Here is a 72,089-nt window from a genome sequence, read left to right as displayed (position 1 = left end):
AACCCGGAGCGAGGATCGGGGATCGACGGGAGGGCGAGCGGTCGGTCGGCTGAGCCAGACAGCCGGTGAGATTCTCTTTATTTCTTTGTAAATTAATTAGAATAAAGGGGATTTATTTGAAAAGAAGCAATACCGTGTTATTTCTGGGCTCGGGCAATCACGTCGAATCTATAAATTCGGTGGAACGTACCCTCAACCTCTGTGAGCTAGCCGCGGCGTTTGTTGCGAGCAAAATATAGCAAAACAGTTCGTTACACTGTGTAATTTACGTGATGACATATAAATCCGATGTATTTCACTTCTTCAAAGATCACAAAGAGGGAAGCTCATTTCAACTTAAAGGTTGCGAATCTTTACATCGATAATGGCAGACAAAATTTGTCAAATGAGATGAAAGATTATTGTAGCGAAAAAGGCATAAGTTACCATTTGACGGTTCCACATACACCACAATTAAATGGAGTATCTGAACGCATGATCAGATCCATAACTGAAAAGGCTAGAGCAATGATTAATGGATCTAAATTAAAAAAAAATGTTTGGAGTGAAGCTGTTTTAACTGCAACATATTTAATTAATAGAACTCAAACTAGAGCATTTCAGGAGAAGAAAACTCCATTTGAAATGTGGCATAACAGAAAGCCAAGTTAAAAATATTTAAAGATATTCGATTCAACAGTATATGTGCATAATGTAACGAACTGTTTTAGCTTTTGTTTGTTCTCAAAAAACGCCGCGACTAGCTCACAGAGTTTGGGGGTACCTTCCACCAATTTATAGATTCGACGTGATTGCCTGAGCCCAGAAATAACACACAAATCCCCTTTATTATGCTAAATTTACAAAACGGGTGAATCTCACCGGCTGCTTGGCTCAGCCGACCGATCGCTCGTCCTCCCGTCGATTCCCGATCCCCGCTCCGGGTTGGTGCCAATACACACGCCCTCCCAAAGCTTGCGCCCAGCAGACTCACGGACTCTGGTTGCGGGGCCTGTGTTGTTGCTGTTGTCTTCTTCGCTGCTCTTCTGCTGCCGCTGCTCCCTCGTAGTCGCTGCTCTTCTGACGTCACTGCTCCCTGGCAGTCGCTGCTCCTCTGACTTCGCTGCTCCCTCGTCGATCTTGTCGCTGCTTCTTCCTTGCGGGTGCCGTGGACCTTCGGTATCTTTGGCTCACTGGGAATGCCCTTTCGCCGTGGCCGGGACCTAATCCGTGTTAACAGACCGATTGGCTCACCTCCCAGGCATACGCCGGGCAGGATATGCTTCTCGCTGCTTAGCGGCCGGATCAGGGCACGAAGGGCCTACCTACCCCGCAGGACACACCCCCGGTTGCGCCCGGAACAGGATTCTAATGACTTTCCCGGGGTGTCCCTGCTTGGTTTCACTGTTGGGCTTGAGCTTCCGAGCTGGCTATCCCTTGCTTCACAGCATCACACCTGGTCTTACTGGTCAGGAACCGACATGGCGTACGCCAGGCCGATCCGTCGCTATCGCCAGGATACCTGTCGTGTTCGGGAATAACCTAACTCGACTCGTTTTACCCTTGGGCTTCAGTTCCGCCGCGGATCCTGGATCCTTTTCCCTCTTGCTCCTGACTTCTACTACTTAGCTGATTCGCGTACCGCCGCCGGACTTACCCACTGCGGGTCCTTAAGCTACTGATCGCAGATCCTTCGCACCCGCCCGGGACCGTTACGTTCCACGGTGATTCCTCCTCCTCCTTCTTTCGTGCGCGGCGCCGTGCTGGTTCCTCTTGCCCCCGCATGCCGTCCGTGCTCGATGCATTTCTCCTTTTGCGTTCTTTCTAAACACAGCAGCGCTAGCCCATCCGACGCAGCCGTGCTAGCTTGCCTGTTCCCCCTCGCTGCTGCCCCTCTTGCCACCTGTCTTGGCGTGTGGGAGATCTGATCTCCTTACAATGATAAAATGCGAAAAAGAAAATTTGGTGGCAATCATTCAAATGCATACTGGTTGGTTTTGAACAGAATGGCTACAAGTTGTGGGACATAAATTCAAAGAAGTTTTTTCGCGCGGTTCCCACTGCATACGTACAGCCCACCTCCCGTCCAACCGACCGAGGGGCGCTGCCGCGTAACGTACGGCTCGAATCGCGCGAATAGATCCGAGATAGATAGGCGAGGATTAGGGGAAAGATATCACGAGGAAGAATGTTGCACAGATAAGGCGGTTAATATAAGCGATTTAAGATTGTTAGTAAGCAAAGTGACAAGATGTGGTAGAGACCATTGTAGTCCAAACATAATACCCTGAACGGATCGTGTTGGGCACATGTCGAACTACAATTGCTGAGGAGTAGAGGACGAAAGTTTCTAGTCCTTCTACTAGGAACATTAAAATTTAAGCGTGTTAGTAAATGCTGGCTGTCTATATTTCCATAAAGAAGATTATATAGAAACATGACACCCAGCATCGTTCTACGGTTTGTTGTGATGTATATAACTTTTTTCTTATGTATGGGTCATTAAATTCTTTTGACCATCTTTTAATAAAACCAAGCACACCCATAGCTTTATTAACCATGGTAGATATATGGTCGGTAAATTTAAGTCTCAAATCTAATAGGACACCTAGATCGTTAACCTAGATCGTTCTAAGGCGTTCCCATAGAGAAAGTACATAGCCTGGTGAAGACTAGATCGGTAAAAAGACATGAGTTTACATTTCGATCCATTAAGCTTTAGATTATTTGCTAAACACCAATTTTAAAGATTATCCAGATTGGATTGAAGTCTAGATAGGACAGCCTAGTGAGGCAACAACTTGCAATAATGCCGATCCAATTATTATCATTGGTGGAGAATTGCCTAGTATGCAATTAAAAGTAGATAAAAATAAAGTCAGAAGAAGTGAAAGATTAAAAGACAAGCAAAAAACGTCTTATCGGCCTTTAAACAGGTGCTTAATGAATGCTTACACTTTCTGTAATGACCTCCCAATTAACTACAATGATATTAAACATCGAACTGACAGAACTAAGTGGGAAGAAGCTATAAAAGAAGAATTAGATTCGCAATCCTATAATGAAACTTGGACTTTAGTTTATCAGCCTTTAGCCTAGATAAGAATATTGTTCATTGCAAGTGGGTGTTTACAATAAAAACTAACGAGCATGGCGAGCAAATCAAATATAAGGCCAGATTGGTAGCTCGGGGTTTTACTCAAGAATATTTGTTAGGTTATGATGAGACATTTGCACCAGTTGCAAGAATATCTAGCTTTCCATTCAATCTATCCATAGCAAACCAATTCAATTTAAAAGTTCACCATATACAAGCATATCGTTAAGACGGCATTCCTAAATGGTATTTTGAAAGAGGAAATCTTTATGAAGATTCCGAAGGGATTGCCATATAAAAATGGTAAAGTATGAATGAATAAGTCAATTTAGGGTTTAAATATTTATATATTTATATCTTAGTCAATCATTATACATTAATAATATTTTAAAGAAGTTCAATATGGAAGAATGTCATGCAGTCGGTACACCACTTCCAACTAAGTTGAATTTCGGCGCCGTGCCGAAATCTGATTGGTTGTTTAATGTATCTTATGTTATGTACCCGTTCTGATCTAATTACAGCAATAAGTATTTTTAGTAGATATACAAACAAAAATAATTTAGAACTATGGCAAAATCTGAAAAGAGTTTAAAGATATTTAAAGGGTACTGTTGATCTAAAATTAACTTTTATCAAAAACGAAAATTTTAACTACACAATTATTGGCTATGTTGATTCTGATTGGGAAGGAAATTGTCCGATAGAAAAAGTACAACTGGATTTATATTTAAAATGTTTGGCTCTAATGTGATTTGCTGGAATACGAAGAAACAAAGTTCAGTAGCTGCTTCTTCGACAGAAGCGGAATATATGGCTTTATTTGAAGCAGTAAAAGAGGCTTTATGGTTAAAATCGTTAGTCTCCAGTATAAAATTTGAATTAAATAAACCAATCAAAATTCTAGAAGATAATCAAGGATGAATTACTATAGCTAATAAACCTGCATGCCAAAACACATTGATATAAAGTACCATTTTTCAAGAAAACAAATTGAAAAGAAACTAATTATTTTAGAACATATTTCCACAGAACACCAGTTAGCTGATGTCCTCACGAAGCCGTTGCCTGCTGCAAGATTCTTGAACCTAAGACATGAGATGGGTCGCAGAAATTAAAATTATAAAAAAAAAATTCAAGTTGGGAGAAACTGATAATTTAATTTAAAAAAATTATGAGTTTTTTGATTTGTTTGAAGTTTTATTTAACTAATGATTTGATTAAGTTTTTTCTGTGTTTTTCCTTAATCCTAAAACTTTGATTCTACAACTATTTCTGGACGAATGTGGATCATTATTGTTGTTCCCAGAATACGCAAATGTCCGAATAAAAGAATTATTGAAACACTAACTTAATTTCTAAATTGTTCAATGTATTTTTTGAGGAGGTGTATTGAAAAACACTAACTTTATATAAGCAAAAGCTTCTTGACCAAGCTGGTAACACAAAAGGTGTACTAATTTCTATTGCTTGACTTTTACTTCACTTTAGTCTCATACTTGGAACGGACCAGTTGTGTGAAAAAGTGAAAAAAAGAAAAGTATTAAAAAGTCTTTTTAAACCAATAAACCAAGAAAACTATTATTATTATTTAATTGTGGAATACCTGGGAGGCCTTCATAACAACATACATAAACACAATTTATTTTTCTAACATGATTTTGATGAAATATGGGATCTGTGGATAAAGTTTAAGACTGATCTAATAAGTGATTGGCGCGGGAGCGCGGCTCATCATTTGATGCAAATAGAGACATAAAGAAAAAAAAAAGGGACGTCATGAATTCAATAAATTATTGCCGGCCAGACTTACAGGCGGCTGCTTGACCCGACATACGCCCCCGTTGGAAGATGCTTTTAACAGAATAATGAAGGGGCACAATTCGAACGTATGTTTTAGCAGCACCACCCGACACACTCCGTACCAACCGGCGATACCAGTTGATAGCGTGGAGAACACACCCATCTGAGTCCTTCAAATTGTGGAACTCAACACCGTTACATATGGCACTGCATCAGCCCCATTCCTGGCCATAAGGTGTTTGAAGAGGTTGAGTGAATCCGCAAAAAATACATTCCCTCGAGCTGCTGAAGTTTTTGGGTCTGACTTTTACGTCGACGGAGCTAAATGCACTTAAGTCTGAAGTAACTTAGGTTCTTCAAATCGCTGGGTTTGAATTGAGTAAGTGGTTTTCAAACTCGCCTGAAGTTACTGCATCCAAAAGCACGGTTAAGCCAAGAACACTTTCGGACTCAGAGCTGACTAAAGCATTTGGCATTTGGGAATCATTTGGGTTCCCAAAGATGACGTGTTGAAATTTAAAATTGATACTTCAGTCATGGGTCAAAGGGGGACTAAGCGTAACATTCTTTCTAAAGCTATTCGACCCCCTTGGTTTATTGAGCCCAATCCTTATTAAAGGAAAGATCCTATTGCAGGAGCTTTGGCTTAATAAGTTAGATTGGGATGAGTCGATTCCATTGCATTTGGAATCAGCGTGGAACAAAATTAAAGTTGCCTTGTCACAGGTAGAAGATATCTCAATACAGAGATTTGTGATGAGTGAGCCGATATCACCAATTCAAATTCATGCCTTTTCTGACGCATCTATGAGAGCTTATGGAGCCCGCGTCTATATTCGTTGCGAATTTGCAGTAGGTATTAAAGTCTCATTGTTGACTGAAAAGTCCAAAGTAGAGCCGCGAGAAGTAGTTGAGACAAAGTAGAGATAAAGACGCTCACCCTTCTTCTCGCAGACCTCTGCCGCAAAATCAAGCCTCTTATAAAAGTACCGATCGAACGCGGTATATATTGGTCAGATTCAGAAGTTTGTCTTCATTGGATACGCTGAGATTCAAGAGAGATCAGAGGATAGCACGTGGCGGCATGTACCAACTAAACAGAAACTGGCAGATATCGTGTCAAGAGGTGTAGAAGTAAAGGAAACGGAGGAATCTACAGTCTACAGAAGTCTACAGAAGCTAAATCCATTTGTCCGTGAAGCTTCTCAGGCTGAGCTGGCCTTTTCGTTGTTGCGGGTCGGGGAGCGACTAGCTAATGCTCCTATATCGTACGATGCCTTTTTATAGGCATTTCAAAGGTTCGTTGGGTGCCGAGGATGTCCGCAGATTGTGCACTGCAACAACCCGACGAACTTCGCGGCACTGCGGCAGCAAATCGAGACAAAAAAAAAATCATAAAAAGGCCTATTTTGGAGTACGTCTTGGGCCTACAGGTGCGCAGGTCGAAGTTACATCTGGAGCAGGAGGACATCGGGTAGGGCGATCTGTTCCTGGTCGCAGAAGATCGCGGTCGCCGCGCGGACGGAAGGATCGGCTCTGGGGCGATATTTAAGAGGGCAAATAACAAGCTGGAGATGCTGCCAGTCGGTTGAAGCCGGATGGAGGGCTTTAACGGGGTCGGTTAAATAAAATAAATTAGCATAGGGTGGAGCGAAATAAAAGCTCAGACAGCGCGTCTTGCAAATTCGCCCCGCTTCGCCGCAATAGATAAGCTAGACTTATGTTTCATTATTGAATACATAACGAATTATAACGTATAGCCGAGTGCATGCATTTCATTTTCCGTCGTTTTCGAAAGTTTTTAATATGCAAACCCTTTCTTTTAATTATTTCTTTGAGACTTTATAGGATGGGGTGATGGGCATAAGTTTGGTAGATGGGATATGGTGGAGGGCTACAGTTTTGGTCAAAAGTAGGGATGTCGAAAATTTAAAAAATATCGTATCGATGATATTTAAAAATATCACTTCAAAATATCGATACATTTGATATTTTTGATATTTTTTTTTTATAAAATTTTTCTCTCTACAATAAAAGACAAGTTTTATGATATGTTTTATTTTATTATTTAAATTATTATTCAACTATTATTATAATGTATGCTTAATACTGTATACTATTAATTCTTAATAATTTATACTGCTTAAAACTATTATTAATATTAAGTAAAAACTAAGCCCAATATTGGGAATCAACCAAAAAATCAAATACAAAAAATTATATTTCAATATACCTGATCCATTCTTGACGCTGCAAGGCAGATTGAATTTACTGAGTATTTTTTTTAATGAAATGCGCCGTGATGGTGAGGAACGAGCGACTCGAGTTTGGTATGGTCACGGCGCTGCAGGAAAACGCAATGTCATTTATCATGCTTTGCATTTTTAACACAGCTCAAACAATCATTGTTGTAATCTAAAAAAGAATATATACTTATGAAGGTCTACCAAAATACATTAAATTTGTTTAAGACTTGCCGTGGATCTGCAAGGCATCCATTTTCTAAAAGAAAATTAAAGTAAGTTAAAGTAAATCTTAAAAACAAGCGGTTTTAAAGACACTTACCTTTGAAAGCAGCAGCAGTCTTGAAAGATTCAGTTATTGTAAGTACTTTTTCAATATTCACTGATAGCTCAAAATTAAAACGAGTGAAAATACATATATTGTAAACCACGTGTTAAACTCCGATTTTCATTGGGATGTGCATACATACCTTCTTTTGGGCGCATTTCGCAAAAATGTCGGCATGCTTATTGCGCAAGTGCGACGCCAAATTCGAAGCGTTTCGCTCGTCTTTACTCTGGCAGTGCCGCCAGTTAATTTGGTATATTTATTTTTACAAAAACGGCGATGAGAAAATGATTATATGCTAAACTATAATTATTACATTTATATATCAAAATATCTATTTTTTTTTTAAATGATATATTTATATCGTGATGTTTTTTTGCCCAAATATCGGAATCGCGATATTTTTTTTGATACTTTTTCTTTGGTTACTCTGATTTCAATCTTAAAAGGATTAGTTTGAGTGTTGAACTTAATTTTTAATAACTGTCGGGTCAGGCAGCAGCCACGGCATAAATTGAATCAATTTAAATGTAACATATCAACAATCCTAGCCAAAAGTGTGCAACGCAGTGAAGGAGACATCTCCGATCCTATAAAGTATATATATTCTTGATCATGATGACCTCCTGAGTCGATATGAGCATGTCCGTCAGTCCATCTGCCTGTTTTTACGCTATATCTACATATCTTATCTACAAAATTCCATCTAAATGATCGGAATTGGTATTATATTTTCTTTTTTTAAGCTAGATGAATCTAGATAAACCTAAGACGAAACTATCTCCCACATTTCCGTCACCCTCGCCAGGGGCCACTTAATTTTTCGTCCTTGACCAGCACGATATCATTTGCAGTTATGTCTTGACCTGAGACGCACCATTTAGATCGTTGCTGCAATAGGGTTAAATACTCTACCGAATATATGGACCAGAAAAGTTGCTGAAGAAAGACGACGCATTGCCAGGCTTCTAGTCAGTTTACGAGTATTGGGCTAAGCAGCCACCAGATCAGCCGATTAGACTATTGATAATTTGATTACGACATTTAATCTTCTCTGTCTGTCTCCCTGTTTCGTATGCACTTTGTTGTTATTTGTAGCGCAAGCGCTTTTGAAAGCTTTGGAAGAGCTTTGGCGCCAAAGCTCTTGTTCTTAGTTGCTTATTTTGGAGTTGTGCTCGACGGGCCGCTTCTTTGTTGTATTGCGAGGAATTAACTCTCAATAAATTATAAACCGGAACTTTGTATTCGGCTGCTATCAAAAAAGTGGTAGCTCTACATTTTGGTTTTGGTGATCGCGCCCGAAGTTCAATCAGTTTAATTGCCCCAGAAACTGAAAAAACTGCGTAATAGTAAAAACAAAAAACAAACAAATATTTCTTGGTTTTTGTTTTGCATTACTCGCGCTTGAAATTTACGGTATGGAGTCTGGATGTGAAACTATTGGATCTGCCGCAAGCCGGGAAAGGATGTTGCGGAGAAAAGCAGAGGTGACCTGCCAGGAGATGAAGGCGAGGGACATTGAAAAGGACCTCAAGATTCCTAAAGTGGGAGACGTTTGCAGGATACACGCTGAAAACTACCTTAAACGCCTTGGTAACCACCCCCTCGCCCTGGCAAAAAGATTGATTCATCGTCCCAGAATTAGAAGACTAAAAAGATTCCACCCGCATGACCTACCGTTGCGTTACATATAAAAGTTCCTAATAATAAATTCAAATATCATCTGTAAAATAACATAACACAAATTTCAAAATTCTCGTAGTAAATCTACCTTGATTGTTAATTTTCTTATTTACAACCTGCTGAAGCTGCCACATAGGTAGCAGTATACTTGTTAATTTTGAATAAATATTAACAAAAAAAAAACAAAAAAAAAAATTCGGAACACCAATAATCTGCGCAGGCCACCAAGTCACCAAGGCCACTGGAGGAGGCTGTCCATAGCCATAACTGGTATACCCAAAGAACCCCAAAATACAGGGGGAGATCAATGAAAGGATTTCTCAAAGAAGTTTGTACTGAAAACAGACGCCAGCGACTACGGCGTGGGTGCAGTTCTGACGCAGGACACTGATGAGGGCGAGCGAGTGGTCGCCTACGCCAGTCGAACGCTGATAGAAGCGAAGAAAAATTACTCGGCAACCGAGGCAGTTGAGACCTGGAGGGCTACCAGTTCGACGTGTTCCCGGATCATATGGCGCTGAAGTGGCTGAATAATATAGAGAGCCTACTTCAGCTACAGGAAACGCAAGCTGAATGTAGTTGCAGATGCATTTTCCCACCAGCCGTTAGTAGAAAAGTTGAGGAGTGTCACAGCAATAGAAGACGTTGAGTGCGTTTGGATAAGCGCAGTAAAAAGGATAATGCGAGAAAATCCACAGAAATGACCGGATACGTAGAAGAGGCAGTTTTGGTATACTGACATGTTCCGCATAGAGCCGGAAGCGAGGAAGTAGCATCATGGAAGCTGTGTGTGCCGATGGATATGAGGCAGCAGGTGCTAAAGGAGAACCACGACGAACCGACAGCGGGGCATCTAGGCGGAAGGAAAACAATTGCGAAAATAGTCGTAAGATACTTCTGGCCAGGGATGCAAAGGGACATAAGGAAGAATGTTAGAAAGTGCGAGACTTGCATGCGGTACAAACCAAGTCAGATGCAGGCCGCAGGAAAAATGCTGACACAGGTCCCAGAGGACCTGAGAAGTTGCCGAAGGCGATTCGCGAAAGGATTATTGCGAGATACGGGGTGCCAAAGGTGATGGTAACAGACAATGGTGTCCAGTTCACCAGTAGGAGCTTCAAAAAATTTCTCGAGGAGCTCGGAGTTTGTCATCAGTTTACCGCACCACACACGCCGCAGGAAAACCCTACAGAAGGGCAAACAGGACGGTTAAGACGATGATCAAAGGACATGGGACGAACACTGGCGAGAATTAATGCTGGCAGTGAACTCGAGCGTGTCAGACTCCACGGGATACTCGCCATGCTTCGTAGCCCATGGCAGAGAGCCAAGAATGCCAAAGGCAATATATGATAAAGGGGCATTGGGGACGGGGGCAGCACAAGCCACTCCCTCAGAGAATGCAATAAAGTTGCAGGAAGTATTCGAGCTGGTGCGAGGGAATATGGAGCACGCGGCGCAGGAACAAGCTCGGCACTACAACCTCAGGAGGCGGGAGTGAATCCCGAAGATCGGCGACACTGTGGGCAAAAGAGCACTACGTGCCGCAAAAAATAAAAAAATAAAAATAAACAAAAAGAAAAAAAAACAAGAAAGGAAAGCTAACTTCGGGCGGAGCCGAAGTTGATATACCCTTGCAGTTCAGTCGCAGTCCGCTAGGTGGCGCCACGCATCTTATATTATTAGATATGTAGCGGATCGTATATAGTCGGCCGATCCTTATGAAATTTTGCATATCGAATTATTTTGCCAAAAGAGTAATCTGTACCAAATCCCATCTTTCTAACTTAAAAAACACCAAAGTTATGCCAATTTCGATCGTTCTATGACAGCTATAGGATATAGTCGGCCGATCCTTATGAAATTTTGCACACAAGATATTTTGGTCAAATATAACATGTGTGGAAAGTCCCAACCCTCTAACTTAAAAAACACCAAAGTTATGGCATTTCCGATCAATCAGTTATATGGCAGCTATAGGATATAGTCGGCCGATCCCGGCCGTTCCGACTTATATACTGCCTGCAAAGGAAAGAAGGGTGTGTGCAAAGTTTCAACTAGATAGCTTTAAAACTGAGAGACTAGTTTGCGTAGAAACGGACAGACGGACAGACGGACAGACGGACATGCTCATATCGACTCAGGAGGTGATCCTGATCAAGAATATATATACTTTATAGGGTCGGAGATGTCTCCTTCACTGCGTTGCACACTTTTGACCAAAATTATAATACCCTCTGCAAGGGTATAAAAACAACAAATAAAAAAAAAATTTTAAATTTATCAAAACAAATATATGCACATATATATACATATAGTAGGGAAATGTAATTTTAGGAGGCAGAGAAACAAGCAAGTCAGCACGGCAGCGTCGGATGGGCCAGCGCTGCTGTGTGGGGATATCTGGACGATTGACCTGCACAATAACAATACGGATCGGAGGCCCGAGCGGGGCAAACGGAAGGGGTAAGTAAAGAAAGCCCGCCGATAGAAATGCGGCGGGAATTGGAGAAAGCTAACGCATAAAGTACATGAGCGGAGGATTAACGGCAGGAAGTAGATTTGCAAGGATTAACGGGCGCCTCTGGCACTATATAAGGAGGGCCCCTGGAGCAAATCGGGACCGAGTCTTCTAGGGAAGCTGGAAGAGTTGAGTGGAAGACCCCCCGTGGGTAAGTCTGACATTCAAGTAGGAAAGTTTCCTTGGAGGAATTAAGGGTGCGGGCTTTAAAGCGAGTGAGCAAGGATCTTCGATTAATAGCTTAAGGACCCCCTGTGGGTAAGTCCGGCGGCGGTACACGAGTCAAGCAAGGAGCAAGGGGAAAGGATCAAGGATCCGCGGCAAAACTGAGTCCTAAGGGGAAACGAGTCGGGTTGAGTTATTCCCGTACACAACAGGTATCCTGGTGTAGTAGTGGCAACGACGGGTCAGCCTGGCGTACGCCTTGCCTGCTCCTGTCTATTCGAACCTGGTGTGATCCTGTGAAGAAAGGGATAGCCAGCTCGGGAACTCAGGCCCAACATTGAAACCAAGCAGGGACACCCCGGGAGACTCATTAGAATCCTGATCCAGGCGCTGGGGCGAATGCACAGCGTAAGACCTGGAGTTAAAGGAGAAGCGACGCCAAAACCTCTGGCCTGCCATAGATTCTGCGGGGAAGGTAGGCCCTTCGTGCCTTGATTCGGTCGCTAAGCAGCGAAAAGCATATCCTGCCCGGCTTATGCCTGGGAGGTGAGCCGATCGGCCTGTTAACACGGATTAGGTGCCGGCCACGGCGAAAGGGCATCCACGGTGAGCCAAAGATACCAAAGGTCCACGGCACCCGCAACGGACGAGCAGCAACAGAAGCAGCGACGACAAGGGAGCAGCCGCGGCGACGAGGGAGCAGCAGCGACGACGAGCGAGCAGCGACAGAAGAAGACAACAGCAACAACACAGACCCCGCAACCCAGAGCCCGTGAGTCCAAACGAAGGGAACCGAGAGCCGTTTCGGCGCCAGGCACCAAGACCAACGTCCTGCACACGGGGATCGACGGAAGGACGAGCGGTCGGTCGGCTGAGCCAAGCAGCCGGTGCGATTCACCCTTTTGTAAATTTATCGCAATGAAGGGGATATTTATTAAACGAAGCACCCTGTGTTATTTCTGGGCTCGGGCAATCACGTCGAATATATAAATTCGGTGGAACGTTCCCCCAAACTCTGTGAGCAAGCCGCGGCATTTGTTGCGAGCAAAAGTTAACAAAAACAGTTCGTTACAACTGCTATCGTCAAATTTTAAATAGGACTCACTATCATAATCGGGTACTCCTTCTTAAACCTCTTGGTTGTTGGAGCACCATTTCCTTAATTGAAACTGACCCTTATTCAACAGGAACAAGGAAATCAAATGGAAAGACTCTTACGAAACGGTACATCTTGCAAATGTCTCAAGTCAACGCGACAAGGTGAGACCAAAACCGAAGCTTGGTATGGAAAAGTTAGGTTGAATCACGGGGCCGGAAAACAGGACATCATTGAGGATAACCAAAGGATGTAGCAGCCGAACCTTTGAACACAACTCTCAGCTTAGTAGTGGAGCTGTCTTCCTTCAGGACGCAGTGATGGAGAAAAAAATACTGGTACTTACCTTGCATCTCCTGCGGCAGCAGAGAAATGTGACTCAGATCCAAGTATTTCTTGATGAACGACATATACTTCAGTGCAGCGATTCTGGGCAACAAGCATATTTGCTCGAGGAACCTGAACCGACGCAACCACTGCTTCACCGACAGGATCCAAACCGGAAACCGGAATGGCAGTAGTACTGCATAATTGCTCGCAAGGATGCAACAGAGCATGATGTCGGCGATTACACGTTGGGCAGCGGGAGGATGAGCATCCGCTGGCTAAGTGCTCCGACTTAAGGCCAACAAAGCAGGAAGGCGCAGCATGTGCCAGGATGCCGTACAGGGAACACGAAGCAGGCGGAGAATTCAGGAGCATGCACGATCGATTATATTAGGCCTACGTCGGCCCATGTAATTCGCTGGCAAATGCGAAACTAAGGCAAAATCCACAGTCTCAAGGGTACGGCACCTTTGTTCCAAGAACCGAGCCATCGATTCCCAAGTTGGCTGTACTGCTTCCTGCTAGAGAGTCTTCCCACTTAGCGCTAGTTTTGTGCTAGTTTTTGAAAGATGACCTGGATGAGGAGGCTCCCTTGAATTTCAGCCGACGACCCGGAACTCATGAGGGCTGCATATGACCACTGAATCGATCAGATAACTGCGAGCCAGCAAAAGATCAAGGGCAAAATCATAGTTAGCGTCAGTAATCTCCAGCTCCCAGTCTCAAAGGCTGAGTGCCTTAGGCACGTAATGAGCCACCTGAGCTTCTCCATCTTGGTCAAGTGCGGGTGACGTCAATAGATGATGTCGTCCTAAACAGGGCGCAGAATTCCAGCTACTCGGCATAGCACCGCTAAATCTTGGCATCGGCATCGGGGGCAAAGAGGGAGCCAGCCTGTACGGAGTAGGTGAAATCCCAGCACCACTGGTACCATCAAAAAGAGTAGTTATGGAGCGCTTAGCAACCTCCACCTGGATGTAAATCTGCACGTCCGTAGCCATCTGAGAGAACTTTCAATATTAATCGCTTCCCACCTCGCTTTAATTTAGCTCCTCCAATTCCTCTTGCAGGGTAGTAAATCGATCGCGCAGACGCTTCTCCATTGACTCGAGGGTCAGAATGGTTTCTGGACACGTCTCCTCCGCTCGTTTCCGCAATAATATTTCCCGACTCCATTATGCAATTAAAGTGGAATTAAAGTGCGAATAAATAGACGAGATACAGTTCAGATTTTCAAAATTTTTTGCCGGGTTCAATTTGACTCTAAAAACAAAGCAGCTTAAATCAATGCCAAAAATACACTAAAAGAGAAGCTTAGAAATAGAAGCTCAAAATAATGTATTTGTTTATCATTTCGTTAGTTAGAGGCGAGGCTGGGGGAACGCAAACAAATGCAAGATGCGTTAGTGTGCAGCAGCTCTACAAAAAACTTCCAAAAGCGCATGCGCTACAAATACCACCAAAGCGCATGCGAACGTTAGAGAAACTAACAAAATAGATACTGATGATTTACCCGCCATTGCTTCTCCATTTCAGAGTCTTCTTATATTATTTAAAAAAGCTTCGCGAAAACAGAGTGAATTGGTTAATTACTCAGTATCAGCTCGTGGTACTTAAAACTAACCTACTTAAAGTGATGCTGCTGTCAGAAGGACCCCCAGTAGGAACCAACTAGACGTAATCGCTGCTGAGTGTTGCTCACGCCAGAAGGACCGCCAATAGGAACTATTGTTGCTCCCGGCGGAATGATTGCCGGAGATCTCCTAACCAAACCACCATTACCAATTCAATTATCCCACATCAACCTCAGCCTGACCACAGCAAGCGACGGTTCAACCCGAGCAGACATATTCAAGGGTCCAGGTATCCAAGGTATCAGGTACATTTAGTTAGACTTTACATATATTTTGACTACGACTCCGGGACCTACTGTAAGCCCATGAGTTTAAGTTCGTCAGTAGTCGATGGCTGCATAATTCTCTACTCTACTCCTCAAATGTTTCGCAGTTGATTTTCTTGTAGTGCCTTTAGTTTTAGGAGTCCAAAAAAACCGTTTGTGTCACAGGATGAGGATGCTTATAAGTATAAGTATGATGGCTGAAATAGCCAATGCTGCTTACGACATGGTTGTCTAGTGATCCAACGGTCGGAACGGTGTATTTTTTCTCTTATATTGGCTAACCGATGTTGTAAAGCCTGTAATTCTGTGTTGAACATACTTAGGGATTGGATGGGAGCCCTTAAGAAGGGTTCCGATGTTTAATCTATGTTTAATATATTATTTCCGAATCGACTGAACGAAGTTTGTACTTTAGTGAACATAGAGCCGAGAGTAGTCAAGCATATATTGTCAGTCGCCTTTATGTTGACAGTAGATGAAACTCCATTGCATACAGCCTGAAGTTCCATTGGGTCCTTTGTTGCGAAGATCCATTGGTTAGATTGATGAGTTTTAAACCCTACCATGCGGGGGTGCACACGATTGGTGACACATTTTGTTACAGTCTTGTTATTAAATAACTGGAATTCGCATCTACTGTCAACATTGTTAAGTGATTGAAACAAATATGCTGCTCAACTTTTATGTTCCTTTTTTTTTTAATTATATATAGTGCTTATATTATTTTTAGTGGAAGGACATCAGTGGTGGCGACTGGCAAGGTCTGGGCGGGTGATGGCGGGTAAATAATCCCGAATTTGGTTGACTCGGTCTCGTTGCTGAGTAGGTGATTTTAACCGTTCTATGGCGGACATCAGTTAGTACATTGGTTATATCACTCTGCATTCGCTATAAACCATTTGCAAGTAGATTCATTTATATTGTGAGGGTCAGAAATGCTTGCTCCAAATGCGCGCCTTTGTACTGTATTCGCATCCTATTTATGAAGGACATCTATTGTTCCAAAGATCTTAGGATAGCCAAACTTTCTTTTCGCACCAAATTGATGGCGGAGTCGACAATGCAGAATGGAACTGCATTCTGCTACGTTTGTCAATTGTGTCACAACTCTGTTAACCCAACTGAAAGTACTTTTATATCATTGTCCATTTCCAGCTCCATGGAGCTAGTCACTGGTCTCTAGAATACTCCAGATGACGTTTTGATGCCCACTACCAGAATGAGCTTGTCCGGTCCAGGAAATGTTTTGAGAACTTTTCCCATGGGCCGACTCATTACGGGCCCGTTACAAAAACTACTAATATTTCTATTCTAGATCTCTTGCAGGTACTCACATGACCATTGCATGCAAAAGGCGTGGTGCAGTCGTGATACCAGTTCCCATCATTGCACCATTGCAGATGGTATTAAAATTTTCATTAAAATTGGGCAACCCAGTGAAGGAGACATCTCCGACCATATATTCTTGATCTGGATCACCTCCTGAGTCGATGTGAGCATGTCAGTCTGTCCGTTCTATGCAAACTAGTCTCTCAGTTTTGAAGCTATCGAGTTGGAACTTTGCACACATCCTTCTTTTGTTTGCAGGCAGCATATAAGTCGGGTCGGTCGACTATATCCTATAGCTGCCATATAACTGATTGATTGAAAATGCCACAAATTTGTTAAGACATTTAAAAGAAGTTAGAGAATTTAATTGACATTCAAAAATGTTAGATACGAATCGCAAGTATGAAAATTTCCATAAAAAATTAAATTTCTCTAGATTAGAAACAAATTTTTTTCGGTGACGTCGTATCACACAATGTGATAAAAACCGATCCGGAAAAGATTTGCACAATTAAAGAATATCCCATTTGCAAAAATATCCCAAAAAAAAAATATATAAAATTGCAAAACCTTTAACCAAATCTTTAGTAGGCCCAAATGACCAGTAACGAATCGTCAAATAATACAATTTTACGATTCGGCCGTAACAGTTTTTAACGAATTAACAGACATATTAAGGGGGCATGCGCAGTTGGAGGGCCAAAAAATAGGCATTTTTTCCGAATTTTTTTCTCGTAAACTATTGAATTTTTTTGAAATATCGTTTTATTATGTGAAAGTACATTATTTTAACTTAAATTTGAAAAACAGTAGAAAATATTTAGGGGTCCTTTGAAATCAAAAAATGAAACGGATTTACATTTATTAAAAGTTTATCTAGTACTTAATCGAAGGATATTAAAAAAAAAAAATATTTGACAAAATGGCGACCTTTCAAAGTTGAAAAATCGTTTTTCGTTAAAAAAAGCGGTAGTTTTTCAGCTTAAAAAATAAAAAGTTTTGCATAAAAAAATCAATCCTTCGATTAAGTACTAGATTATTATGTAATAAAAGAGCATGCTAAATTTCAAGACAATCGGGTCACTAGTTTTCGAGTAAGAGTGGTCACCGACTTCAAAAACGTAGTTTTGAGAGAAACGTGTTTAAAGTTTCAACTCACCATTACACTTACCGGAGGCCCCTCAGAGAGAAGTAACACAACCAGATTTAAAAAAAATGTTTTCTCTTTCAGGAAGATAAACCGATAACCTTTATTTCAAAGACACTAATAACAAGAAAGGAAAGCTAACTTCGGGAGGAGCCTAAGTTTATATACCCTTGCAGGTTAGTCGCAGTCCGCTAGATGGCGACACGCATCTTATATTATTAGATATATAGCGGATGGTATATAGTCGGCCGATCCTTATGAAATTTAGCATATCGAATTATTTTGCCCAAAGAGGTATCCATTGAAACTCCCATCCTTCTAACTAGAAAAACAACCCAGTTATGGCATTTCCGATCAATCAGTTATATGGTAGCTATAGGATATAGACGGCCGGTCCTTATGAAATTTAAATTAGAAACTTAAAAAACAACGAAGTTATGGCATTTCCGATCAATCAGTTATATGGCAGCCATAGGATATAGTCGACCGATCCCGGCCGTTCCGTCTTATATACTGCCTGCAAAGGAAAGAAGGGTGTGTGCAAAGTTTCAAATCGATAGCTTTAAAACTGAGAAACTATTTTGCGTAGAAACGGAAAGACGGACAGGCTCATATCGACTCAAGAGGTTATCCAGATGAAGAATATACATACTTTATAGGGTCGGAGATGCCTCCTTCAATGCGTTGCACACTTTTTACCAAGATCATAATACCCTCTACAAGGTATAAAAACGGAACAATTATACGCAACAAATAACAGGAAAGGAAAATCAATCAGTTATGACAGTTAGGACAGACGACAGACAGACAGACGGGTAGACGGACATGCTTATATCGACTCAGGAGGTGATCCTGATCAAGAATATACATACTTTATAGGGTCGGAGATGTCTCCTTCACTGCGGTGCACACTTTTGACCAAAGTTATAATACCCTCTGCAAGGGTATAAAATGGAACTTTTAGCTATAGTGTGGGCATTTAAAAATCTTCAAAAGTATCTGTATGGGGTAAGCAATATAGAAATCTATACAGATCATCAGCCACTTTCACATTCAATCTCATTAACTTTCAAATATCGACATTAATGGTGTTTTATCATTGAAAGTTATTCACCCAAAATTATTTATAAGCCGTGAGCAACAAAAGTAGCAGCGGATGCACTGTCAAGGATTCAAATAAATAACTTAACAGATAGAAACGAATCGGTCTCAATGAAACACAAGAAACCCGAAAACCCTTAAACCAGTACAATACATAAGTCGGTTAGAGTATTCCGAAATACAAGACATATAATGGAGTTTGACACGCCAGAAAAGCTAATACAAATATTAAAGGAATTTATTCCACCTAATTTAACAGTTGGAGTCTATTGTTTTCTGGAGGACTTCTATAAAATTCAAAAACCACTTAAAGATAATTTTAGTAACAAGTTCATTTACACAAAAACATTTGTTTTGGACGTCGAAAACTGTGAAGACAGATCACTTATAATCACAGAAACTTACTGTAGAGCTCACTGGAGGTGTCGGGTCAAGCAGCCGCCGGAAAGAAGCTTGGCCGGCAATAATTTATTGAATTCGTGACGTCACTTTCTTTTATGTTTATGTTCGCGTCGCCCGCTCTATTCTCGCCCGCTGTCGTGCATTCGATCGGCCACCTGCATCTGCCGAAAAGCACTAGCGTTTCTCTCGCGGGATCTCTCGGTCGCTCTGAAGCATCAAGCATTGAGCCGCGCTCACGCGTCATTATTCTTATTTGGTCTTCAACCCTACTCAATCACATATGTACATATATCATTTGTAGAAACCCCAAAACAATTAAATAAATTGTATTAATATCTATATATCAAACTGTGCTTGTTTTTATTAAAGCCAATATTTAGAACAAAAAAAATAAAGCTCACGAAAACGCTCAGTAACTAAACATTTAGTGACCCCGGCGTGATTGTGCTTAGGAAAATAATTTGTTAAATTATTCTCAGTTTAAAATTTGAGCTTTAAAAAAAAAAGGAGTTGAAGAGTCGCATGCGTCAAGGGACCGCAACGCGCAACCAAAACCCACAGAATGTATACATGCATTAAAAACTACGCCAGACGTCTTCTTCGCCAAAGCTGCGAGGTCCTCATTCGGTCCCCTAAATAACACCAACGACTTCTTCTATTCCGATGCTCTACGATCTAGAATGGTATATCCAGCCTAACTCACACAGCGCTCAAAAGGCCCCAGAACAGCCACATAGCAAAACGGAGCTTATGTCATTCATGAAATCGACCTTGCAAACACTTGTTCAAAACCAGAACATGGTAATACAGCTGCTCGTTGCACAACAGTCTAAATAATCTAAGCAGACTCTACGAATATAAATGTGGAACGCCAATGGTGTCTCACGGCATAAACTAGAATTGTCACGATTCTTGATCGATAACCATAATGACGTTATGCTACTGGTGGAAACGCATCTTTCAAGCATATACAACTTTCAAATAAAAGGCTATACAATATACCACACAGATCATCCAGATGGAAAAGCCCGCGGCAGAACTGGAGTTCTAATCAGAGAACGTTTAAAACACCATTTTCACAAAAGGTTTGAAACAAACTTCTTGCGAGCCAAATCAATACAAATTTAGTCAAGAAACGGAAGCCTTTCAATCGCCGCTGTTTACTGCCCTCCTCGTTTCTTAATCTCGGAAGAACAATTTATGGACTTCTACAATTCACTTGGGGATCGTTTTATAGCCGCAGGAGACTACACCGCTAAATACACGCACTGGGGATCACGTCTAGTGACTCCCAGAGGAAGGCAATTGTACAATGCAATTATAAATGTAAGAAATAAACTGGACTATGTTTCCCCTGGAAGTCCCACATACTGGCCAACCGATTTTGAGGTGACAAAAAACATACCTATCAATCTAATAAGTGCCAAAGAAGTCTCGGACTTATCATCAGGCCACTCGCCTGTGCTTTTAACGCTTCTTCAAAGCCCAGAAATAACTGAATACCCCCTCAGCCTGACATCGCCAAAAACAAACTGGCTTAAATACAAATACAAAAAGTACGTGAGTGCCCACATAGAACTCGCTCCGGAGTTTAACATGGAATCGGACATCGATTACAATACGAGCGCCATGGAAGAAGTACTCGATGCGGCAGCCAAAATCTCTACATCTCAAGGGAAGAAAGTTGACCTAAACAAACACCACAAATCTAATCAGCAAATTGAATAGCTCGTGCGAGAAAAGAGGAGAACGCGTCGTGATTGGCAAAACAGCAAATCACCAGCTTCAAAGCAACGCCTTAAGGAAGCAACGCGCTCACTCGACCAGGCTCTTCACCAACAGGAAGAAAACGCACAGCTGAGGTACATCCAGAATCTTTCGCCAACAAGCACAAAGTATCCTCTGTGGAGGGCCCACCAAAATCTCAGCCCCTCAATCAAAACGACCACCCCGATAAGAAACTCTTTGGGATGCTGGGCTCGCCGAGCCCAGCCGAGCTCAGTCAACTGAACCCTCATTTTGGCCGAAAGAAATCGAAAAAGTCATAAGAGAGCTAAAACCAAAAAAGGGTCCCGGTGGTGATTACTGACGCCAAAGATGCTGATCGAACTTCCAAATTGCGCTATAGAGGTCGCCTGCAAACTATTTAATGGTATCATTAATCTTGGCTATTTCCCAAAAAAGTGGAAGAAATCCATCATTATAATGATTCCAAAGCCTGGAAAACACCATACAACACCGTCATCCTACAGACCAATAAGCCTTCTATCTTGTTTGTCTAAATTTGTTGAAAAATGCTTGCTAACTCGAATAACACCACATCTGGAAGCTTGCAAAATTATCCCGGCACACCAAGTTGGCTTCGGAAGAAACCACGGAACCATCGAGCAAGTGAACAGATTAACATCCGAAATACGCTCAGCCTTCGAAGAGCGAGAATAATGTAGCGCTATTTTTCTCGACGTATCTCAAGCTTTCGACCGAGTTTGGCTTAATGGACTCATGCACAAAATTAAAACGTATTTGCCAACATACACCCACAAGCTACAGGAATCATACCTCTACAATAGGGTATTCTCTGAGAGATGCAACGCAGCTACTTCGGGCGACTATATAATCGAAACTGGAGTTTCACAAGGAAGCGCACTCGGCCCGTGAGTATATGTTTTGTATACTGCGGATATTCCTAAGAACAACTAACAACGACAACATTCGCAGTAATGTACACCTGAGTTAAAGAATGAGCAAGCCTAAGTGACTCCTTATTTTGTTTATTTGTTATTATTGTTTTTTTTAATAAATAATAATTAAAATTAAGTATTAACCAGACAACCCTCAATGAACAAACAATAACGCACAATTAGATTTTTATTAACCACACGCTCTCAATGCCAGAAAGGAAGTGAACGAGAATATCGAGTGGGCAAGAGAACAACGAACAGAAAGAGTGAACTAGAATATCGATAGGGCAAGATAACAACGACCAGGCGAGAAATTGTCCAGTATTTGCTACAAGAGTTGGGAAAACCCAGTAAAACCCAACTAGACCCATAAAAAAAATAAACATAAGTAATGTGTTGAGCGATCAGCGTTTTGATAGCGACCAAATTAAAGACGAGATTCAATTGTTTATATTCAATTTATTGAGCTAATTCCGCACAATAGAACAAATAGCGGCCCGTCAATAACAACTCCCAAATACGACAAGACGAAGAACAGCTTTGGCGCATAAGCTCTTCCAAAGCTCCCAAAAGCGCATGCGCAACAAAAATGACAACAAAGTGCATGCGAATCTGGGAGACAAAAGTGAAGATTAAATGCCGCTGCAGATGAACAAATTATCAATATTCTAATTAGCCTATCTGGTGGCTGCTTAGCCCAACATCCTCCCCCCTATTGAAGGGTGGGCCTTCAATAACAATTTTGGAAGGGCAGCAGACACATCTTTTAAGGGATATTCCACAGGTTGCGTAGTTTCATTAAGAAGTTTAAGAACTCACAGGGCGAAAAAGGCACACCAACTTCTTCCAAACCCTTGACCATGCATTGCTCCCCCCAATAGACCAATGCGGGAATCGAGTTCTCCTAACGAGTGCAGGGGGTCCGGAACGTTGATTCTTCTCCACTTCTCCTTCTGCATAGGGCAATCCAGCCTCCCGCGATAGTCCATTGCGTCCAGAAACCACCCATCCAAATAGTGTATTTTGGACAACTGGGAGGCAGTGACCTAATTGGATTTGGCCAACTGACAATAGGTGGAAGAACAGGCTGGCTCCAATTAGCAGGTCCACACCCTGCGGTCTGTGGAAGTTGGGATCAGCCAGCGCTTCGCCATGAGGAATCTTCCATTTCGAAATATCAATTTTTAGGCTGGGCTGACAGTCCGCAATATGAGACACTATAACCGCCTCTAGGTTCGCACAATATGTGGTTAGTCGAGATTTCACACACACATTAACGGAGGATCCATCCGTAGCAAACTCAGTGCCGCCGAGACCGGCGACCGCTACACAGCTTTTGGTGCGGCGAAGCTGAAGTTGACTTGCCAGCTGCGATGATATAAGGTGAACTTGTGAACCAGAGTCCAATAACACTCTGCAAGGCAGGAAGGCACCTGATCGACCACGCATGAGGATATTGGCGGTTGCAGTAGGCGATCCTGCGTCAAGATCGTGTTGATTGACTGGGAAGGTGGGGTAGCAACGGCAACACCAGCGGCGGAAACCAAACCTCGCAGTGGTGGGGAATTGTTAGAGATGGGCAGCTGCCCGCATTTGGGCTAAGTGGCAAGTGACGATAAGTGGCAAGGCAATGAAGCTGGGACATGTAGGAAGCGCGTGCGGCAAAACACCACACAGGGCGCAAAGAGCTGGACGGGCGTTGATAATCATGCACGACGATCGGTTATTCGTAGATCTCCCTCGGCCCACTTGGTAAGCTGGTGGATACGCAGCCAAAGAAAAGTCGACGCATTCAAGAGTCCGGCACCTTTGCTCCAAGAATCGTGCCATGGACTCCCAAGACGGAAGGCTGTCGTTGTTTCCGGCCACGGTATCTTCCCACTTGGCTTTTGTGACAGGATCCAACTTCTGAAGGACAATCTGGATGAGCAAGCATCCTTGGATCTCGGCAGCTGATCCGGAACTCATGAGAGCCCGCATATGCCCATTGAACCGATCCGACAGCTCCCGCAACGTAGCAACAGAACCTGGCTCGACCACACGAAGCTGCAGGATCTCGTTAATGTGAGACTGGAAAATTAATCGCCTATTACTAAACCGATTGCGCAATAGGTCAAGAGCCACATCGTAGTTCGCGTCAGTAATTTCCAGCGCTCTCACCGTCTCCAAGGCTGACTCGCGCAGGCATGAAATGAGCCACCGGAGCTTTTCCATTTTTGTTAGATGAGATGCTTCTCAACTGACTCCAGCGCCACAATGGTGCCATCCTCATTCCGCCCTGCAGCCTTCACCTTATGATGCAGCGCCTCCATCTCCTGGCAGGTCACCTCTGCTCTTCTCCGCAGCATCCTTTCCCGGCTTGCGGCAGCAGATCCTATCCAGACTCCATCCCGCAAATTTCCAGCGCGAGTAAATCAAATCGAAAACCAAGAGATGTTTGTTATTTTTTTTTTGTTTTTGAGTTTTTTTTGTACCGCAGTTTTTGCAGTTTCTCGGGCAATTACACTGATTGAACTTCGGGCGCGATCACGTCGGGGTCACCAATGTTGAGCGATCAGCGTTTTGATAGCGACCTAATTAAAGACGAGATTCAATTGTTTATATTCAATTTATTGAGCTAATTCCGCACAATAGAACAAATAGCGGCCCGTCAATAACAGCTCCCAAATACAACAAGACTAAGAACAGCTTTGGCGAAGAAGCTCTTCCAAAGCTCCCAAAAGCGCATGCGCTACAAAAATGACAACAAAGTGCATGCGAATCTGGGAGACAAAAGAGAAGATTAAATGCCGCTGCAGATGAACAAATTATCAATATTCTAAGTTGCCTATCTGGTGGCTGCTTTGCCCAACATAATGTTTTACATAAATGGAACCAAACAGTACATAAAATAAATAAAACTCACAACGTCACCGTTCACCGACGATACCGCTATCCTTAGTCGCTCCAGATGCCCAATGCAAGCAACAAACCAATTGGCCAATCATTTAATAGTAGTGGAATGGTGGCTGTCCGACTGGCGCATTAAAATAAACAAACAAAAGTGTAAACATGTAACGTTTACTCTTAATAGACAAACATGCCCTTCACTTTCACTAAACGGTATGCAGATCTCTCAAGCTAACGAAGTAACGTACCTTGGCGTCCACCTTGATAGACGACTAACATGGCGTAAGCACATCGAATGCATGAAGGTGCATCTAAAACTGAAAGCGAGCAGCCTCCACTGGATCATAAACTCACGTTCGCCACTGTGTCTGGACTACAAGCTACTACTCTACAATTCAGTCCTAAAGCCAATCTGGACGTAAGGCTCCTAGCTGTGGGGGAACGCGAGCAGCAGCAACATCGACATCATAAAGCGCGCACAATCAAAAATCTGTAGAATTATCACTAGTGCACCTTGGTATGTTCGCAACGAAACCATCCACCGGGAACTGGGCATCCTCGCAGTGAAAGACGAAATTCAGACGAAACTGTCTTCGCACTAGCAGATCTAGCAGATCCCGCCTGTGGCGCAACGACCTTCCAACCCAGCAATCGATTTTTAGGGCCGTCTAACTGTGTATCAGTCAACATGACTGTAAGTTAAGTTGAAAATATAAGATTTGATACACCTCTTATTAGTCTCCCCATGAGAAGATTCAGGAAATAAAAGCAACGAAAAAAAAAAAAATTGTTGAGCTGCGCGGCTTAAAATATATAAACATAAACAAATTAAATAACATTATTTGGTTTGTGATTTGTACACAATATATTAGCATCTGTTGACATACATACGCTGTTTGCAGAGCGCTACAATCGCTCATACATATGTATTTTACTCCGTTATATAGAAGTTGCTCAGTGGGTCGTGATCTGACAATAAATAAACAATAATAATATTTTTGTTGCGAAAATGAATCCGTTTTTCGATTGTGCCTCTCCTGGAAGGAAAGTATTCCTTAGTCAAAGTGCAGTTGTCCTTTTTGAGGATCTTCAAGAATTGTTGTCCTCCTTGAAATCAGTGGAGATATTTCTGGAGGCGACGATAAATGTGCGGCTCAGCGAATTGGAGGGAACTGTTGCGGATTTCAAGAGCACACACAAGGAGCTGTCCGAGATGGATGTTGCAGAACTAAGGAGCGATCTCCGCGTTAATTTCAACGATGGTCCTGGATCAGGAGATTATGTGGCGCTCCAGTTTGTTGCCGGCGAGTTCAAAGCTGATCAACGGATCTTCTGCCACCAATTTCGATACATCGTTTGGCAGAACTTTTCAGACTTTGCCGCCACTGCCACTTCCCACTTTTAGTGGAGGTTATGGGGAGTGGCTTGAATTTCGGTCACTGTTCTCGACCGTGGTGGACACAAACCCATTCATCAGTCGGGTCGAGAAGCTTGAACGGTTTCGATCCTTGGAGCTCACGGACAAAAATTATGACGTGGCATAATTTTAATCGCAGGCATAATTTAAATGGCAATAGTAATCGCAGGCTTATTTTTCAAGCTCATTTTAATGAGATAATGCGACGAGGCTTCGCGAGCTTTCGGACAAATTTAATTCGCATATGCGAGCCCTATCAAGCATGGGCACAACGAAGCAGATTGCTAGCTGCATCATAATCCAAGTGCTGTTGCAGAAGGTTAATGATGCCACGCAGTTTAAGTGGAAGGAAATGCAAGCTGACTCGGATTACTTGGATTCCATACCAACGTGGGAGTCATCGCCAGTTTTCTTGAGCAGTGATGCCGGACTTTGGAAGGCCTGGATTTGCCGATGACATCGTGTGCACCAAACCTTGCGGTAGGACAGCGTAGACCTTTTCATCCAGGTAACTCAGCATTTGTAATTACAAACTCTTCCGCATGCATGATTTGTGATGGCCATTCTCACATAATAAACTCCTGTCCAAGGTTTTTAAGCTACAGCGTACGCTCCCGTCTCTTGTAGCCAAGGAGATGTGGTGCTGCTAGCCACTGCCAATATTTTGGTCAGGAACCGCTCCGGAGTTCTACCCTCTCTGCGGAGCGCTGCTCGATTCTGGTTCGCAGGTGCATCTAGTCACCTCAAGGCTGGCGAACCAGCTGCAGCTGCGGAAGATAAGGTCTCCGGTTTCTGTATCCGGTATAGGTGACTCAGGGTTTTCTACCGATGGGTTTTCTGTGCAAGTCAGCTTACAATCAGCACAATTTTACATTGGACGTCAGCTCTTAGAGAATTCCCGCCAATGTAAAGCTAGCAGATTGTGTGTGGCAAATTAATTTGTCTCCTGGTTTGCCCTCAACCCAAACTCGGCTCGGTTGGGTTGTTTGTGAAGGCGGAGGTCCTGACAATGGAAAGGTTCTCATAGCTGCTGAGCGGTTGGCACTGATCTGCCCAAAGGGGCCTTTACATGAGCGGCTCGATCAACTTCTCCAACAGTTTTGGGAAGTGGAAACCTGCATCTATCTGATTGTGAAGGCGTCAAAGCAAGAACTGGATTGCGAGAGTGACTTTGTTTAGAACTTTGTGCGGTTAGAAGGTGGTGCCTATACTGTCAGGTTGCCAATTAAACATTAATCCGGTTTTTTGGGTGATTCGTACTTACAAGTTCTACGTCGTTGGAGAGGAAACTGTCTCATCAGCCCGAACTGCGCGCAGAGCTGGCTGGAACTAAGTTGTTGGGGAGTATGATGACAGAGGTTCACAGTCGTTTTTGTCGCTAACCGCGTATCAACTATCAAAAAAACGAGTTCCATGGAGTGGCGATATGTGCCTACGTTGGAATACCCAGAAGATATCTTGTCTCATGGAGCCCTTCCTACTGAGTTGATCGGATCCAGGTTATGGTGTCACAGCCGCCCTATTTGTTAAAGACACAGGAGCACTGGCCTGCGACGATCGTAGTGGAGAAGCCAGCTTTAGAGCTTCCCCCTTCAATTTTATTGGTGAGGTCGGCATTAACAGACCTCGTGGCGACATGCTAACGTTAAGTTCTTTCCAGCTCTTCAGCGAGTATTTGTGTACGTCTATAAGTTTGGCAGACGGGTTTGGCATAAAGGAATTAGCGTTCATGATCTCAAGGCGGAGACTCGCATTTTTGTGGGCAGTTCTTTTGTGGGCAGTTCAGCGCGCTCATTTGGGTAATGAAATAAGGACATTGCAGACAAAGGGAATGGTTGCCTCCTCCAGTTCGCTGGCTTCGTTATCCACCTTTTTGGATCAGTTTGGATTTCTTCGTCTCAAGAATTCATCCTTGGATTACGATGGTCGTCACCCAGTAATTTTTCCCAGGAGCCATCCGGTAACGCAAAGCATAATCCTTAGCTTTCATGAGCAAAACCTCGATCGTTATTGACGATGATACGTTCTCAGTATTGGCCGAATGGGGAGAGAAAAAATGTGTTCAAGGCGACAAATAAATCAGACGAAACCTCATTTGTTGGAGCATGTAATGGGCGATCTTCCGAAGGAGAGAGTGGAAGGTTATCAAGTCTTCGATGTAACCGGCATCGATTTTTGCGGTCCTTTCTTAGAAATAAGTAGGAGGTTCGCAACAAGGCTCCCATAAAATGTTACATCACCGTCTTCATTTGTTTCACGACATTTATTGATCTGCCTTTCTGCATGCACTGAGGAAGTTTATTTCTATCCGGAAGAATCCTCGACAGATCTGGTCCGACAACGCCACCAATTTCGTTGGAGCCAAAAATCAGTTGAGCTCCAATGTGAGACTGGAAAATTAATCGCCTATTACTAAACCGATTGCGCAATAGGTCAAGAGCCACATCGTAGTTCGCGTCAGTAATTTCCAGCGCTCTCACCGTCTCCAAGGCTGACTCGCGCAGGCATGAAATGAGCCACCGGAGCTTTTCCATTTTTGTTAGATGAGATGCTTCTCAACTGACTCCAGCGCCACAATGGTGCCATCCTCATTCCGCCCTGCAGCCTTCACCTTATGATGCAGCGCCTCCATCTCCTGGCAGGTCACCTCTGCTCTTCTCCGCAGCATCCTTTCCCGGCTTGCGGCAGCAGATCCTATCCAGACTCCATCCCGCAAATTTCCAGCGCGAGTAAATCAAATCGAAAACCAAGAGATGTTTGTTATTTTTTTTTTGTTTTTGAGTTTTTTTTGTACCGCAGTTTTTGCAGTTTCTCGGGCAATTACACTGATTGAACTTCGGGCGCGATCACGTCGGGGTCACCAATGTTGAGCGATCAGCGTTTTGATAGCGACCTAATTAAAGACGAGATTCAATTGTTTATATTCAATTTATTGAGCTAATTCCGCACAATAGAACAAATAGCGGCCCGTCAATAACAGCTCCCAAATACAACAAGACTAAGAACAGCTTTGGCGAAGAAGCTCTTCCAAAGCTCCCAAAAGCGCATGCGCTACAAAAATGACAACAAAGTGCATGCGAATCTGGGAGACAAAAGAGAAGATTAAATGCCGCTGCAGATGAACAAATTATCAATATTCTAAGTTGCCTATCTGGTGGCTGCTTTGCCCAACATAATGTTTTACATAAATGGAACCAAACAGTACATAAAATAAATAAAACTCACAACGTCACCGTTTACCGACGATACCGCTATCCAGATGCCCAATGCAAGCAACAAACCAATTGGCCAATCATTTAATAGTAGTGGAATGGTGGCTGTCCGACTGGCGCATTAAAATAAACAAACAAAAGTGTAAACATGTAACGTTTACTCTTAATAGACAAACATGCCCTTCACTTTCACTAAACGGTATGCAGATCTCTCAAGCTAACGAAGTAACGTACCTTGGCGTCCACCTTGATAGACGACTAACATGGCGTAAGCACATCGAATGCATGAAGGTGCATCTAAAACTGAAAGCGAGCAGCCTCCACTGGATCATAAACTCACGTTCGCCACTGTGTCTGGACTACAAGCTACTACTCTACAATTCAGTCCTAAAGCCAATCTGGACGTAAGGCTCCTAGCTGTGGGGGAACGCGAGCAGCAGCAACATCGACATCATAAAGCGCGCACAATCAAAAATCTGTAGAATTATCACTAGTGCACCTTGGTATGTTCGCAACGAAACCATCCACCGGGAACTGGGCATCCTCGCAGTGAAAGACGAAATTCAGACGAAACTGTCTTCGCACTAGCAGATCTAGCAGATCCCGCCTGCGACGCAAAGACCTTCCAACCCAGCAATCGATTTTTAGGGCCGTCTAACTGTGTATCAGTCAACATGACTGTTAGTTAAGTTGAAAATATAAGATTTGATACACCTCTTATTAGTCTCCCCATGAGAAGATTCAGGAAATAAAAGCTACGAAAAAAAAAAAAATTGTTGAGCTGCGCGGCTTAAAATATATAAACATAAACAAATTAAATAACATTATTTGGTTTGTGATTTGTACACAATATATTAGCATCTGTTGACATACATACGCTGTTTGCAGAGCGCTACAATCGCTCATACATATGTATTTTACTCCGGTATATAGAAGTTGCTCAGTGGGTCGTGATCTGACAATAAATAAACAATAATAATATTTTTGTTGCGAAAATGAATCCGTTTTTCGATTGTGCCTCTCCTGGAAGGAAAGTATTCCTTAGTCAAAGTGCAGTTGTCCTTTTTGAGGATCTTCAAGAATTGTTGTCCTCCTTGAAATCAGTGGAGATAATTCCGGAGGCGACGATAAATGTGCGGCTCAGCGAATTGGAGGGAACTGTTGCGGATTTCAAGAGCACACACAAGGAGCTGTCCGAGATGGATGTTGCAGAACTCAGGAGCGATCTCCGCGTTAATTTCAACGATGGTCCTGGATCAGGAGATTATGTGGCGCTCCAGTTTGTTGCCGGCGAGTTCAAAGCTGATCAACGGATCTTCTGCCACCAATTTCGATACATCGTTTGGCAGAACTTTTCAGACTTTGCCGCCACTGCCACTTCCCACTTTTAGTGGAGGTTATGGGGAGTGGCTTGAATTTCGGTCACTGTTCTCGACCGTGGTGGACACAAACCCATTCATCAGTCGGGTCGAGAAGCTTGAACGGTTTCGATCCTTGGAGCTCACGGACAAAAATTATGACGTGGCATAATTTTAATCGCAGGCATAATTTAAATGGAAATAGTAATCGCAGGCTTATTTTTCAAGCTCATTTTAATGAGATAATGCGACGAGGCTTCGCGAGCTTTCGGACAAATTTAATTCGCATATGCGAGCCCTATCAAGCATGGGCACAACGAAGCAGATTGCTAGCTGCATCATAATCCAAGTGCTGTTGCAGAAGGTTAATGATGCCACGCAGTTTAAGTGGAAGGAAATGCAAGCTGACTCGGATTACTTGGATTCCATACCAACGTGGGAGTCATCGCCAGTTTTCTTGAGCAGTGATGCCGGACTTTGGAAGGCCTGGATTTGCCGATGACATCGTGTGCACCAAACCTTGCGGTAGGACAGCGTAGACCTTTTCATCCAGGTAACTCAGCATTTGTAATTACAAACTCTTCCGCATGCATGATTTGTGATGGCCATTCTCACATAATAAACTCCTGTCCAAGGTTTTTAAGCTACAGCGTACGCTCCCGTCTCTTGTAGCCAAGGAGATGTGGTGCTGCTAGCCACTGCCAATATTTTGGTCAGGAACCGCTCCGGAGTTCTACCCTGCTCTGCGGAGCGCTGCTCGATTCTGGTTCGCAGGTGCATCTAGTCACCTCAAGGCTGGCGAACCAGCTGCAGCTGCGGAAGATAAGGTCTCCGGTTTCTGTATCCGGTATAGGTGACTCAGGGTTTTCTACCGATGGGTTTTCTGTGCAAGTCAGCTTACAATCAGCACAATTTTACATTGGACGTCAGCTCTTAGAGAATTCCCGCCAATGTAAAGCTAGCAGATTGTGTGTGGCAAATTAATTTGTCTCCTGGTTTGCCCTCAACCCAAACTCGGCTCGGTTGGGTTGTTTGTGAAGGCGGAGGTCCTGACAATGGAAAGGTTCTCATAGCTGCTGAGCGGTTGGCACTGATCTGCCCAAAGGGGCCTTTACATGAGCGGCTCGATCAACTTCTCCAACAGTTTTGGGAAGTGGAAACCTGCATCTATCCAATTGTGAAGGCGTCAAAGCAAGAACTGGATTGCGAGAGTGACTTTGTTTAGAACTTTGTGCGGTTAGAAGGTGGTGCCTATACTGTCAGGTTGCCAATTAAACATTAATCCGGTTTTTTGGGTGATTCGTACTTACAAGTTCTACGTCGTTGGAGAGGAAACTGTCTCATCAGCCCGAACTGCGCGCAGAGCTGGCTGGAACTAAGTTGTTGGGGAGTATGATGACAGAGGTTCACAGTCGTTTTTGTCGCTAACCGCGTATCAACTATCAAAAAAACGAGTTCCATGGAGTGGCGATATGTGCCTACGTTGGAATACCCAGAAGATATCTTGTCTCATGGAGCCCTTCCTACTGAGTTGATCGGATCCAGGTTATGGTGTCACAGGCCGCCCTATTTGTTAAAGACACAGGAGCACTGGCCTGCGACGATCGTAGTGGAGAAGCCAGCTTTAGAGCTTCCCCCTTCAATTTTATTGGTGAGGTCGGCATTAACAGACCTCGTGGCGACATGCTAACGTTAAGTTCTTTCCAGCTCTTCAGCGAGTATTTGTGTACGTCTATAAGTTTGGCAGACGGGTTTGGCATAAAGGAATTAGCGTTCATGATCTCAAGGCGGAGACTCGCATTTTTGTGGGCAGTTCTTTTGTGGGCAGTTCAGCGCGCTCATTTGGGTAATGAAATAAGGACATTGCAGACAAAGGGAATGGTTGCCTCCTCCAGTTCGCTGGCTTCGTTATCCACCTTTTTGGATCAGTTTGGATTTCTTCGTCTCAAGAATTCATCCTTGGATTACGATGGTCGTCACCCAGTAATTTTTCCCAGGAGCCATCCGGTAACGCAAAGCATAATCCTTAGCTTTCATGAGCAAAACCTCGATCGTTATTGACGATGATACGTTCTCAGTATTGGCCGAATGGGGAGAGAAAAAATGTGCTCAAGGCGACAAATAAATCAGACGAAACCTCATTTGTTGGAGCATGTAATGGGCGATCTTCCGAAGGAGAGAGTGGAAGGTTATCAAGTCTTCGATGTAACCGGCATCGATTTTTGCGGTCCTTTCTTAGAAATAAGTAGGAGGTTCGCAACAAGGCTCCCATAAAATGTTACATCACCGTCTTCATTTGTTTCACGACATTTATTGATCTGCCTTTCTGCATGCACTGAGGAAGTTTATTTCTATCCGGAAGAATCCTCGACAGATCTGGTCCGACAACGCCACCAATTTCGTTGGAGCCAAAAATCAGTTGAGCGGATTAAAGAGACTATTTCTTAGCGACGAGCACCAAATAGCTGTCTTGGTTTTTTGCCTTCAAGAGTCCATTGAATTTACGGGGGGGTCGTGGGCTCGGCTCTACTAAAGGCCGACGATTTGCAGAAGCTGGTGTAAAATATTGCTGCAGTGATTAATTTAAGGCTATTAGTCCCTCTATCTGAAAATCCTGCTGATCTGGATGTCCTGACTCCTAATAATTTTCTGCACGGCTTGATGCTTGGCAACGCGTCGTTTTCTTCAGTCGTGGCTCGGCTTGTTTGTCGGCGGTGTTTCTGGTCCAGATGAAAGGAAGAGTATTTTACCCTGTTGCAGCAATGATCCAAATGGCGCATCCCTGGTCAAGGAATAGCAGTAAATGACATCGTGCTGGTGAAGGACGAAAACTTGCCTGGCGAGGGTGACGGAAATGGTCGTCGGAGATGACGGAGTGTGTCGGGTGCGCTGCTGAGGACGATGTGCGGAGCTACGAGGCGGGAAGTCAACAAATTGTGCCTGCTGCCTCTTCATGATGCTGTTGAACGCCCATCTTCCAACGGGGGGAGTATGTCGGGTCAAGTAGCCGCCGGAAAGAAGTTTGGCCGGCAATAATTTATTGAATTCGTGACGTCACTTTCTTTTCTTTTTATGTTCTCGTCGCCCGCTCTCGTGCATTCGATCGGCCACCTGCATCTGCCGTCATGCACTAGCGTTTGTCTCGCTCTCTCGCGGGATCTCTCGGTCAATCATACTCAGTCACATATGTACTTATATCATTTGTAGAAACGCCAAAACAGTTAAATAAATTGTATCAATAATTTCATTAAAATATTGCCAATATAAATGAACAATTGCCTGTGGACTAAATTAAGACGCATAAATTATTCCAAAATCACTGTCGCCTCCTACCCCTCGTGATCGATATTGTAAATATTTGCCAATAAAATAGATAAAGTGCAGCCAATAAATTATTATATATATTTGCGCATAAATAATTCATTACATACAATTAGTTGCAGAGGGACGCGGGTGGAAGGTCCCACGCTGACGCATTGCCATCTCCATTTGGCAACGACTGCAGCGGAAGGCTTGCCACGTCAGGTTGTAGGTTGGTTCGCCAATGCTGGTCACGGTCCCTTGAATTGCGAACAGAGTATCCACTCGGTCGTGGATGATGTACTTATCGTTTTCGCCTCCCTACGTTAACCGCTGCTGTATGTATCGGAACACCAAGTAACGCGATACCCTTCAATTTGGTTCGGTATATTGTTTTCGGTATCACTGGCGAACAAATATTTAAATACTCAGTGCCTTGACTATAGATTTATTCGACTATCAATAATTTAATTAATTATTTTCGTTGATTTAAAATTAATAATTTTTATTATAAAAAATAAAAAATTATAACTCACAGAATTAATTTAAAATATAAATTTTTAATAAAAGTAATTTGTGAAATAAATTAATTATTATTGTTTTCGTTTTTTTGTACCGAAATTAAAATTAAAATGTATTTAATTTTATTTATTAAAATTTATTTATTTTGTAATATGCACATATATGGAAACTTAATATTTTATATATATATATATATCGACCACCCACTGTACCAAGAGTACTTAAAGGGTACACACTGTAACACTTTGTCGCAGTTTTTACATCTAAGGGGCCGTCCCATCTGTTGTTTTGAAGCGGCATTACCAGCTGTTCCGAACAAAATCTTAAATAAAGTATAAAGAATGATAAAACTAAAAAGATCAACTATCTGTATACAATAATTGGGATCGGATCTACATGGGATACCAACTTCAATAACAACATATATAACAATACATGGAGATCCTTTCGTGATAACAATTCATGGAGATCCTTTCGTGATAACAATACATGGCGACCCTGTCATGGGTCCTTGAGGGCCTAGGACTACAGCTATGGTGGAGTACAACAAAAATTAAAAAAAATATGAAAACTTCAGCACCCGCATGGTCAACAGCTCAATAGCTACAAAACGAGCTTGATTTCTTAAAAAAAAAAAAAACCGAAAAAATCCCAATCCCATCCAAGTATTATAAAAACACTTGAAAAACAAACTATTAATCCACCAATACAAAAGAAGCTTCCACAACGAAAGAAGAAATGCCCCAATGACTACAGAGGACCCCTGGAATCACCTTTTTGTGATCACACCTGTGCCAGCACCGGTGCCCCAACAACATAATGGAATAATAGAAGCCTGAGCAGCCAGCACCGGCCCCGTTTAGCGCTTCCAGCTAAACCCGGAACAGTGGTTTTCCCGGAACCGACAGCTCTACCTTGAGCGCACTTTTTTATTTCCCCATGCACTGCGTTGCATAATTTTTTTTATTGCACTGCGATGCATATTTTTTATACAATTGAGCGACATTAAAGTTACCCAATTAGCGTGTGGCCTGAAAACCATAAAAAAACTAGGCAGGTTTTTTATGTAAAAAAAAATATAATAAAAAATAAAAAAATATATATAAAGCCAAATAAGGCAATTTAAAATAGAATGAGCCAAACAGAATGTCGAATAAATAATAAATAAAATTATACACTTAACGTAAAAAATTATATACCAATTTACGAGAAAATACCTAAAATTGGCTTAAAAGGGATGTAAAAGAAAGTGGACTCCAAAGCAAATGTAATAAATAAAATGGAGTCCAAAACAATGAACACAAAATTAACAAACATTTTATTATCAATTGTATTCATTCTGTACAAAGCATATATTTTTCATAATAAATGTATAACAAAACAAGCCATTAATAAAAGCCAGGCTAACGATCTGGACAAAATATAAAACAAAAAAAAAATAATACAAAAAAATATATGGAGACTTATATGCTCCAAATAAATATAACCACGTTGGTTAATAACTATTAATATTTATTAAAGATAACTGCTTGAATAGTGTGGATACAAAGATTCGGTTGAATGTATATGTTGTCAATATTAAGATGATTTCTTGAAGAGTGAAGCTTCTTGTAGCGAGTAGTCTTTTAGTATCCCCAAAGGGATTTTAGATACTATGGCGAAAAAGAATTTATTCGTTGCAATTTCGAATTGTGTCGGTTGACTCGCCACAGTACTCCCCCCTAGACTTCATGGTGCAAAGCGAGCAGGGAGTCTAATTGGAGGTCTTGGAGGTGAGGTTGTTTCCGGTGACTCTCCAAGAGCCTGTAGGTCTGGTCCTTTATTTGGTGGTTCCAGCGTTGAGCTTTTGTCTGTTGGCTGTTGCATTATTATGAAGGCGGGTTTGAGGCGGTCCACTGATACTTTGACTGTACGTCCAGCGACGGATATTGTGAAGTGTTTGTCGTTCCTTTCGATGACTTCAAATGGACCGTCGTATGGAGGTTGAAGTGAAGTGCGTACGGCATCATTTCGTAGGAATACATGTGAGGTGGTTTCCAATTCCTTAAATATAAATGGTTTGGAGGTGTCATGAAAAGCTGTTTGTGCTGGACGGATCTCTTGCATGATTTTTTCCAATTCTTTGGCATATTCCGTTTGGGATTGTATTTTGTTTGATTGGTGGAAAAACTCTCCCGGCAACCTGAGCGTAGTTCCGTATACTAGCTGTGCGGGTGTTGCTTGAATGTCCGGTTTGTAAGCTGTGCGAAGTCTTAAAAGAATTATTGGAAGTTTCTGTGGCCAATTTGCATGGTTTTTGCACATGATGGCAGCTTTTAGTGTTCGATGCCAGCGTTCGATGATTCCGTTTGCTTGTGGATGATATGCGGTTGTACGTAGGTGATCGATTCCCAGTAGCCTTGATAATTCATTAAATAGCCTCGATTGGAATTGTCTGCCTTGATCCGTTGTAATTCGAGCCGGTATGCCAAATCTGGAGATCCAGGAGCGAATGAGGGCGGATGCTACGGTATCGGCTTGCATGTCTTCAATAGCGATGGCTTCTGGCCACCTCGTGTACCGATCTATAATGGTGAGGCAGTATCTGTACGGGCCAGATTGTGGTAGTGGTCCAATAAGATCCAGATTGATGTGCTCGAATCTTTGGTTGGGTAGTGAAAAGTGTTGAAGAGGTGAGCGAACGTGACGGGTGATTTTTGATCTTTGGCAAGGAATGCAGTGTTTTACGAACTCGGAGATTTCTTTGTGCATGGAGGGCCAAACGGATCGTTGTTTTAAAAGTTTTATAGTTGCCTTAACTCCACCGTGTGCAATGTTGTGTAGCTTCTCAATGATTTTGATTCTAAGCGGCTGTGGTATGAAAGGCCGTACGCTAGAAGTAGATACATCGCAAATTAGTGAGTGATGTGTATGAGGAATATTTACTGCTTTTAACTGAAGCGAGCTGGTGTTGGAATTGAGTAGTTTTTCGAATTCTGGGCAGCGTAATTGCACATCGATTATTTCATTAAAATTAATGCAATTGTCTCCGATGGCTTCAATGCGGGAAAGCGTATCTGCGGTTGTATTTTCGTCTCCTGCTACGTGCGTTATAGATATGGTGAATTGTCCTATGAAATCCAATTGGCGAAGTTGCCGCGGTGATGCTTTTTCGCTTACTACGGATCCTTACTAAGGATTTGTGGTCTGTACGGATGTACCCTGCCTTCCAGCATGTGGCGGAAACGTTTTATTCCGAGGTAAATTTCTAGGAGTTCCCGATCGTATGTGCTATATTTTCGTTGTGTTTCTGAGAGCTTAATGCTGAAGAATCCCATTGGTTGGTATTCTGAGTTGATGATTTGATGTAGAACCGCTCCCACTGCTATGTTGCTCGCGTCTGTGCTTAGCGAAAGGTTTGCGTTCGGTGCAGGATGTGCCAATAGAGCACCTTGTGCTAAAGAATTTTTGCAACTGTTGAATTTGTCGATTGTTTCTGTTGTCCAGTTGATTGGGATGGAATCGTTTTTCTTATTACCTGGTATAAGCTGCACCAGTGGAGCTTGATGTTGAATAGCATTGGGGAAGAATCGTCTAAAAAAGTTGATCATTGCGAGGAATCTTCGCAATTCTTTGGCCACCTTGGGTAAAGGGAAATTTGTAATGGCTTTTACCTTGGTTTGTAGAGGTTTAATAACCTGGTGGTTAATTTTATGGCCTAAGAACTCAATTGATTCTTACCGAAACTACATTTGCTGGGGTTTATCGTGAGATTGTACTCTTGCAGCAGAAAACTTGGCACAGATGGATATGATGTTGTTGTATGTTGGCCGATGCGACGGCTATATCGTCGACGTAAACAAAGACAAAGTCCAAATCTCTGAATGCTGTATGCATATAGCGTTGAAATGTTTGAGCTGCGTTACACAGTCCAAATGTCATGTGTGTGAATTCAAACAGACCAAATGGAGTTGTTATGGCCGTTTTAGGGATGTCTTTAGGTTCTATTGGGATTTGTTTGTATGCGCGGTTGAGATCGATCTTGGAGAAAATAGTTTTTCCATAGAACACGTGTGTGCAATCTTGTATGTGCGGTAGCGGATACCGGTCCGGTATGGTTTGCGCATTGAGGGCGCGGTAGTCACCACATGGTCTCCATTCACCAGTAGGTTTTCGTACCATGTGTAAAGGTGAAGCATATGGGCTTTTAGAAGGTCTGCATACTCCCATGTCCATTAAATATTGGAACTCGTTCTTTGCTGCTCGGAGTTTCTCTGGGGTCAGTCTTCGTGGTCGCGCGAAGGGTGGTGCTCCTTTGATGACGTGGGTGACGCTAGTCGTTGACGATGGACGATGTGTAATTGTGTTGAATTGTGTGTTGAATTGTGGATAGTACTGGATGGAATGATCGAAACGTCGGCTCCTGTATCGACTAAAAATTTTCTACCAGATTGGGCGTCTGGTACGAAAAGTCGGTTGCAGTAAGAAATTCTGTGAACATTGATTTGAAATGCTTGATGATAAGAAGAGGCGAATTTACTTAATCCGTCAAGGCTGCCTCCTGATCCTCTGACGGTTGCATTTAGTTTTTTTGGTCGTCCTCGTTGAACGCTTTAAGAAGGTGTTAGAAGGTGCATTGTTGCGGTAATAATTTTGGGGTCGCTTATTAGTAACTGATTTAGTTTGTTGTTAATCTGCTGCAGAGCCTTGTCGTTATCGTCGAGTCGTTTGGTCAGTGTTATGACGCGTTCTTCTTGATGAGACTGCTGTTGTTTGTTTTTTGAAAAAGCATATACGTGGTCAGCCGCATCGTCGTTGAAGGAATCCATAACTGCATCGGCTGCTTTTGCAAGTTGTGAGAGTTTGGTCTGCGGTGAGCTTCCTATCATGCCGACAATTACCGCGCGCACGGATTGGAGGAGGCAAACGTTTGATCCAGTAGCGTCATACTACAGATTCGTCGCAGGTTGCCTTGGTTTGCTGTCGCCGAGCTGAATTGCAGTTTACTGTTTTCTCTTTAGTTATGTTTTTTGTTAAAACCTCCGCGCACCCGAAAACTACGCACCCGAAACGCTGGCATCTCCGGCGCACCGGGATTCCTCTCACTCCGTTTGCCCCTTGGGCAAGTCCAGGATCTCCAGGTCACTCTCATTTGAGGAGACCACCGGCGATGCGTGTGATGAGGGCGTGTTCCTTGCGTCCGTGGTCGTCTTGGTGTAGAAAAAAGAAGGCCGGCCGGTGCCCACAGCTGCCTTTTATAGGCCTGCCGCCTGGAATAGATCCGTTCTTACGGTTCTTGTGTCCACTTCCATGCTACCGTTGTGGGTCTCCTCCTTTCTCCGTTTGTTTGTGTAATTCCGTAATTGTGTATGTGTTCTGCAGTTTTTTTTTTGTTGACATTATTGGTGTTTGTACATTCTCCTTTTTTGCCCTACGCCTGTGGTGCCGACTCCTCCACTTGGGCTTTTAGCTCACTTACGTGTGCCCTTCTCTCTTTTTTCTATGCTCTCTGCCTTGGGTTACGAAGCATGGTCGGACACGCTCGAGTTCACCGCCAGCATTAATTCTGGCCAGTGCTCGTCCCATGTCCATTGGTCATTGCCTGCAAACTGGGCGATCATCGTCTTAACCGTCCTGTTTGCCCTTTCCGTAGGGTTTCCTGCGATGAACTCCGAGCTCCTAGAGGAATTTTTTGAAGTTTCTACTGGTGAACTGAACACCATTGTCTGTCACCATCAACTTTGGCACCCCGTATCTAGCGATGATCCTTTCGCGGATTGCCTTCTGCAGCGTCTCCATTGTGGCTTTCCGCATTCAGACCATTTCTGTCCCAAAAATTGTGTTTCCTTGCTTGGACCTCGGCAAAGGTCCTACCAAGTCCGCACATACCGTCGCCCACGTCTCCTCTGGGATCTGTGCCAGCATTTTCCCTGCGGCTTGCATCTGGCTTGGTTTATACCGCATGCATGTCTCGCACTTCCTGACATAGGTACTTACGTTCCTTTGCATTCCTGGCCAGATGTACCTTGCTGCTACTTTCGCGATTGTTTTTCTTACGCCTAGACTTCCCACTGTCGGTGCGTCGTGGTTCTCCTTCAGCACCTACTGCCTTATGTCCATCGGCACACACAGCTTCCATGATGCTACTTCCTCGCTCCCGGCTCTATGTGCAACATGTCGGTAAACCAGGCCTGCCTCCTCAACGTACTCCGGATATTTCTGTGGGTTTTCCATTTTTGGTCGATATGCGTGCGGAGCCACGTCCGGGCCTATGACCTGGTCTAAGGCCCTTTGAAATGTTGCCGAGGCCGAGTATAATCCGAACGGCATCACCAATCTATAAATCTACTTCGATGAACTTTTTGTCCCGCTCGCTCTCCCATTCCCATGAGGGTCCAGTTATGGCTATGGAAAGCCTATCCTCCAGGCATCCGCTCCATCTTTCTCTTCTCGGGATCGTGACTTGATGGCCTGCGCAGTTTATTATTGTGCCGAATTCTGCGAGGAAATCCCATCCAAGCACCGCGCTGTCTCCCACGCCTGGCAACACTAACATATTCAAATCCTTTTTCTTGTTGCCAAAGCTTACTGTTGTTAGGAGTACCATTCGAGTCTCTGTGTGGCTCCGGTTGGCCAACTTTAATCGTCTCCTGGGTCTCCTTTCCTTCGACTCGTCTCCTTGTTGCTTTCCGTTCTCCGGCGATTCCCGGGTTCTCTGCTAGCTCTTCCGAAATGAAGCTAGCCGTTGCCCCGGTGTCTATCATGGCCCTCACTTCTGCACCTCCGACCTTGATGACTGCCGCCAACTGCTGATCTTCTCCTGTTAATCCTCCAACTAATTCTGAGAGGCAGCACCTCGCGATCTCTGCCTTCCTCTCTACGGCTGAGATCGCTGCACGTTTCCCGCTCTTTGGCAGCATTCTGTGCTTCTCACCCGTACTGCGCCGCACATCCTGCAGAACAAAATTCTGGGGTACCTGCACCGCTGGCTCAATGGCCCATGCCTCCGCACCTGTTGCATGCCTGCGCTTGGTTTTCTGTATGTCCCTGTCTAGGCCCACTGCAGGTTCGGCTTCCTTTGACATTGGCTTGCTGCCCATGGGTGAATCGGCTGCTGTTGACTTGGGACAGTTGCTGTAGCATTTGGCGTTGCTCCTCAGGCTGCCATCTCTGCCCCACCGCTGTCCAGGGAGCTTTGTTGCTCCGGTGGTTTCTGGTGCGGTTCCTCTCTTGGCCAATTTCTGTCTACCGCGGAGGCTTGCCTGTTAAAAACCTTTTATTCCAAGGCCTGCTCCTCGAATTCCTCGGCTAGACCCATCACCTCCTCGAGCGGGTCTAGCGGGTCCTCCTTCTCCCTCGTCCTCGCCGCTCCTGTTGCTGCTTCCTTCGCTGATCTTGTCGCTGCTTCTTCTTTGCGGGTGCCGTGGGCCTTCGGTATCCTTGGCTCACTGGAAATGCCCTTTCGCCGTGGCCGGCACCTAATCCGTGTTAGCAGAACAATAGGCTCACCTTCCAGGTATACGCCGGGCAGGATGCGCTTCTCGGTGCCTGGCGGCCGGATCAGGGCACGAAGGGCCTACCTACCCCACAAGACACACCCCTGGCGTTCGTCACTGGCATCCAAACACCTGCGTGCATGTTATCCAACCCCTAGCTTAACTAATCTAATGAAATATATAAACATAATTTTAAAATCATAGAAGCCTCTGCTGGATGAGTCATATCCTGTTTGTCAATCTTTCCCATTCAAATCTGACACCAAGCAATTATCCCAGACTAAACATCCAGCGCTAGCTGTAATCATATTTCCAAAACTTTTCCACGTTCTGAGCCAAAGTGGTAAACAAGTGAATCGGCACGTAGCCGACAGTCCGAATTTGATATATCCTCCGATGTCATCAGTTTTCACCAATGAGTGAAATATTGCGTCAGCCAATTGTCCGCTCTCTTAATGTCTCTTAGACATTGATCTATATTTACAAATAGCCCTTTTTGAGGTTTCTCTCTTAAGCCGAGGTTTGATGGTAAACCGATAAGATCAGCACAGGCAGTCTTGTTTTTGACACAGTCTAGAATCGGGATCGCTCTAAGATCTAAGTAATATATATCGTGGAGTAATAAGTGGGCTTAGCGTTAAAAGTCGATTTAAGTGAAAGTTTGTAATAAAAAAAGAATAAAATAAAAATTATTTTTTTAAAAGTAAACTTCGGAACAGTATTTAATTGGCGCCCAACGTGGGGCCATGCTAAAAAAAGGTGTTTCAAAAATAAAAAATTAATAAAATAAAAAAATTAATTTAAACAGAAACATCGGCGTGGTCTTAAGAAAACACATAAGTTCCCTAAAAAAATCGGTGAAAGTTAACCCACTAAAGACAACTCCCAAAAGATTATATTAAACAAAAGACTTTTAAAAAAATACATTAAAAAAGAAAAACAAAAAAAATTAAATAAAATCAAATATCCAAAAAAACATTTCAAAAAATAATAAATATTGTTAACAAAAAAAACCAAGACAAAAAAACAGTGTTAAAATCACAAAAAGACAATCAAAACCAAACTCAAAAAATAGTGAAGTAAAAATCACAAAAAGACAAAAAAAAACAAAGAAATAAAAAAAAAACAAAACAAAATAAAAACACTAATAACAAGAAAGTGAAAAAATACAACAAAAAATAAAAAAATCTTAAAATAATATCCATCGAAGGAAGAATAAAGAAGACGCAGAGGGGAGACGAAATCAATTAGCTACGGAGCCGCTGAAGAACAAGAAGACATCAAGGAGCCATAAAAGAACTATCAACGCCGTGAGGATAATTATAATTATTAGTAATAAATATTAGACATAATATCAAAAATTCATACTATACATTACAAAAAGGAAAGTACTAAAAATAAAACAATCTGGAAGATATAATTAAAAGTCTAGAAAATTTAAACATGGCAAACGGAAGTGGAGCTAACACACACATGATAGGTAGTGGTCTAGGTAGTAGCAGTAGCATAACGATGGAATTAATAAACAGGCTAATTAATGTACAATTGAATGATTTAAATGCAAAGGTGGATGATCTAACCTCGAAGTTAGATAGTAAAAGCAATACAGTAGAAGATTACAAGATTCAGATAATTGACCCGAGCGTTACCTGTGAAACAACTTTGGAGGTGATAAAAGCACTTCCTAAATTTTACGGAGAGCAAACACAATATGTAGGCTGGCGAGAGGCAGCAGAAACAGCAATGGGGCTATATAAAATAAACAGTGAGCAATATTTTATAGCATTAACAATATTAAGAAATAAAATCATGGGAACAGCTCATGATGCGCTTACTAACCATGGTACGGTGTTGAATTTTAACGCTATATTGTCTAGACTGGATTTTATCTACAATGATAGAAGACCAATCCACGTACTAGAAGCAGAATTAAGCATCTTAAGACAAGGAAAATTGTCAGTAACAGAATTCTATAATGAGGTCAATAAAAAAATTACTTTATTAATAAATAAAACCATTATGACTTATGGTAAGGAGAGTGAAATCACAAAGGAAACAAACAAAATAATTAGAAATAATGCATTAAGAATCTTTATCTCAGGTTTGAATGGATCAATCTCAGAAACTCTATTCTCATTAAACCCAACTGATCTTCCCAATGCCTTAGCAAAAGTTCAAGAGCTCGAGTCAAATAATTTCAGAGCTCAATTTGCTAATAGATATTATGGCTTTCAAAATGAAACAAGCAAACAAGCAAATTTCTTGAGGTTTAATCCGGCCCAGCAAAAACCAAATTATAATAAACCACGAGCAGGGTATCAATGGGCAAACCATCAAAACCAAAATTGGGCGCAGCGTAATAATCATGATAATAATAATTTCCAAAGACAAAACTTCCAAGGTCAACAAAAGGAAGAACCGATGGAAATAGATCCATCAATACAGATTCTTAATAGACCTAGATGGCAACCAAATAATTTCCGTCAAGGAAATTATGTAGCCCAAAACCAAGAACGTCCGTTTTTCAATCACCAATATCAGCAAAATTCTGGTCGTCCGAATAATACCTTTCAACAAAATACCTTCCAACAAAATCAAAATGGTCCTAATTTTCCGATAAAAAGATTACATGAGAGAACAGTTAATCACCCGCAAAATAAAACAATGAAGATTAACAACATACAGGAGGAATGTTTTTTAGAGGAAGGTCAAGAACAAACCTACCATATCTAGTACGAGTCAACAAAAAGTATAACAAAGAATTCATAGTGTTGATCGATACAGGCGCTACAGCCTGTTACGTTAATAGCAAGATATTCTCAAACAAAAAGGAACTTCCCATACACAAAAGAGTATCAACGGTAAATGGATACTCAATAATAAAATATTACCAAATAATAACAATTTTTAATACAAAGTACATATTTTACGAAATCGAAGGGTTAGAAACTGACTTGTTAGTCGGCTATAACCTACTGAAAAAAATAGGAGCGATAATAGACACGAAGAGAGGTGTCATTTGCTATCATGGAAAAGAGGAAAAGTTACTTTTTCATAATAAAGTGTGTAACGAAAAAACTTCGCACACCGAGGAAAAAGATAACCACTCTTTAAACGAATTCATGATCAACAAATATTTCAACAAGATTAAAGAATCCAAATCAGATTCAGTCAAAGTTGAAATAAGTAGCACAAAGTCCGACACTTCGAGTGATAATATTTCTATTAAAACTCATGATATTAATACTGAAGATTTAACTTTAGTTTCTCAAGCTTCGGTCACAAACGACATAATAAATAATATTCAATTAGAACCGGAGGACCAAATGAAAAGACTCCGAGAAATAATTACGGAACATATAAAAGAGGAACATTCAAAAATTAATATGCAAATTCCGTTCAGAACGGATATCAGGGGGGAAATAAATCTCGAGCACGACAGACCGATATACAGTAAGCAGTATCCTTATGCCCAATCGGTAGCAGAGTTCGTAAATAAAGAAATTAAAAGGATGTTAGAGGAAAATATAATTCGACCAAGTAGAAGCCCTTATAATTCACCAGTACTTGTAGTGGTAGTGTAGTATATCCAAAAAAAAGGATATAATGAAGACGGCACTCCGAAATTAAGGCTTGTTATCGATTTTAAAAAATTAAATGAAAATACAATTCCTGATAGATATCCAATGCAGGACCCAAGCGTTATTCTAGCCAATCTAGGTAAGGCAAAATTTTTTTCTACAATTGATTTAGAATCAGGATTCCATCAATTACTTATGAGGGAATCAGATATAGAAAAAACTTCTTTTTCTATAAACAACGGAAAATATGAATACCTAAGAATGCCATTCGGTTTAACAAATGCCCCAAGAATTTTCCAACGAGCAATGGATGATATATTAAGAGATCAAGTTGGAAAAATCTGCCACGTCTATATGGACGACATTATAATCTTTTCAAACTCATTAGAAGATCATTATACCGATCTGACCAAAATAATTAACATTTTATTCGAAGCCCACATGAAAATTTCTCTAGAAAAATCCAAATTTTTTTTAAAGGAGACAAGCTTCCTTGGTTACGTAGTCTCTCACAATGTAATTAAAACAGACCCAGAAAAAATCGCGGCCATTCAAAAATACCCATTACCAAAGAATGTTAGGGAACTCAGAAGTTTCCTTGGATTAACAAGTTATTATAGAAAATTTGTCCGTAATTATGCTCTCATAGCAAAACCATTGACCACGTATTTAGGAGGCCAGAATGGAAAAATATCAAAAAATATGTCAAAAAAAATCTTAATACAGTTGGATGATGCCGCCATAAAAACATTTAACGATCTTAAACAACATTTATCAAATCAAATTGAATTAATGCAACCAGATTATAGTAAAAAATTTATTCTGACTACAGACGCTTCAAACGTAGCATTAGGAGCGGTACTATCTCAAGAGGGCAAACCAATAACTTTTATATCAAAGACCCTTAATAAAACTGAACAAGCATATGCAACTAATAAAAAAGAATTATTAGCAATAGTATGGGCATTGAAAAATCTTAGGAATTATTTATACGGAGTAGTGGGGATGGAAATACATACTGATCATCAACCGCTAGAATATTCAATTTCCGACAAAAACCCAAATATAGAAATGAAAAGGTGGTATTCATTTATACAAAGCTTTGCTCCAAAAATTAAATACCAACCAGGGACAACTAATGTCGTGGCAGACGCGTTATCAAGAATACAAATCAATAATTTAACCGAAACGGATTTATCAGATAATGAATCAGAACATAATACAATTCATTCCGCAGAAAGCAGTTTTGAGAATGTAATTGAAGAGACTAAAAAACCACTGAATCAATTCAAAGTTCAACTATTAATCACAACTGGAAGACTCACAGTTCACGAGTCAATAGACATATTCAGTAACAAAAGAAATATTATTGAATATAACACTCCAGAAAATTTAGTATCTATTTTGAGAGAATTCATTCAGCCAAATGTAACTGTAGGCATCCATTGCACACTAGAGAATTTATATATTATACAAAAACCATTAAAAGATAACTTTGTAAACAAATTTCTTTTTACAAAAATTTTTGTACAAGACGTAGAAAACGACGAAGATAAAGCTATAATTATTGAAGAGACTCATTGCCGCGCTCACAGAGGTTAAGAGGAAAATTACAAACAAATAAATAGATTGTATTATTGGCCACAATTATATATAAAACTAAAGGAATATATAAAAAATTGTACAATCTGTAACCAGAACAAATATAACAGACATCCTATAGAAATACCAATAGGCGAAGCACCAATACCAGTTAATGAAGGTGAGAACCTTCATATAGATATATTTTATGCAGACAAAAAAATGTTTCTTACGTGCATCGACGCATACTCAAAGTTTTTAACAGTAAAAGAGATAGAGAATAAATCAAATATTGAGAATAAGGTTTTGGAACTCTTACAACATTATCCATTAGCAAAAATAATCATGACAGATAATGAACCAAGCTTTACGTCAGCACAATTCAGATCATTCGTAAGCAGAAGTGGTCTAACAATACATTTCGCTGATCCAAGGCACAGCACGTCGAATGGGCAAATCGAAAGGGCACATTCAACACTGACAGAAATAGCTAGGTGTATTAAAGATGAATATAATCTTACAGATTATTCAGAAATAATTATAAGAGCTGCTCAAAAATATAACCATAGTATTCACTCGGTGACGAATGAAAAACCATCCGACATTCTGTATAATAAAATAGATCAAAACAATGTTCCAATAAAACTACAACAGGCTCAAACTAATATGCTGAGTACACATAACAAAGAAAAAAAAGAGAAAACATATAACGTAGGAGAAATAATATATGAGAAAAAATATGGGGAAAGGAATAAGTTAAATCCCAGATACAAAAAACAATTAGTAGTGGAAGATCAGAAAAATAAAGTAATAATAAACAACAGAAATAGAATAGTTCATAAAGATAATATTAAGTTTTAAAATTCCATTTTCTAAATTACAGGTGACAATGATTCTCGCACTACACCTGTTTATGATCATAGTATCAGCTACATCCGAAATTATAAATTATTCAAATCATGACTTCTTCCTTTATAAAGATAGTAAGGATGTTTTAACATATGACTCGTATGCAGAATTATTCCATGTAACCAATATTAGTTTTTATAAAGAAATTATTGAGGCAGAATATAACCATATAAAAAGTACTAACAATGAAAAATTGTATTCAATACAAAAATTTTAAACAATGATGACGTTGATGAAATATATAAACACGAATTAAGACCTGTAGTAATTACAGACTTAATGGACATTTCGGAATTTAAAGTTGCTTTGCATAAAGAATTATTTGTAGTCTATATAAAGTATCCAATAATTAAAAATAGATGCGACATATATTATGCCAGGGCAATTTCCCATAATGATGGAAAATTAATTTTAAGTAATCAAGTTGCTAAATGCGAGGAAACATATTACGAAGTAGATAATTTTAAGAACGAACTATTCAACAATTATTGTACATTAAGCAAAGAAAAATCATGTTTCACTTGTCTTTTAAACGGTGAAAAATCAATATGTAATAAAATAAGAGAAAAGAACAAAAAGATAGATATAATTCAAGATGGTGCCATATTAATAAACGGAAATAATATTGTAAATGATTCTTATTTGCAAGGATCATATCTAATCACGTTCAACAGCACCACAATAATCAATATTGTATCATATACAAATATAGAAAATAAGATATTAAACTACATTACAGCCCATAATTATAACAACTTTAAAATATCCGAATATATTATTTCAAACAATTCATTTCATTTGATAATATAAATACACTTAATCCATTTATCCAAATCAAAAAAACCAGTATACCATTAACACTAATTGTAATAACACTAACTTCAACATATTTAATTTGGTTATCAATTTCAAAGTTAAGAAAAATTTATATCACCATAAAACCACGGCTTAAAAATATTTTTCAAAGAAATAATCTGCCTGACTTAGAAAAACAAGAGGAAAACATCGTAGCTGAATTAACGGCTCATCTAAACTCCATCTCTGCTCCATCTTTTGAATCGGGACGCTTCAACTTAGAAGGGGGAGTGTTATCCAACCCCTAGCTTAACTAATCTAATGAAATATATAAACATAATTTTAAAATCATAGAAGCCTCTGCTGGATGAGTCATATCCTGTTTGTCAATCTTTCCCATTCAAATCTGACACCAAGCAATTATCCCAGACTAAACATCCAGCGCTAGCTGTAATCATATTTCCAAAACTTTTCCACGTTCTGAGCCAAAGTGGTAAACAAGTGAATCGGCACGTAGCCGACAGTCCGAATTTGATATATCCTCCGATGTCATCAGTTTTCACCAATGAGTGAAATATTGCGTCAGCCAATTGTCCGCTCTCTTAATGTCTCTTAGACATTGATCTATATTTACAAATAGCCCTTTTTGAGGTTTCTCTCTTAAGCCGAGGTTTGATGGTAAACCGATAAGATCAGCACAGGCAGTCTTGTTTTTGACACAGTCTAGAATCGGGATCGCTCTAAGATCAAAGTAATATATATCGTGGAGTAATAAGTGGGCTTAGCGTTAAAAGTCGATTTAAGTGAAAGTTTGTAAAAAATAAAGAATAAAATAAAAATTATTTTTTTAAAAGAAAACTTCGAAACAGTATTTAATTTGCATACGCTCCGCAGGATTTATGGCAGACCAGAGGTTTTGGCGTCGTGCATACGCCCCAGCGCCTGGATCAGGATTCTAATGACTTTCCCGGGGTGTCCCTGCTTGGTTTCACTGTTGGGCTTGAGTTCCCGAGCTGGCTACCCCTCGCTTTACAGGAACACACCTTAACGGTCAGGAATCGACAAGGCGTACGCCAGCCTAAGGGTCCTTCAGCCTATACTCCTAATTCCTCTAAAGAAACTTTTCCGCTTGAATGTCAGACTTACCCACGGGGGTCTTTCACTAAAGTCTTCCAGCTTCCCTAGAAGACTCGGTCCCGATTTGCTCCAGAGGCCCTCTTTATATAGTGCCCGTTCCTCCTTTCAACTCTCGCTTCCTGCCGTTAATCCATTGCTCCTCCGTTTCTCTCCGTTAACTTTCTCCAATTCCGCCGCCTTTCTATCGGCGGGCTTTCTTTCATTGGTCTCGAGTATCAAAGTTTTTGATCAGACTAACATCCAATCTAACATCTATTAGAGAAAGGTTCAAGATTGATATTTCAATATTTAATATTCTTAATCCTTCAATAACAATTGAAGCTGGTGACGAACCAGAATCAAACGAAGTTATTGACCAACAAGAAATAAAAGAAAGAGATATTAAAAACCTCACGATTCCGGAAGTCCTTGTTCAATCTGAATTATCAGACCAGGAGTTGACCGACTCTGATTTTAGCGACATCATTGTTGAATTAAAACCAACCACAATGGCTGATGAGAGTATTGCCCAAAGGGCATACATTAAAGATATATCGAATGCCATCCGTGAATTTAACGGGCAATGGATATACCTTCAAAGATTCAAAACAGCTTTGAAGTTAGTTATCCTAACGAAAGGTAGATTCGAGAGTTTGTATGTAGAAGTAATTAAATCCAAAATTATTGGATCAACTTTATACAGAGTCCAAAATGAAACCACGATTGAAGCAATAATCAGAAAACTGCAAGATACTAGAATCGGAGAAACATCTGATATAGTTAAAGCCAAAATGGCAAAAACAACCCAAAAGGGCAAAACAGCAGAAAAATTCCCGACGGAAATAGATAACTTAAGAAAACTCCTAGAAGCTTCGTATATTGACGAAGGCTATCGGCCAAACACGCTGTCAAATTCAGTACCAAGGAGGCCATAACCACAATGGTTAAAAACTTTGAGCATGGCAGCCTCAAAACAATATTGGAAGCAGGCAATTTGGCAACTATGCTTTCGTCACAAAGTACATACAATGCAGTACTGAAATGACAGGCAATGCCAATTCAATATTGTACACCCAACGAGGAAATAATTATCGCGGTAATAGTTTCAGAAACTATTATCGCGGATATTACCAAAATATCAGGTATAATCAAAAGAATGGTTACTACAGAAATAACCATAACCAGAATAACAGTTACTACAGAAACAACAACCGCGGTGGAAACAACCGTGGTGGAAAAAACCGCGGGGGAAATATCCTTTGGGGAAACAACAATTGTAACGGTAATAATAACAATAACCAAAATAACAACATTAGGATAGCCCAAAAGAATTCGGAAAACTTGCAAACACCTTACACGACAAAAAACATCAAAATTCACACTTTAAATCTCAGTCAATGTACATTCATCAGTTTTATGAACGCAGCAACAGGAAAAGAATTAGTTTTTCTACTAGACACAGGTGCGGAAATATCGAAATTGCAGGAAAATTCTGATTATTTCCAAAACATTCAAGATAATCACATCATAAACATACAGGGTATAAGCCAGGAAGTTACCAAATCAAAAGGCATAACTTCTATTGAAATTCAAACTTCTAAGTAAATTATCCTACATGATTTCCATATAGTAAATTTGCAATTCGCTATTCCTACAGCAACAACGCCCTAATTCTGCCAATTTCGGCCCACTTTGAGAAAAATGAGGAAACAAAGATCGCAGTAAGTAGAGTGTGATGTGTGCAAAAAGAAGTAGCGTGGTTCAACGATTAAAAGCCAGAAAGGCTGAACTACTGAAGCTAGTGTGAGGAGATTAGAACTCCCACACGCAAAGTCAGGTGGCAAGAAGGGCAGCAGGGGGAGGGGGGGGGGGGGGGGGTGACAAGCAAGTCAGCACTGCAGCGTCGGATAGGCCAGCGCTGTGTTTAGAAATACGGAAGAAGAGAAAGGCATCAAGGGCAGACGGCATGCGGGGGCATCAGCGAAGCCACGCACGGAAGAAGGCGAAAGAGGAATCACCGTGGAACGTAACGGTCCCGGCCGGGCCTCCGCGGCCGCGCTCGGAGGAAACAGCGGGCACGGTGAGGAACGAAGCGGCCGGCGACTGCGCAACTGTGTTTAGAAAATGCACAAAACACAGAAATGCATTTGTAATGACCAGGTGGGTCGCGGGGTATCTGGACGAAGTCCGATGACCGGCACAAAAACAATGCGGATCGGAGGCCCAAGCAGGGCAATCAAAGCCCGCCGATAGAAAGACGACGGGATTGGAGAAAGTTAACGGAGAGAAACGGAGGACGAAGGATTAAAGGCAGGAACTAGATTTGCGAGGATTAACGGGCGCCTCTGGCACTATATAAGGAGGGCCCCAGGAGCAAGTCGGGACCAAGTCTTCTAGGGAAGCAGGAAGAGTTGAGTGATAGACCCCCCGTAGGTAAGTTTGACATTCAAGTAGAAAAGTTTCCTTGGAGGAATTAGGAGTACAGGCTGAAGGACCCACCGTGGGTAAGTCCGACAGTCTTAAGTGCGGGCTTTAAAGCGAGTGAGCACGGATCTTCGATCAAAATCTTAAGGACCCCCTGTGGGTAAGTCCGGCGGGGGTACGCGAGTCAAACAAGGAACAAGGGGAAAGGATCAAGGGTCCGCGGCAAAACTGAGGCCCAAGGGTAAACGAGTCGGGTGGAGTTATTCCCGGACACAACAGGTATCCTGGTGTAGTAGCGGCAACGACGGATCCGCCTGGCGTACGCCTTGCCTGCTCCTGGCCGTTCAAACCAGGTGTGATTCTGTAACGCGAGGGATAGCCAGCTCGGGAACTCAAGCCCTCAAGGCAAAACCACGCAGGGACACCGCGGGAAAGTGAGTAGAATCCTGATCCAGGCGCTGGAGCGTATTCACAGCGTATCACAGCAGTTAAAGGAGACGCGACGCCCAAACCTCTGGCCTACCATAGATCCTGCGGAGCGTAGGCACGCAGGTATTTGGAGCCGAGTGGCGAACGCGACCGGGGGCGTGTCCGGTGCGGTAGGTAGGCCCTTCGTGCCCTGATCCGGCCGCTAAGCAGCGAGGAGCATATCCTGCCCGGCGCATGCCTGGGAGGTGAGCCACTCGGCCTGTTAACACGGATTAGGGGCCGGCCACGGTGAAAGGGCAATCCCAGCGAGCCAAAGATTCCGAAGGTCCACGGCACCCATAACGGAGGAGCAGCATACGCGACGACGAGGGAGCGACGGCGACAATGAGGAAGCAGCAGCATCGACGAGGGAGCAGCAGCGTCAGAAGAGCAGCGACGACGAGGGAGCGGCGGCGACGGACGAGCAGCAGCAGAAGACGGCAGCAACAACACAGGCCCCGCAACCAGAGTCCGTGTTTGGTGGGAGCTTTGGTGGAGCTTCTGCGCAAGCTCTTAAGTTTTAGGCACTTGTAATTCGGCATTGTTTTTGACCGGCCGCGGAGTTTGTTTTGGGGTTAAATTGACCCATAATAAATTGAATTGTAAAATTGAACCTGGTCTATTAATTCGGCCGCTATCAAAACGATGATAGCTCAACAGTACCCTCAACCTCTGCGAGCTAGTCGCGGCGTCTGTTGCGAACAAAATATAGCAAAAACAGTTCGTTACACCTGGCGCCCAAACTACGTGATTGCCTTGGAGTCTAGGAGTAACACAGCTTCAAGATGGGGAAGAAAAAAGATGGGGACCTACTCGCTTCGCAAAGAGGAGTTGTGCGAAGTGTGCAGAGAGCTCGGTCTCGCAGCGGATGGAACCGTTGAGATCATGAGGGCACTGGTGGCAAGGTGGGTCGACGAGACGAAGGATAATGAAGTGATGGTGGTCGCGCGTGGATTCGAGGAGAAATACGCGTAGAGGTCCACGCCGAGGCAAAGAGCGGTGAGCGAATCGGAAAAGCTCATTCAAAGTCTGGCAGTGCCAGAAATGAAAAGCATGAGGAGCATGGAGCCACAAGTGCGGAAGCCAGTCCCGGTACAGGTGGACTATGCGAAAGTGGCGAAACAAGTCCGAGAGTGGTCGTTCCGAATCGACGGAACAGGGGATCCTCTCGAGTTCGTGGACCGAGTAGCATGGTCTGCCAAAACATACGGGATGGATATAAACACAATCCCGCGGGCGATGCCAGAACTACTCCAGGGCAGAGCGCAAAAATGGTTCTTAATGAACGATGAGGAGTGGCCCACATGGAAGGAATTCAGAAGGAGCTACGAGGCCTTTTTCCTGCCAAAAAGATACGTTGAGCAACTGGCAGAGCAGGATCGGCAGCGGAAACAGCAACGAGGTGAACCGTTCAAAGAATATATGGTGGATCTGCAGAGGCTAATGAAGCCTTTAGGAAAGTCAACGATGGAGGTCATTGAAAGGCTAGTGAAGAACTGCATGCCGCGCATGAAAATGTTCATGAGACCATACGCATGTGCATCGCTCGAGGAGGTTATGGGTCTAGCCGATGAATTCGAGGAGCTGGCTTTGGAAGGGGAGGTTTTCAATAGACAAGCCTCCGCGGTAGACAGAAGATGGCCAAAAGAGGAACCGCACCATAAACCACCGGAGCAACAGAGCCCTCCAGGACAGGGGTGGAGGCAGAGATGGCAGCCTGAGGAGCATCGCCAAATGCCACAGCAACAGCAGCCGAGCCAGCCATGGACAGGTCCAAGGCAACAGCAGCCGAGTCAACGATGGGTAGCAAACCAAAGCCAAAGGCAGCCGAACATGCAGCGGGCAGCGACGCCTGGACAGGGACATGTAGAAAACCCAGCACAGGCGTGCAACAGATGCGGAGGCATGGGCCATTGGGCCATCGGGTGCAGGAACCCCAGAATTTTGTTCTGCAGGATGTGCGGCGCAGTGGGGGTGAGAGGCACGGAATGCTGCCAAAGAGCGGGAAACGTGCAGCGATCTCAGCCATAGAGAGGAAGGCGGAGATCGCGAGGTGCTGCCTCTCAGAGCTAGTTGGAGGATTAACCGGAGACGATGAGCAATTAGCGGCAGTCATCAAGGTCGGAGGAGCAGAAGTAAAGGCCATGGTGGACACCGGGGCAACGGCTAGCTTTATCTCAGAAGAACTAGCGAAGAACCCGGAAATCGTCGGAGAACGAAAAGCAACAAGGAGACTAGTGAAGTTAGCCAACGGGAGTCACATAGAGACTCAAATGGTACTCCTTACAACAGTAAGCTTTGGCAACAAGAAAAAGGATTTGAATATGATAGTGTTGCCAGGTATGGGAGACAGCGCGGTGCTTGGATAGGATTTCCTCGCAGAATTCGGCACAACAATCAACTGCGCAGGCCACCAAGTCACGATCCCGAGAAGAGAAAGATGGAACGGATGCCTGGAGGATAGGTTGTCCATAGCCATAGCGGGACCCTCGGAGGAATGGGAGCGCGAGCGGGACAGAAAGTTCATCGAAGAAGAGCTGGCGGCGTTCACAAATCAGAAGGGTTGTTCAAACATAACCCAGCATAAAATCACAATGAAGGACGACATCCCAATTAAACAAAGATATTACCCAAAGAACCCCAAAATACAGGGGGTAATCAATGTAAAGGTGGAAGAACTGCTGGAGAAGGGATGCATCGAACCGTCAAACAGCGCCTACAGCTCACCCATTGTCATGGTGAAGAAAAAGACGGGTCAGTGGAGGATGTGCGTGGACTTTCGGCAGATAAACGCAAAGTCAGTGAAAGATGCGTAGCCGATGCCAAAAATAAACTTCATTTTGGAGCAATTGAGGGAGGCAAAATTTTTCAGCAGCCTCGACCTTAAGGATGGCTATTGGCAAATCCCACTTTTGGAAGAGAGCCGGAAATACACGGCCTTTACTGTACCAGGGAAAGGTCTGTACCAGTGGAAAGTGATGCCGTTCGGACTACACTCGGCCTCGGCAACATTTCAAAGGGCCTTAGACCAGGTCATAGGCCCGGACATGGCTCCCCACGCATTCTCGTACCACGACGATACCACGAGCACATGGCAAATTTGAAGGAAGTGTTCCGAAGACTGAAGGCGGCAAACCTAAGGATAAACACAGAGAAGTGCCATTTCTTCAGGGAAGAGCTGCTGTACCTGGGCTATCGGATAACAAGTCAATGGATTGGATCCTGGAAAGGTTGCAGCGATCACGAAATTGGAACCACCGACAAACGTGAAAGGAGTACGGCAGTTCACAGGGATGGCGTCGTGGTATCGACGGTTCGTTCCCGATTTCGCTGGGGTCGCAAAACCTCTGAACGATCTCCTGCGAAAGAGAAACAAAGTGGGAGTGGACGTCGAGACAACAAGAAGCGTTCGAGAAGTTAAAGTCACGTTTAGCAGAGGACCCGGTGCTGGCATGCCCCGAGTTCACGAAGAAGTTTGTGCTGCAAACGGACGCTAGCGACTACGGCGTAGGCGTAGTGCTAACGCAGGGCACGGATGAGGGCAAACGAGTGGTCGCTTACGCTAGCCGAATGCTAATAGGCGCGGAGAAGAATTACTCGGCAACGGAGAAAGAGTGCCTGGCAATAATATGGGCAATTCGGCAGATGAGACCATACCTGGAGGGGTACCAGTTCGACGTGATAACGGATCACATGGCGCTGAAGTGGTTAAACAACATAGAGAGCCCACTGGGAAGGATCGCGAGATGGGTCTTCGAGTTGCAACAGGACGATTACGTTATCAGCTACAGGAAAGGCAAGCTGAACGTAGTCGCGGATGCACTTTGTGGATGCCGATTGTGGAGAAGCTGAGGAGTGCTACAGCAACCGAAGACGCGGAATGCGTTTGGATAGGCTCGCTGAAGAAGAAACTAAAGGAAAACCCACAGAAGTATCCGGAATACGTCAAGGAGGCAGGTTTGATTTACCGACATGTTCCACACAGAGCCGGGAGCGAGGAAGTGGCATCGTGGAAATTATGTGTGCCGATGGACATAAGGCAACAGGTGCTGAAAGAGAACCACGACGCACCAACGGCGGGACATCTAGGCGGAAGGAAAACGATTGCGAAAGTAGCAGCAAGGTACTTCTGGCCAGGGATGCAAAGGGACGTGAGGAACTATGTTAGGAAATGCGAGACATGCTTGCGCTATAAACCGAGCCAGATGCAGGCCGCTGGGAAAATGTTAACACAGGTCCCAGAGGAGCCGTGGGCGACGGTATGTGCAGACTTCGTGGGACCGTTGCCGAGGTCCAAGCATGGGAACACCATGCTACTAGTGATGATCGATCGGTTCTCAAAATGGACAGAAATGGTCCCAATGCGAAAAGCCACAACAGAGACGCTGCAGAAGGCAATTCGTGAAAGGATCATCGCTAGGTACGGGGTGCCAAAGATAATGGTGACGGACAATGGTGTTCAATTCACCAGCCGGAGCTTCAAAAAATTCCTCGAGGAGCTCGGAGTTCGTCACCAGTTCACCGCACCATACACGCCTCAGGAAAACCCGACGGAAAGGGCAAACCGGACGGTGAAGACGATGATCGCCCAGTTTGCAGGAAAGGACCAAAGGACGTGGGACGAGCACTGGCCAGAATTGATGCTGGCGGTGAACTCGAGCGTGTCGGACTCCACGGGGTACTCTCCGTGCTTCATCACCCAAGGCAGAGAGCCAAGAATGCCGAAAGCAACTTTCGACCAAGGGGCATTGGGGACAGGAGAAGCACAGGCCACTCCCTCAGAAAATGCGGAAAAATTACAAGAAGTGTTCGAGCTGGTGCGGAGAAACATGGAGCGCGCGGCGCAGGAGCAAGCTACAATCTGAGGAGGCGGGAGTGGAGCCCGAAGATCGGCGACACAGAACACCATCTATCCAAGGCGCCCGAAGGATTCGCGGCAAAGTTAGCGCCAAAGTACGACGGGCCGTACACGGTGGTGAACTTTGTGTCGCCAGTGATTGCTGTGCTACGGCACGCTGTGAGCTGAAAGCCCAAGCGCTGGAGTCGGCGCAGGCATAAACCACAGAAAAACAAAAAAAAAACAAAAAAAACACAAACAAAAATTAAAAAAAAAAAATATACATTAAAAATATATAAAATAAAGAAAAAATATTATAAAAAAAGGAGAAAATAATGAAAAAAAAAAATGAAAAGAAAAATACAAAAAAAAAAAACACACACAAAAAAATTATATATTTAAAATATATAAAATAAGAAAAAATATTATAAAAAAGAAAAAAAAAAGAAGAAAAAAAATGAACCACACGCAAAGGAAAAAAAAATCAAAAACAAAAAAAATTATTATATTGCAAAAACAAACATGAAGCTGGAACCACAAAGCTTCTGTCGTTCCCGAAGAAGGGGGGAAGTGTGAGGAGATTAGATCTCCCACACTCCGAGACAGGTGGCAAGAGTGGCAGCAGCGGGGGCGGGGAACAAGCAACTCAGCACTGCAGCGCGGGTGGGCCAGCGCTGCTGTGTTTAGAAAAACGGAAAGGGAGAAATGCGTCGAGCACAGACGGCATGCGGGGTCAGCAGCGGGGGCAAGAGGAACTGGCACGGCGTCGCGCACGAAAGAAGGAGGAGGAGGAATCACCGTGGAACGTAACGGTCCCGGCCGGACCTCCGCGGCCGCGCTCGAAGGTCATAGGGAACAGCGGGGACGGCGGGGAACGAAGCGGCCGGCGACTGCGCAGCTGTGTTTACAAAATGCACAAAAACACAGAAATGGAATGTTCAGGGGGGGATCGCGGGGTATCGGGACGAAGTCCGATGACCGGCACAAAAATAATGCGGATCGGAGGCCCAAGCAGGGCAATCGGGGGAGGGACAATAAAGAAAGCCCGCCGATAGAAAGACGGCGGGATTGGAGAAAGCTAACGGAGAAAGTGAAGGAGTGGAGGATTAACGGCAGGAAGTAGATTCGCAAGGATTAACGCGCGTGGGTAAGTTCGGCAGTCCTAAGTGCGGGCTATTAAAGCGAGTGAGCAAGGATCTAGGAAAATAGGTTTCTCAAGCCCGGGAACTCAAGCCCAATAGTGAAACCAGGCAGGGACACCCCGGGAAGTCAAGAGAATCCTGATCAAGGCGCTGGGGCGTATGCACAGCGTATCACCTGGAGTCAAAGGAGACGCGACGCCCAAACCTCTGGCCTACCATAGATCCTGCGGGGCGTAGGCACGCAGGTGTTTGGAGGCGAGTGGCTGATGGGATTCCGTCCGAAAATATTGCTTCATATTTTTTCACAAGCTCTCCTAGCGCTCCTAGCCTTTGTGAAATACTCATTCTCAGGACATAGTGCTAGCTCATGGAGCTTGGCATCATTTTTTTTAAACTGGGTCCATGAGTGAGTGAGCTGTCTGAGTCTCTCCTCGAAGTATCCTTCCTTGAGGTTACGCTCTGCGGAGTCCTTTGTGAAGTTTCTTATTAGCCTTTGGATGGCTATGTTGCTTTCAATTTGCTTATCAATGAGCATTTGGATTACGGGGTCTGATTCTGATCCCATGGTTGCGATGCAACCTTGTTTTTTTTTTTTTTGTATGTATTTTATGATTTTTTTTCCGATGAGGTAAATTGCGTTGCGGCTTGTGTTCAGGTTGTGATCCTCTAGAAAAGGACGTTTCACGGGAGCACCACTCGAAGTAGACTGGTATGCCGCGGATTCTACTTGTGGTCCGTTTACACTGGAGCCACGTGAAGTAGATAATGGTAGAGCATCCTATCTCGTGAATCGTTTTTACAGGATCACGTGATGTAGGTCAGTTTTAAGTGCCGTAGGTTCAACACTGAGTAACGAGACTATTGACTCTGATTTTGCAATTATCTTTATTTCAGAAGAACAATTCTTATATAAGATGCTAAATTATACATCCTTAAATCTAAGGAAGGTCAATGTTATGGACGTGCTAAAACTAATGTTAATGCCAGGGTCACCCACCTCTGAGTCTGCTGACTCAGATTGTTTGTTCATGTACTGCTTGTACATGCATTTCGGCTTAGCTAGCTGGTTTTTGCTTGCTTCGGTCAGTCGGTCATTCTTCCCGCTGATAATGCTGATTTCTGCTTCTGGCGCCGTCTACTAGTGCTGGGTGAGGCCAGCGATGGGAAGGCCAGCAGAAACACAGAGATTCTTTCAGCGAATTTATTTCCTGGGGCCGTATCCGAGATCCAAGAGTGGAAATATTGGGATATTCAGCGGTGAGTTAGCCTACGTGGCAGCCCTATCGCTTAGTAGGACCCTATTTCGCATTGCTTGGAGAGCTTTGACGATCTGGTAACAAGGGTAAAGCGTAGGTTGGAAAACCGCGTGGCCGCAGCGTTCTATTGGTGTTTAACCACGGATTAAGAAAGTTCGGCCGAGCAAGGAAAAAACACCTAAAAATTCAAGAAGGGCGGCAACGAAGTTTTACCCGCTGAGGGATCTTTGCGCTGGAGGAGCTGGCGCAGGACCAGCAGTTATAGAAAAGGAAGGCCACAAGCGGCCATTTGGCGGTGCACGCGGAGTTGAGTTGAGGCAGGTCGCGGATCGCAGATGCGACGGGAGTCGTGAGGTTAGACCTTCATGGTCGTGCGAGCCTGACGTAGATGTTTTCATTTCGTTAGGTCAGGGGTACAAGCGTACAGGCTAGATCCCTAGTGGCAGCGAGGCGCGGCGCGAGCAACGCGCGCAGAGGAGGCAGAGATCTGTGGCGTTCGGCCAGAAGAAGCACAGCGAGTCTCAGAAGCGGAGTGAATCTCGCCATCCGGCCGCCCGCGAGGCGGGAATACAGTGAGCTCGACAGGAGCTGAAGCAGCTGGAGCGTTCGCGACGCTTTAAAGGGCGCTCCGCCGGAGACTCGGATAGGGTTCGGCCTCATAGGAGCCGCCGTACAGTAGGCGTCATCCTGGAGTAGTGAAGCCAAGGACGGAGTGCTGGCGTCGCTTTTAAGGAGCACCCCGTCGATCGGAGGAGTCGCCGTGAAATAGACGCAGTCCCGTAGTAACAGAAGCGAAGACGGAGCGCTCGCGGCGCTTTCAAGGAGCGTCCGTTATTCGGAGGAGCAGTTGTCTAACCGTCGGCCATAGAATAGGAAGCAGGGACAGGGCGCTTGCGGCGCTTTCAAGGAGCGCTCTGTTGGTCAAGAGAGTGGAGAGACTCCGACGGATGGCCTAACGGTGCCGAAAGCGGAGAAGAGGAAGTAGTGTCCGGAGATTTCATGCTAGAGCACTGCTGCTGGCTGAGTGTTTTGTGTTGTGTAGTGCTTCAACGACTCCTCGCGGATATAAAAAGTGAGTAATCTTCAATCTCTGCCAAGCCAGCTGAAGTGATGCGGAGTAGTTCTGGCATCGCCCGCGGGATTGTGTTTATATCCGTCCCGTATGTTTTGGCAGACCATGCTACTCGGTCCACGAACTCGAGAGGATCTCCATTTACGTCGAATCGGAACGACCACTCTCGGACTTGTTTCGCCACTTTCGCATAGTCCACCTGTACCGGGACTGGCTTCCGCACTTGTGGCTCCATGCTCTATATGCTCTTCATTTCTGGCACTGCCAGACTTTGAATGAGCTTTTCCGATTCGCTCAACGCTCTCTGCTTCGGCGTGGACCTCTGCGCGTATTTTTTCTCGAATCCACGCGCGACCACCATCACTTCGTCGTTCTTCGTCTCGTCGACCCACCTTGCAACAAGTGCTCTCATGATCTCAATGGTTCCATCCGCTGGGAGACCGAGTACTCTGCACACTTCGCACAACTCCTCTTTGCGAAGCGCGTAAATCCAATTTTTCTTCCCCATCTTGAAGCTGTGTTAATCCTAGACTCTAAAGCAATCACGTAGTTTAGGCGCCAGGTGTAACGAAGAAGGGGGAAGTGTGGGGAGATTAGATCTCCAACACGCCAAGACAGGCAGCAAGAGGGGCAGCAGCAGAAGGGGGGGGGGGGGGGGCGAAGGATCTGCGAGTTAGTAGCCAAGGGACCCCCTTATCCGTGACTCCAAACGGGCGCAAGCTTTGGGAGGGCGTGTGTATTGGCACCAACCCGGAGCGGAGATCGGGAATCGACGGGAGGACGAGCGGTCGGTCGTCTGAGCCAAGCGGCCGGTGAGATTCACCCTTTTTGTACACTTAGCATAATAAAGTGGATTTGTTTTAAACTAAGCATACCGTGTTATTTCTGGGCTCGGGTAATCACGTCGAATCTATAAATTCGGTGGAACGTACCCCCAAACTCTGTGAGATTTAGCATAAACAGTTCGTTTCAAAGTCTTCCTGGAATATACTTTGAAAAACAATAAAACCACTTTTTATCATAAATATTCGCATTTTTATTATTAGGCCAGAAAATATCGTTCCTGATTCTTGACCATTCCAGACCATTTATTTGTGAGTAGCTCATTTCGTAATTTAGCCTGAAAACTGGCTAGGGGCATCTCGGCCGGATTACTTTTCCGGTCACGAGGATAACTGGTATTGGGCCTAGGATGTTGCCCCAGATGCCTGTTTAGGTGCCGTTTTTCGGATGCATGTCTATTTTGTGTGGGTTTTTTAGCAGCAGCGGGGGAGTTCAGTTCAGATGAGGCTGCTGATCAGGCCAGGCTATATGATGTGAGACGGCACAACTGCCTTAATGTACACACAATATGTGGATAGGCGTGACTTCAGGCAAACATTAACCGATGCTCCATCCGTAGTTAATTCAGAGCCTGTGGCAGGATCCAGCTTTTGGAAGATGATCCGAATGAGGAAGCACACTTGAATTTCGGCCGACGTCCAGGAACTCATGAGGGCCCGCATATGACCATTGAGTCGGATAACCCCCGGTTATATTTTTGAACCGGCAACGGGGCTCTTATTAAGCAGGCCTGTATGGAGTAGGTGAAATCCCATAAAAACCGCTCCCGATCTCCTAGCTCCCGATCCCTTTGCTCCTCCAATTCCTCCTGAAGCGTAGTGAAACGATCGCGCAGACGCTTCTCCATTGACTCGAGGGTCAGAATGGTAGATTCGTCGGTCTGCATCGCAGCCTTGACCTTCCGATACAGGACCTCCACTTCCTGATACGTCACCTTTGCCAGTTTCTGCAGCATTCTCTCCTTACCTGACGCAGTACATCCAGTAGCTTTAGCTAAAGAGTCCAGTATGCAATTAAAATGCAACTTTGTAACTGCTGCTGATCACAATAATCAAACGGGATGAAATGACTTCGGGGTCACCAAAATGTTATTTTAATAGCAGCCGAATAAAAAGACGAGTTTCAGTTCAGTTTTTCAATATTTTATTCGGGGTTCAATTTAACCCTAAAATCGCAGCCGCTTAAACTGATGCCAAAAAAGATGCCAAGGTAAAAGAAAGCAATAGAAACTCAGACAAATCCATTTTTTTTTATTTCGTTGGCAACAAATAAAAACACACATATGCAAGATGAGTTAGTGTGCAGAAGCTCTACAAAAAAGCTCGTGCGAATGAATTGACTGCTTAATCTGGTTTAAGGGTTTTCGGAAAAATACCCGGACTTTGCAAAATGATGGGTATTTTTATCTCAGACCGATTCGTTACTTTACGTTAATCTGTTTATTTAAATCCTTGATAAAGCATCCGAAACGACATTTTGGAAGAATAACTTCTAATGAAAGAATACCATCTTTTCATTTCGATATATTCGATTTCATATTCGATATTTTTTTGATATAACAGAAAACGGTGTATATATATAGATATTGTTTACCGCATATTGTTTACCGAAATAATTTTCAAGATTTTTAAAGGCCCACAGTATAGATAATAATTTCTTCAATAAAAAGTGAAAAAAATTTTTTTTAAAACTCAAATTTAAGGTAAAATTGCTAAACATTAGATATGGGAATATTTATATGACCTGTTTATGACTATATGTATATGTATTAGACGTCTACATGATTACATTCATAACATACGTCTAAATGAATATATTCGAATCAAAAAGAATGATGTGAGTGGAATGATGGAAATGAAATGATATTGTATGAGTGCAAGCCTGTGCCTCTCTTTATTTGAGACGTCAAACGATATCAGAGAGAATGAAGGAAACAAAAAGTGAAATTAGAGATTTGGCAATGTCTTGTATACTCGAATCATTCTAGTTGTTTCTTATGATTTCGGTACATTCCCTTTCTGAGAACTGCAGCAAAAAGACGGTAATATGGACAACCAATTTATAAAATGTATGTGTTTATTGTGATTATTTTATTTCGTCGCGAAAACGAAAGGAAAAATTAAATTAAATTGCAAAAAAAGAATGAAAACGAACGAAAACGAAAAATGCGTGGCCTCTTTTCGACGTTATAAATTCGATTATATTCAATCAACAAAAACTTAAGCCTAGCTTATCTAGTGCGGCGAAGCGGGGCGAATTCATGGGAGAGCGCAAGTGAGAGCTTGACTTGCGCTCCCGCTCCGCACTAAAAGTAACTTATACTAGACTTCATACAATTCCACTTAATTATCTACATCTAATTATACACCGGCCCCGTTGAAGGCCTTCCTTAGGCTTCAACTATTGGCAACCTTGCCAGCTTGTGGACTGCTCTCCGAAATACTGCTCCTCTACTCGTCCTGACGTCGGCGACCCTGACCCTTCCGTCCGCGCGTGAGTCTCGACGACCCTGGCGGTGATCCACTGCTAGGGCGGCTGGTTGTCCTCGGCGACTGGAACCAGATCGCCCTTCCTGGCGTCCTCCTGCTCCCGCTGCCACTTCGACAGCGCCTTTAGGCCCAAGACGTACTCCCGGGACCAACGCTGCCAAAACATTTGCTTGATTGACGAGACAAGCCGCCATCGCCGCAAGCAGGTTAGACCCTGCTGGTCCGGGGTCCGCGGTGCTGGTGGGGCGATGAGCGGCCCGCCTGTCAACAGGTGCCCGGGAGTCAACGCCTCGCCGTCGCTTGGGTCCTGACTGAGGGCGCCCAGGGGCCTCGAGTTCAGGACGGCCTCGACTCCAACAAGGACGGTCTGCAGCTCCTCTGCGGTCAACTTTGCGCTGCCCACCGCTCGTAGGAGTAGGTGCTTTGCAGACTTCACACCTGCCTCCCATAGTCCGCCCATGTGCGGAGCCCGCGGCGGTATGAACACAAATACGCATCCTTTTTTTGATGCGTATTGCCGCAGCTCGTCCGCTTCGCTCTCGATCTGGTGCCGCAGTGCCGCAAAGTGGCGACTCGCTCCGACGATGTTCGTCGCGTTGTCGCAGTGCACGGTCTGCGGACATCCTCGGCGCCCAACGAACCTTTGAAAAGCCAATAGAAACTACTTCTAAATGTACTCCTTTAGACGAAAAACAACCAAACAGGGCAATGTAGGACTTGAATGGTGGCCTACAGAAATCCACGCCACATATGGAAAATGGGCGGAGAGCACGAACTCGATCTAAGGGTAAATCTCCCATGATTTGAGTCATCAGATGAGGCTTGCATTTAAAACAGCGTATGCATGACCGCACTATCTGACTGCAGACTTCCTGCGCGTTTACTATCCAAACGCGCTGTCGCAAGAGACTCACTAGTGCTCGTGGACCCACATGAAAATTCGTGCAAGTATCGGACGTAGCTCTGAACAAATTGAGAGCGCTTCGTCAACAATACTGGAAACTTGGCATCGTACGAAATAGGAGCATTAGCTAGTCGCCCCCCGACCCGCAACAACGAAAAGGTAATCCCAGCCTGAGGGGTTTCATGGACAAACGGACTTAGCTTCTGTAGGCTTGGGCTAACAACAAGATTTTTTATAACATTTTTAATTTCCTCTTGATACTCGTGCTCTTGGACTATCTGGACAATTTTATTAAACGCGTCTCGATATTCGACAGGGGAAGGTACATTATCAGAAGGAACTTCTAATTTTTTACACTTCTTTATAAAGCGGACCCCGTAAACGAACACTCGCAGCAGTTTTAAGTGAGAGGAAATTCCTTCTATCACTTCCAACAAATATGAGGTAGAGACCATTGCAGTCAGTCCGACCGCACTCTTCTTTGCTTCCATCTGCAAAATCTCTGGTGACGGATCAAACCGAGGGCTCGTTGGCCACTTATCTTCCGGCTCCATTAAAAACGATGGACCTGTGAACCAAATTGATTCTATCGTTTCCTTTACGTCTCCACCTCTTGACACAATATCTGCCGGGTTCTGTTTAGTTGGTACATGCCACCACGTGCTATCCTCTGACCACTCTTGAATCTCAGCAACTCTATTTGATACGAACTCTATTTGATACGAACGATGGATGGGAACGAATCCAATGAAGACAAACTTCCGAATCTGACCAATATACACTTCGTTCGATCGGTGCTTTGATAAGAGGTTTTATTTTGCGACAGAGGTCAGCGAGAAGGTGAGCGGCACATAACTCAAGACGGGGGAGCGTTTTTGTCTTGAGCGGCGCTACTTTCGCTACTTTCGAGACTTTACTACCTTCTGCAGATTTGCAACGGATATAGACGCAGGCTCCATAGGCTCTCATCGATTCGTCAGAAAAGGCATGAATTTCAATTGGTGACATTGGCTCACTCATCAAAAATCTCGGTATTGAGATCTCTTCTAACTGTGACAAGGCAAGCTGAATCTTGTTCCATGCGGTTTCCAAGTGCAGTGGAATCGACTCATCCCAATCTAGCTTATTGAGCCAAAGTTCCTGTAACAGGATCTTTCCTTTAATAAGGATCGGGCTTAATAAGCCAAGAGGGTCGAAAAGCTTTGACGTCACCGAAAGAATATTCCGCTTAGTCGCCCTTTGACCCATGACTGACATATCAATTTCGAATTTAAATACATCATCTTTAGGAACCCAAACGATTCCTAATGTTTTTGTCAGCTCTGAGTCCGAAAGTGTTATTGGCTTAACCGTGCTCTCGGATGCAGTAACTTCAGGCGAGTTTGAAAACCACTTGCTCAATTCAAACCCAGCGTTTTGAAGAACCTGAGTTACTTCAGACTTAATTGTCTTTAGCTCCTCCACGCAACCAGCACCCGTTAACATGTCGTCGACGTAAAAGTCAGACCCAATAACTTTAGCAGCTCGAGGGAATGTATTTTTCGCGGATTCACACAACCTCTTCAAACACCTTACGGCCAGGAATGGGGCTGGTGCAGTGCCATAAGTAACGGTGTTGAGCTTGCACAATTTCAAGGACTCAGACGGGTCTTTTCTCCACACTATCAACTGGTATCGTCGATCTGCTTCATTTACCATCACTTGACGATACATCTTTTTTATGTCGGCTACCAGAGCGAATTTGTTTAGCCGAAATCTAAGAAGAGTTGAGTAAAGCTCTTCCTGAATTGTAGGACCCACCATCAACAACTCATTTAAACACTTTTGTGTGGATGTCTTGCAGGACGCATCGAAAACGACTCGAAGTTTGGTCGTTGTACTTTGCGGCCTCAAGACACACTGGTGGGGTATGACGTAGTGTGAAGAAGCAAGAACGTCATTGCTTGCAGGGGACATATGGCCTAGGGATTCATATTCTTCCATAAATTCCAAATATATTTTCTTTAAGTTCGGATCTCGAGATAATCTTCTCTCGAGCGACAGAAATCGGCGTTTGGCTATCTCGAACGAATTGCCCAAAACGCTTGGATCCGACTTAAATTGAAGTTTAACTTCAAATCGACCTGAAGGCAGTATTCTTGTAGTCTTCCGATAATGTTCCTCACATAGCTCTTGTTCTGGCGACAACATCTTTTTAGAAGATGGAACTTCTTCCAACGACCAGAATTTTTTCAAGTTTTTGTCTATTGACTCTAATATTTCCTCTTGGCAATGCAGACTAGAGACCGGCTGTGGAGGAGTTGAGGAATTTGCCAGATATTTTCCCGATACTATCCACCCAAGGACAGTTTTTTGAAGGATGGGATGGTTCGGACCTTGTTTTATTTGGCCAACGGACAACAATTCGAAAAATGACTCAGCTCCAATTAGCATATCTATCCGCTGAGGTTTGTAAAAATATGGGTCTGCTAACGGCAAGTTCTTTGGTAGGGTCCAATTTTTCACGTTCACTGACTGGTCAGGGTGATAGCCTGAAATGGTTTTCAAAACCCAAAAGTCGAACGGAAACTCGCTACCATTGACTCTCGACTTCACCAAGGTGTGTATCTTTTTCTTAACTTGTGAATTAGTTTGACCAATTCCAAGCAAGTTGATGCACGATTCCTCCCTACGGATCTGTAAGCGTTGAGCAAGATCTTCTGTAATAAAATTCATTTGTGACCCTGAGTCAAGTAATGCTCGGGCCAAAATGTGCTCACCATTTTTTGTGCGAACGCTTACGATCGACGTTGCTAACAAAGCCCTTTCTACAGACGACGCATGCAAAGCATGTGAAGTAGAATGGCCATCATTCGTTAACTCTGGAGGAGGATTTTGTGTGGGTGGTGGTAATGCTAAGTTATTTTCGGTCACTGTAAATCGGTGCAGAAGTTCATGGTGCGATCTTGAACAGATTTGGCACCTGGTCGATTTACAATTCGCTACCGTGTGACCTTTTCGCAGAAAATTCACACATAGGGAGGCTGACTTAACAAACTCAAACCTTTGCATTACAGCAAGGCGAGCAAACGGACTGCACTGGGCCAAAAAATGGTTTTTCGCGTTACAATAACTGCAAGCTGGTTTGGCGTTGGTAGAAGAACAAGCCAACGAAGTTCTATTCAGTTGCTTGCCGAACCCAGTTCTTTCTTGTTTTGGCTTGCCAGTCTCTTCAGCGGACAGATGCTGGTATCTACGATTTAGTATTTTTTCGAAATCGGACCACAGCGGCAATTCCTCATAATCCAGTGACTCTTCCCATTTTTGCTTGGTCACTGGATCCACTCTACTCAAAACTAAATGAATAATCATTGAGTTTGCAATTTTAGTATCATCTCCTATGGATAATAGTGATCCATAAATTGATGATACAGTGTCGATGAGACCCCTCAACGACGACGCAGGCGGCTGGGAAATTTTCGGAAGGCTGAACAGTTGACGTATTAAGATGAGACATTCATTATCATAAACTCTTTTTAGACTAGCGATAGCTTTGTCGTAATTACTCTCGGTGACCTGAAATGCCTTGACAGTTCCTAAGGCTTCACCAGAGAGGCAAGAAATTAAATGATTAAATTTCTCGATAACTGGAATGTTCACATCTTTGTCAACTAATGTCTCGAAAAGACTTATGAAATTTTTGAAATCCGAATAATTTCCACTGAATTTTGGCAATGCCAAACTAGGAAGTCGAGCTCGAGTTGGGGCTGCAGAAATTGCAGTAGCTGAACGGGAGTCTTCAGCTGAATTAAAGGCATTACATAAGGACATAATCCTTGCCTTGGTAGTTATTCCTAATTCTTCCAACTCGGCTCCGAAATCATCCAATTCATCTATTTACTCGATCTGGTCTTGCAACTCATTTGCTTTAGAAATTGCCTCATCTAAAACCTGAAGCCTGCACTCTAGCTCGGTTTTATTTAGAGGAAGTGATCCATCTTCCAAACGTTCCTCCAACCGGCGAATGCTTTTAACTTTGACATTTAATCTTCTCTTTAAGTCAATAAGAGTTGTGGAATTAAGTTTTGGTTTAGTACTTTCCATTTTTAAAAAAATTTGTTTTTTCAATACAAAAACGAAAACAATGCAAATTTAAGATTTAATAATTTATTTAAAATTTTTTATTAATTTTAAAATATTAATATTAAAAATTTATAAAATTTTTATTTTTAGGGGGCGACAGCGATTGCAAATAATATAAATATTCTCTTTTTTATTTTATCCACAGGCAGTACATTTAGGTTAGCACATATATTTATAATAAATTTTTAGAATTTTTATATATGTTGTTATTTATTTTTGCTCTACTATTTTTTCTACGTACGTATGCGCCAAGAATTGAAAGGAGGGTGCAATATTCCAGCACAAGACGGATTTTAATTTGTCTTATCTCAACTTTCAATTTTTTGCACAAATACCTGGGGTTCTGCTTTCGGATCCTTTAATCCTGCGGCCACTTTCCTTTCACAATCGAGCAGGTGCAGGGCATGGGGACGACGAATCCTTCCAGTAGCAGCTATGTAGTTGATTGGAGAAGTTGTTTCGCGACGCGGAGAATTCTTTAATTTATATTTTGAATTCACTAACACAACCGTCGCGAGCAACTCTTTTTTTTGAATATATATAGGTTATATATATTGTTTATATATGTTATGTGTCACTGTCACTATTTTTTGTTGCTTTTTAATTTAATTAATCACTACAGTCCACCCGGGGGCGCCAAAATGTTTATTGAGATTATTTTATCTCGTCGCGAAAACGGAAGGAAAAATAGGTGGCTGTAGAAATTAAATTAAATTTCAAAAAAAGAATGAAAACGAACGAAAACGAAAAATGCGTGCACTCTTTTCGAAGTTATAAATTCGATTATATTCAATCAACAAAAACTTAAGACCAGCTTATCTAGTGCGGCGAAGCGGGGCGAATTCATGGGAGAGCGCAAGTGAGAGCTTCCCTTGCGCTCCCGTTCCGCCCTAAACTAACTTATACTAGACTTCATACAATTCCACTTAATTATCTACATCTAATTATACAGTATGTATGTATATATTTGTAGACCTCGTTTTGTAAAGATTGGTTTTTAGGTTGTGTGTATTACATTACTCTGTGTAAATTAGTGCATTATTAAATGCAAGACGGATTTTGCTTATTCCGCCTCTGCAACAAGTTGTTTAGGGACTGTCGCAGAGGCCAGCTGGTTGAAACGACAGTTTCCCGCATTTGTTTTTGTTCGTGTTTTTGTTAGGTATTAACCTGTGTATTTGTGACCTGTCCATAAGTGTTTTTTTTTTTAAATAAGTGTTTCGAAAATAGTGTTTTTGAAATAAGTGTTTTGTTTTTATTTACATTTGCAACTCGAATCATTCGAATAAAACGTCTCTAATTTCAACGTTCTCAATTCACTCAATTCGTTTTCTTTTACCTGCTCTTTGTGCAAATGAGTAAGGGTTAGAGATCCAACCCTCTAACACCATGTTGGCTTTGCTCTCAAATTCACTCTACTCATTTTGAGAATTATTTTTCTTTTTTGTATATTTGCATTTTATTTAGTTGCTCTTATGTTTAATTTATCCTACCATTACATTATTTACATTACTTTAAATTTATTTTTGGGCTAGAAGAGCTTGATGCTGCTATGTTAGATGGTACGGCTGTAAAGCAATGCTTCGACCAACTCCTGCAACTTAGTCCTCCCCCCCGTTACGGACCCTCTCCAGGGCTCTCAGCTCATTCAAAACCTTACCCACAAACTTGGCGGTGGTTTCCCATTTGCGCCCTGACTCCAGCATTAGTGGCACCATGCTCTCCGGTGAGAAGGTCTCCTCCAGGCTCTCCTCAAGGTTGACGCGCTCCTCCTCGAAGCGCCGACAGTCGATGAGGACATGGTAGACGTCCTCCATGACCCCCTTGCCACATGAGGGACAGCCATGCTGTCTTTCGTGCCCGAATCGCTTCAAATAGCTGTGACCTCTCCCGGACTAGTTCCCCTAGCGGAATGAGACTGGCGATCACGAGTGCCGCGTCGTGCGACACCGTTCTGAAGGCGCATGACGTTCTTAACACTCAAAGCCGATAGTCAGCCTCGATGCCCCTCACATAAGACCGCACGGTCATTGCCTCTGCTCACAACGGGGCGGCATAAAGAATCTGCTTACACCTTTCTTGCCTTGGGCCTCTAATATTAAGCAGCATGCGTGAAAGTGCCCTTGTCGTCTCGCTTGCCCTCTTGTGAAAAAATGGTTTTTCGCGTTACAATAACTGCAAGCTGGTTTGGCGTTGGTAGAAGAACAAGCCAACGAAGTTCTATTCAGTTGCTTGCCGAACCCAGTTCTTTCTTGTTTTGGCTTGCCAGTCTCTTCAGCGGACAAATGCTGGTATCTACGATTTAGTATTTTTTCGAAATCGGACCACAGCGGCAATTCCTCATAATCCAGTGACTCTTCCCATTTTTGCTTGGTCACTGGATCCACTCTACTCAAAACTAAATGAATAATCATTGAGTTTGCAATTTTAGCATCATCTCCTATGGATAATAGTGATCCATAAATTGATGATACAGTGTCGATGAGACCCCTCAACGACGACGCAGACGGCTGGGAAATTTTCGGAAGGCTGAACAGTTGACGTATTTGGTTCGCAAAGATGAGACATTCGTTAT

Source organism: Drosophila ananassae, assembly GCF_017639315.1.
Source record: "Drosophila ananassae strain 14024-0371.13 chromosome Y unlocalized genomic scaffold, ASM1763931v2 tig00000090, whole genome shotgun sequence".
NCBI lineage: Eukaryota > Metazoa > Arthropoda > Insecta > Diptera > Drosophilidae > Drosophila > Drosophila ananassae.
The sequence above is the reverse complement of the archived record's forward strand: the minus strand, read 5'-3'. Positions refer to the sequence as shown.